We start from the raw sequence: 72,089 nt of genomic DNA, 5'->3' as shown, positions 1-72,089 counted from the left end.
TTAATAAATTATAGAAGTACATTTCCAAATTAAATGTACAAGGCCAGCATTATTCTGATACCAAAACTACACAAAGACACTGTGGGGGGGGGAGAGAGAGAGAGAGAGAGAGAGAGAGAGAGAGAGAGATTTATAGGCTTATATTGTTGATAAATGTGCAGGCCAAAAATCTCAACAGAACAGTAGCAAACCAAATTTAATAACATTTTTAAATGATTACACACCCTGATCAAGAATGACTCAACATTTAGCAAACAATCAATGCAATTCATGAAATCAAAAACCAAAAAGAGGAATCATATGTTTATTTGAGAGATACAGGAAAAGCCTTTGAAGAACTAAATATGCATTACTGATAAAAATATTATAAAAGAATGCTAATAGAAGGAAAGGTCTTAGTTTGATAAAGGCTATATATGACAGCCTAACAGCTAACATAATAATTGTGAAATAATAAAAGAAATTAAAGATCAAAAACATGTCAAGAATGTCTCCTCTCATTACTATTACTAAAAATAATAATGAAATATTTAGACATAGTCAAAAAATAAAATGCATGTAAATAAAAAAGAAAGAAAACTGTCAGTATTTGTAGATGACATGCGACTCTATGTAGAATATTTTTCCTTTCATTTTTCTTTTTTTATTATTTAAGTACAGTTGTCTCCATTTTTCCTCCACCACTCCCCACAGCCCAATGATTCCCACCTCCCACCCTCAATCCTACCCCATTTAGTTTTGTCCATGTGTCCTTTATATATGTTCCTGAAAACCCTTCCCCATTTTCCCCTCCATTATCCTCTCCCAACTTCCCTCTGGTTATGGTCACATTGTTCTTAATTTCAATGTCTCTGGTTGTATTTTGCTTGTTTGTTGGTTTTGTTCATTAGGTTCCCTTATACATGAGATTATATGATATTTGTCTTTCACTGACTGCCTTACTTCACTTAGCATTATGCTCTCCAGTACCATCCATGATGTTGCAAAAGGTAGGAGCTCATTTTTTCTTTCTGCTGCATAGTATTCCATTGTGTAAATGTACCATTGTTTTTTTATCCATTCATTTACTGATGGGCAGACACTTAGTTTGCTTCTAGCACTTGACTTTATGAATTGTGCTGCTACGAACATTGGGGTGCGTAGGTTCTTTAGAATTGGTGTTTCAGGGCTCATAGGGTATAATCAGAGCAGTGGAATTGCCAGGTCAAAAGGCAGTTTCAGTTTTAGTTTTCTGAGGAAATGTCATACTGTTTTCCACAGTGAAAACCAGTCTGCAATCCCACCAATGGTGAAGTAGGGTTCTGTTTTCTCCACATCTGATGTGGACCCTAGTCCATGGGGTCTATGTATTGTGGCTGCCACAAACAAACTCACATGGACTACAGAAGTCCTGTGGAGAAAAAGGGATGGCATGGCCACTCACTGAGTGAGAGAGGGCCTGATCTCTGGCTGGACAAGCTTTTATTGCTTTTCTGGGTACATTACATCAAGGATGGTCTTCATTTACTATTCATGGGTTCACTGTAGGTAATTACCTTTCACAGATAACAAAGGAAAGAATGTCATGAATTACTTCAAAGAGAAGGAAGTTTCAGATGCAAGAGAAAAACTGGTTGAACCGATTACACTCCATACATGGGAGTTTTAGCACAGATTTTAGTAAGTTACTTTAGAGATATACAGTAAACATGTGCTGCCTCAATTCAAGGTAAGGGAGTTTTAGCAAAAGCAAGCCTCATAGCAGCCTAGGTACAATGCAGGCCTGATCCCCCACAGGAAAACCTATCCGTGGGATTTTGTCCTATGTGCTGATTCACTCCCCACTGAATTTTCCAAGTTAGGGTCTGGGCTACATTTGTCACCCCATGTGGAATGGCTCCCTATACATATCCTCCTCTTTTTAATTTTTTTAAATTATTTTATTGTTGTTCAATTATAGTTGTCTGCATTTAACTCTCACCAATAGCCTCAACCCAGCCAAACCCACTTCCCTCCCTCACATCCACATCCTATTCAACACTTGTTTTTGATTTGTTTATGATGACCATTGTCACCTGTGTGAAGTGGTATCTCACTGTGCTTTTACTTTGTATCTCTCTGATGGCTAGTGATGTTGAGCATCTTTACATATGTCTCTGGGCCCTGTGTATGTCCTACTTGTAGAAATGTCTGTTCAAGTCCTTTGACCATTTTTAATTGGGTTGTTTGTCTTCTTCAAGTGTACTCGTGTGAATTCTTTAAATATTTTGGAGATCAAACCCTTGTCCAAGGTATCATTGGCAAATGTTTTCCCATATAGTTATTTCTCTTTTCATTCAAATTCTCTTCTCTTTAGCTTTAAGAAGATTTTTATTGTGATGAGATCCCATTTTTTATACTTTCCTTTATGTCCTTTGCTCTAGGGGCCACATTGACAAAGATATTGATGCATGGATTAGATTTTCTTTTTTAAATATATTTTATTAATTCTGCTATTACAGTTGTCCTATTTTCCCCCTTCATTCCTCTCCCCCTGCACAACCCCTCTCACTCACATTCCCCCCTTTAGTTCATGTCCCTGTGTCATAAGTTCTTTAGCTTCTACATTTCCCATACTATCTTGCCCTCCCCCTGTCCATTTTCTACCTACCATCTATGCTACTTGTTCTCTGTACCTTTTCCCCCTCTCTTCTCCTCCCACTCCCCTGTTGCTATCCCTCCATGTGATCTCCATTTCTGTGGTTCTATTCCTGTTCTAGTTGTTTGCTTAGTTTGTTTTTGTTTTAGGTGTGGTTGTTAATAACTGTAAGTTTGCTGTCTTTTTATTGTTCATATTTTTTATCTTCTTTTTCTTAGATAAGTTCCTTTAACATTTCACATAATAAGGGCTTGGTGATGATGATCTCCTTTAACTTGACCTTATCTGAGAAGCGCTTTATCTGCCCTTGCATTCTAAATGAAAGCTTTGCTGGATAGAACAATCTTGGATGTAGGTCTTTGCCTTTCATGACTTCAAATACTTCTTTCTAGTCCCTTCTTGCCCATAAGGTCTTTTTTGAGAAATCAGCTGACAGTCTGATGGGAACTCCTTTGTAGGTGACTGTCTCCTTATATCTCACTGCTTCTAGAATTCTCTCCTTCATTTTTACCTTGGCTAATGTAATTCTGATGTGCCTTGGTGTGTTCCTCCTTGGGTCCAAGTTCTTTGGGATTCTCTGAGCTTCCTGGACTTCCTGGAAGTCTATTTCCTTTGCCATATTGGGGAAGTTCTCCTTCATTATTTATTCAAATAGGTGTTCAATATCTTGCTCTTCCTCTTCTCCTTCTGGCACCCTTATAATTCAGATGTTGGAAGGTTTAAAGTTGTCCTGGAGGTTCCTCAGCCTCTCCTCATTTTTTTTTTTAATTCTTGTTTCTTCATTCTTTTCTGGTTGGATGTTTATTTCTTTTTTCTGGTCCACACTGTTGATCTGAGTTCCAGTTTCCTTCCCATCACTGTTGGATCCCTGTGATTTTTCCTTTATTTCACTCAGCATAGCCTTCATTTTTTCATCTAATTTGTGATCAAATTCAACCAATTCTGTGAGCATCCTGACCACCAGTGCCAATTGAACTGTGCATCTGATAGGTTGCCTATCTCTTGGTCACTTAAAAGTATTGCTCTGGGGTTTTCATTTGTTCTTCTGTTTCAGTCACTTTTTTGGGGGGGGGGATCTGGTCATGTCTATTATGTGTGAGGGGTGGGGCCTTAGCTGTTCACCAGGGCGGGGCATCCCAGTTGTTGGGTTGTGATGCTGTATGTGGGGATAGGGTCAGAGAGGGAACAATGGTGCTTGCTCCACTCTGTCAGATTTCAGTCCCTTCTGCCGCTTCTCACAAGCAAATTGGGCCCTTCTGGTGCAGGTTCCTGGGTGGGTGGGCTTGTATACATTCTAGGACCCTAAGTATCTCTCCAACAAACTCTCCTGTGAGGCTGGGAGTCTCTCCAAGCACCTCAACTGCCACAAGTGTTTTCAATCAGTACTTTTTGGTTTTATTTCTTGGCACTGGGGCCCTGGGTTGTGCAGTCTGTCTTGCTGCTCATTTTCACCTCGTTTATCTGCATGCAAATATGTGTCTGCAGACAGCCAGCTGCCTTGTGCTCCTCACTGGGCCTGCTCATTGCCTCCCTGCACCCGCACCCGGGGTCTGCCTCCAGGGTCTGCTAGTTCACCACTTTTTCCTGCTGGGACCCCTCTCCAACGGCCTCCAACTCTGCCCCTCTTACCAGTCTGGAGGAATGGTTGTCTGGACTTCCATACAGTTCAATTTTCTGTCTGTTCTGGTTGTTTTTTGTTTCTAAATTTTTGTTGTCCTTCAGTTTAGTTGTGCGAAGAGGCACAGTATGTCCACCTATGTCTCCATCTTGGCTGGAAGTCAGGATGAGATTTTCTTCCCTATATTCTCCTCTAGGACTTTTATGGTGTCAAGACTTATATTTAGGTCTTTTATCCACCTCAGATTTATTTTTGTGTATGGTATGAGTTGGTGATTAAGATTCATTTTATTACATGTAGCTGTCCAGGTCTCCCAACACCATTTGTTCAAGATGCTCTTTTTACTCCTTTATATGCTTCTGCCCCCTTTGTCAAATATTGATTGACCATAGAGACTTGGGTTTATTTTTGGGCTTTCTGTTCTGTTCCATTGGTCTATGTGTCTCTTCTTACACCTGTACCAGAGTGTTTTGATTACAGTGGCCTTATAATACAGTTGGATGTTGGATAATGTGATCCCTCTTACTTTATTCTGCCTTATCAATATTGCTACAGCTATTCAGGGTCATTTATAGTTCCACATACATTTTTGAAATGTTTGTTCAATATCTGTGAAATATATCATTGGTATTTTAATAGGGATTTCTTTGAATCTATCAATTGTTTTGGCCCAGGGAACACACTCACCTCTGCAAAAATATCTCCCCCCACAATCTCAATATCAACAACAAATAAACAAGTATTAATAAGGCTGTAAATAGATAAGAGTATTATAAGAAAATAGAGAATTAACCTATTGTATATATTTAGTGACTCGTTATACACAAACTTGCTGGACAAGAAATGAATGTTGAAAAGCTATGCAAGAAAGAAAATATCAATAATCATGGAGAAGACCACAGGCGATTTCATCTCAGCCACCTTCAGTATGTAGCACTGTTTTGTTTCCTGGATCTGCCTCTAATGGTGTCAGATGTTGACCCTCTCTGACCTTAGGCACTTGCTCTAAGACTGCCAGAGATCTGATGTCTATAGTTGTCTGTTTCAGTTTTTAATTAGTCACTTTGCATTCAGAAGTCAGGCTTAAACCACTTAGCGCAGGGCGGAATTCCTTCTGGGGTTGAGGCTATTGTTTCCCTTCAGGTTGGTGCTGCTTGGAGGGGAGTGGTCTGCCTGAGCAGGATAGCTGCTGCAGTGTGGGAGTTGACTAAGCACCAGGATCCAGGTTGGCAGTCTATCAGTAATGCATGTAGTATTCTATTTCATGTCCTGTATCTCTTGAATATTCATATGATTATTTTTGATGTGTTGAATCACATCAACTGTTTCCTGGATGTTGAGCCTTTCTTGTATCATTGGTATAATTCACACTTGATCAAGGTGTATAGTCATTTTAATATATCATTCAATTTGGTTTGCTATATTTTCTTGAGAATTTCAGTATGTACATTTACCAAGAATATAGGCCTTAGGTCTCTCTCTCTCACTCTCTCTGTCTCTCTCTCTCTGCAGTCTCTTGCATTAGTTTGGGTATCACAGTAATGCTGGCCTGATAAAACAAATTTGTAACTAAACTTCATCAATTTATGGATTAACTGAGAAGTATATGCATGAATCATTTTTTAAATATTTGTTAGAATTCTCTGTAAATCTATCTGGGCCTGGACTTTTCTTTTTGGGTGTTTTAATTATTGATTCAAATATATTTCTAGCAAATGTTTTGTTAAGATAATGTGATTTGTCATGATTTAGCCTTCCAAGAGAATGTGATTTAAAAATTTTCCATTTTACTGAATGGTCAAATTTGTTGTATATAATTGTTGATGGTATTCTTTAAAAATTCTTTGTTTATGTGGTGTTGATTGTTTTTCTATTTTTTTCTGATTTTATTTATTTTTATTTTCTCTCTTTACTGCTTTTGGGTCTTCTTAGAGGTTTTTCAAACTTACTTATCATTTCAAAGAAGGAGCCTTCAGTTTTATTAGTCTTCACATTGTTTCTCTTCTTTCTTTATTATGGCACTGATCTTTGTTTTGTTTTTATTTCAACATGCTTTTTGGTTTGTTACTCCTTTTTATAATGTATTCAGATATTCAAATGATTTTACTGAAATTTTCAGTGCTCTTAGAGCTGGGTTGTTATAGGCTTTTCTTATATGAGCTTCTGATAAATGCAGGTTTTCTAAGGCCATATTTGAATTTTTATTTTTCTGACTGTAGTTGTGGGTTTTCCATTTCTTTTAATTTTTTAGAAGATTTATTTATTTAGTTAGTTATTTTATACCAGGTGAAGGGAGACAAAAAGAGAGGGAGAGAAACACCAATGGGTAGTGGCCTTCACATGCCCCGTACTGGGGACCTGGCCTGAAACCCAGGCTTGTGCCCTGATTGGGAATCAAACCAGCATTTGTTTGGTTTTCAGGGTGGCTCTCAGTCCACTGAGGCCTAACAGCAAGAGCTTTTTATTTTAATTTTGATTTATTGAGTGTTTGGTAGTATATTGATTAATTATCAAATATATCGTTGCTTTTTTTTTTTTCTTTCCTATATTTCATTTCCAGCTTCTTACCATTGTGGTCAGGAAATGTGGTTATTATAGCCTTGTCTGGTATTGTTACAGAAAAGCGACTCAGATAGCTTCAGGGTTTATGAAGTGCAGTTTTATTCACACATGCAGACCCAGGGGAGGCAGTCTCCAAATTCTGGGCCCCAAGGTCAGGCGGGGCTTGCTTATATTCTTGCTGCAAAGGTGGAAGTAGGAGTGGGGAGGAGCGCAGTCTCTTGCAGGGAGCAGGCTTACAGAAGCAGAAAGCAGGAGTTAGTGTGTGACCTTGAGATAACTGCTATCTAAGAATGGCTACTGCTCAGTTATGTCCTGTCACACTATGCCTCAGTGGATTGAGCACTGGCCTGTGAACAAAGGATCACCTGTTTGATTCCCTGTCAGGGTACATGCATGGGTTACAGGACAGTCCCATTTGAGGTACATGAGAGGCAACCAGATACTGATGTTTCTCTTTCTCACTTTTTCCTTCTCTTGCACTCTCTCTAAAAGTAAATGAATAAAATAATTTAAAAAAAAGGAAAATGTGGTTCATATAACTTTAAACTTTTAAATTTACTGAGGGCTGTTTTTCTCCTAGTATAAGATCTATCTTGGAAATTTTCCATGTGAAATAGAGAAAAATATGTACCCTGCAATTTTAAGTGCAATGGTCTATAAATATCTATCAAGGAAATCTGTTTTTTTTTCTTTTCCCCCCCCACAGGAGATTTGCATTATTTTTTAAAATTTTATTTTAATCATTCAAGTACAATTTTCTGTCCTTTACTCCCACCCCAGCCCACCCTCCCATCCGTCCCCACCTCCCTCCCATTTCTACCCCCCCAGTTTTTGTCCATGTGTCTTTTATATTTGTTCCTATAAACCCTTCCCATTTTCCCCTGAAATTCCCCTGACAGTGACCAGAGGGGAGAGGGGAGGGAATTTCAGGGAATTTCAGGAAACTTGTTTTGAAGTTAGTCTAAAATTATTTTTAATTGTTTAAAATACAGTGTTTTAAAATAAGATTATTCTTTATTCATCTCATACCACATTTAATTCTCAAAAGGAACCCTTTAAATGAATTATTTTTCACCTCCCCATTACAGATGAGGAAAGTAAAAGACATTTTAGATACTTTAAATTCACAACACCATTAATAGCCCTTCCAGTTTTACATCCAGGAACTGTCTATTTCCCTAGCCATCCATATCATGTAATAATACAGTAAGGAAGTTTAAGTAGATTAGCAAGACAGATGGAAAAGATAATTAGGTGTCTCTAGCAAGGGGCTCTTAAAAGTATTTTTACAACTGACTCTGTGGGTCTGAAGTTCACAGAGTCTAGCCACAGGTTGTCTATATGGCACAGGATGAAGATGATATAGTTGATCTCACAAAGGCATTAGAAAAAGGCCAGCAGTTGAACTGAAAAAAAAATAATAAAGTGTCAACAAGTCTAGAAAGGGTTTGGACCAAATCCAGGGTACTTCCAGGCCCTTATAAGCAATAATGGCATTCCTCCTCAGGACATGTACTATAAAAACAGGGGGTGGTTCTCTGGACTCAGAGATCACTAACCTATATTCATTGTCTTGTGATCCTTTTCTCAAGTTTACATTTGGAAAATGCCTCCAGATAAAAAAAATGCCAAGAAAATGGCATATATGAAATATATGGAGGAGATACAAAGTGATGTGTAGTTTGTCCTATCCTCTGACCAAAACTGAAGATTCATTGTTGTGTCTGCTTTTTGTTACTGAGTTATGGTATGTGTTTCAGGGTGGGTCTCCTTGAATGAGGTACATAAGATACAGAGTTGAAGGAGTGAACTGCATGCAAAATGACACCAAGTATCTGAGTGGTGCTGGGGATTTTCAACTGCTCCCAGAAATTCCTAAATAGGCTACAATAAAACCAAAAACCTGGACTAGAAAAACGGTATCTGAAACTCCTTGGAATTTTGCATTCCAGGTGCTTTTTTTCAAACTTTGGAAGGCCACAGGCAAGTGAAGATGGAGGCATAAGGCCTTTTATGAGTGAGTGAAATTTTATAAAGATTAACAAGCACAGCAGGTCCAGCAATATACTCTGCTAAACCAAGCACCAGATAAACAAAAGCTATGGCTAATCCAATATATCCATCCAAATAAATATAAAATATATTTTCTAACAACTTTCAAAGAAGCAAACTGAGGCTCAGAGAGTTGAGGGTTTAGCCCCAAGGCACATCCTGGAAATGGACAATGTCACCATGTGGCATGGAGTTGGCCAGTGCTCACTTAGTGAAAAACTGGTTCAGATTATTTTGGGTGCTATTGAATGTCAGAAAGGTAAAAAGTTACATAGTCATGTAAATGAAGGTCCTACATGTGAAGTTTAGTACCATGGACACTATGGGCACTTCAGTATTATGCCTTCAGAGATCTCTCAATGTGCAAGCCTCATCCAGAGATGAACTAATGTATCCTCACAACAAATTATACAAAAAGGGCCATAATATCAGTCACATTATGTTTAACAAGTAGAAGTATAAACTTCCAGAGGTTGTCAAGGAACACTCAGCACTTCAGAGATATTTTTGCAAGGACAGGTGTGCACAAGGTGAAAAAACTATGTTATAGATGTATACTTCAAGTTTAATGAGGAGGAAAATTATTCAATCATTGTTTTCAATGCAGCTTGTTAGCTGAGGAAAAACTGGCCCCCCATTTATGGGTAGTCTGTATTAAGAGCAGAGTGAGTCTGACGTCAATAATCTGATTATAGAAATAAGAATAGGAGACAACTGTACTTGAACAACATTAAAAAATGAAAAACTGAAATTAAAAGTAAATAGAGCAATAAAAAATAAAAGCTTACAGATTATTAAAAAGAAAAGGAAGGAGAGGCCTAAAGATTTCAAATTATCCCTCAAAGGTGCAGGGTGGAACTACTAACCCCCTGAAGTTCTGGAAGAATGACATTTTGTTTAAGCTCTGAACCTTCATCTACCTGTGAAATAGGGGAAATATCAGCAGAATGCCTTTATTTCCCAATATGGAGACAATGTGAAGGAACAACACACACAATGAGAACCTTCTTGATCTCAAATGAAGATACTGATTGCTTTTTGGTTTTCTTTAAATTGAATGTTGATACTCCTATTATAGAGATTCCAGGTTTCTAAAAGTGGCAACTACTTAATGATTTCAGGAAGAGAAATAGCACATTCCAACAAAGAATCTGTAGGATGACTCGGGACAAAAGAAATCTGTTTTGCTGGTAAACCAGTTTACAGATGCTTCAAAATATCATTAAAACAAGTGCTCATCAAAGACCAGTGGAAAAACACATTTGAGGGCTAGTACACAATGGTAGTTTCCATTTAAAAGAATGATAAATACACCCAAAGCAATTTACAGATTCAATGCAATACCTATTAAAGTACCAGTGGCATATTTCACAGACATAGAAAAAACACTTCAAAAATTTATATGGAACCATAAATTACCCCAAATAGCTGCTGCAATTTTGAGAAAGATGAGCAAAGTAGGAGAGATCACAATACATAATACTAAACTGTATTACAAGGCCACTGTAATCAAAACAGCCTGGTACTGGCATAAAAAGAGGCACATAGACAAATGGAACAGAATAGAGAGCCCAGAAATAAACCTAAGTCTCTATGGTCAATTAATATTTGACAAAGGGGGCAGCAACATTAAATGGAGTAAAAATAGCCTCTTCAACAAATGGTGTTGGGAGAGCTGGACAGCTACATGCAAAAAAAAATGAAACTAGAGCACCAACTTATACCATACACAAAAATAAATTTGAGGTGGATAAAAGACCTAAATATAAGTCTTGACACTATAAAAGTCCTGGAGGAAAACATTGGCAAGAAAATCTCAGATATTTCATGCAGCAATATTTTCACTGATATGTCCCCTAAATCAAGGGACATAAAGGAAAGAATAAACAAAAGGGATCTCATCAAAATAAAAAGTTTCTGCACAGTTAAAGAAAACAGTATTAAAATTAAAAGAGAACCAACCATTTGGGAAAACATATTTGCCAATGATACCTCAGACAAGGGTTTAATCTCCAAAAATATAAAGAACTCACATGACTCCACTCTAAGAAGACAAGCAACCCAATTAAAAAATAGGCAAAGAACTTGACCAGACGCTTCTCCAAGGAGGACATACAGAAGATCCAGAGACACAGGAAAAGATGCTCAGTATTGCCATTTGAGAGATGCAAATTAAAACCACAATGAGATACCACTTCACACCAGTCAGAATGGCCATCATACATAAAGCAACAAACAAATGTTGGAGAGGTTGTGGAGAAAAGGGAACCCTAGTGCACTGTTGGTGGGATTGCAGACTGGTACAGCAACTATGGAAAACAGTATGGAATTTTCTAAGAAAACTGAAAATGGATCTGCCTTTTGACCCAGCAATTCCACTGTTAGGATTGTATCCTAAGAACCCTGAAACAGCAATACAAAAGAACCTATGCACCCCAATGTTCATAGCAGCACAATTTACAATAGTCTAGTGCTGGAAGCAACCTAGGTGCCCATCAGTAAATGAATGGATCAAAAAACTGGTACATTTACACAATAGAATTCTATACAGTAGAAAAAAGAAGAAACTCCTACCCTTTGCGACAGCATGGATGGAACTGGAAAGCATTATGCTAAGTGAAATAAGCCAGGTGGTGAGGGACTAATACCATATGATCTCAACTTTAACAGAAATCTAATCAATAAAACAAACAAACAAGCAAAATATAACCAAAGACACTGAAATTGAGAATAGGCTGACAGTGACCAGAGGGGAGAGTATGGGGGATTTCAGAGGAAGGGGGGAAGGGTTTGAAGGAACTAATATAAATGACACATGGACAATAACCTGGAGGAGTGGAGACAGGAGGGAGGTGGGGAGGCCTGGGGGATGGGCTGTGATGGGGGTAAAGGGAAGAAAACTGTACTTGAACAACAATTAAAATAAAAAAAAACAAATGATAAATTCAGAGTCTGGATGTTTGTAATAAAGTAGCTAAATTCAGAGAGATATAATGACAATGTGACAACTACAGCCTATTCAGTTTGGTATCAGGTGATAGCTATAATATATATATTATATATATATTATTATATATAATATTATATATAATATTATTATATACTATTATATATTATATATATAATATATATTATATATTATATATATATATTTTATCTGACTATCTGTCTATTCACAGTCCCATTTCTGAGTGAATTTATTTAGACAAAATTTTGTATGATACCAGCCTTCCTACATACAACCACCATTTTCATGACTATCTTACCTGCTCACTTATGTGGCTTAACACCAAACAACACATTTCAGACCTGCTTTTCAGAAAGTGGGCACTGGTCATCCCCTTGGCTCTAGGTGACTCTACCAACATCTAGTTTGTGTCATGGGAGTATCCTGTTATCTGTATGAGACTCAGTTTGCATTGCTGAAAAGTAGGCAGTATAAAATAAACTTTGTGTAATTTTAAATGAAGTAAATAGATTAGTCATGGTAGGTTTTCTCCTGATGCTACTTCCTGCAGAACATGCATCAGGCCCAGCTGTGGTTGTTATAATTCATGAATTTCTACTTTCCATAAAAGTCACTTACCTTTTTCCTCACTGATTTGCGGCAATTAGGAGTTTTATAAAGTACATGACCAAGGTGGAGGGTGGAAGCAAGGGAAGGAGGTGTATTTGGCTGGGGTTGGGGGGTAGTAGTGGGGAGAAAATTCAGACAACTAATTGAAGAATAAAGTCATTAAAAAACAGTTATGGGTATGTAAAGTACAGCACAGGGAATATAGTAAAAAATATTATAATTACTATGTATGCTGCTAAGTGGGTACTAGACTAATCAGGGAAATCACTTCATAAGGTATATTAATATCTAATCATTATATTGTATACCTGAAATTAATTTAATATTGTATGTCAACTGTCATTAAAAAATAAATCCCCAAAGTAAAAACAAGAGTATATAAAAAGTAACCTTCAAAGAGCTTGTGATGCCATTTTATGGGGTCCTGGTTTGTGTTTTGGGGTGGAAAGATTAGGCATTCATGCAGGCAACAAAAATCCTAAAGCCCCTCTGATTTTTCATATGATTTTGAATACATTTCATTCATAAAACTATATATTATACACCTGCTGATGTAGACACATTCTGAGACAACTTGCAACACTAGTAAAGGATACAGAACAAAATCTGCTAACCAGTTTTAGTAGGAAACTCAAACAGTTGTAAACGATATTACTTTAAATATCTTTGCCACCGGTCACTTATGGTATTTTCATACCCTTTATTTCATCTGGTAGCATTTTTCAAATGGTGACTGGAGGGATGGATCAGGATGGGTCACAGGACCGTATACAAAGGTAGTGATTGTTGTGTCCAGGGGAAAAGCCTCATGTTTCTACAGAACATAGGTTTAATTGGAGAGTATTTTGTGGGTGAGGAAGGCATGGCAGAATCTTAGATTTGCTTGAAATTCACCCTAATTTGTGTCTTCTTCTGCTTGATTTAACTTCAGGTGCTGGCCCTACTCTGGTGTCCATCACCATTACATTCACCATCATTGGTTTGTGCCATAAAAGGACATGTTACCAAACCCTGTAAAGTCAAGTTCCACAGAGTCACTTGTAAACACCTGGTTAGAATCACTGGCAAGAAAGCTCATTTCTCTTCCAGGTTTATCCAAACTGTCCTTGAGGTTTTTTCTACACTTATAGAGAATATGAAGAGCTAAAAAGGTACATAGTTCCAAGTCTAAAATTTTGGAACTGCTAGAGACAGCTGGTCATTTTAATGTATAATACTTACCTTTTGTGTTTTTTTATCTGAAATACTGAGATTAAAATGGACTTGACTCAAAATGTCCTTGGGATAATGAACATGGAATGAAAATTTTAAAGAGCAGTAATTTTCATTTATAACACTATATGTTAATAAATTAATTATAAATAATGGTCTTAACTGCCACATTAAAACACATGACATCATAAATATTTATAAAGGATTCTATTACCCTAGCTGGTGTGGCTCAGTGGATTGAGCATCAGCCTGTGAACTGAAAGGTTGCTGGTACATGTTATTCATGCCAGGTCCCATTTTAAAAGCACCTGAGATGCAACCAATCAATGTTTCTCTCACACATTTATATTTCTCTCCTTTTTTCTCCCTCCCTTCTTCTTGCTCTAAAAGTAAATAAATGCAATCTTTTTTTAAAAAGGCTTTTATTAATAATTTACTATGAGAATTGCTGTGTAAGTTTTATTGCCTAGAAAAGAAAAAAAAACACTTCAAAACACCTGGCATTTGACTTTTAATACAACAGCTTTTAATTTGCATTTCTCTAATGATTAGTGACACAGAATCTTTTCATAAGTCTATTTACCTTTCATACCCTCCTTGGAGAAGTGTCCATTCAGGTTCTTTTTCTATTTTTTTAAGTTGAATTGCTTATTTTTTGGTGTTTATTTTCTATATTCTTTATAAATTTTGATATCAAACCCTTATCAGATTTGTTGGCAAATTTCATTATTTTCCTTTTCCAACCACATCGATGTGATCATGGGCCAATCTGCACAGTCACCTTATGGACACACTGTCACTGAGGGAATAGAGAATAAAGTGTGAGGAAGGACAACCACCTCCAGAGGTGTCACATTTCTCTGAGAGACTCTAAATTATTTCCCATCAAAGCTTCTGGTGATCTCTTACACACCCACCTTTTCACATTTTTTTTGGTGGATTCTTTGCCCAGAGAGGATGAGAATAAGTTCAAATTGCCATCTAGCTATTAATTTGGTCCACACCCACTTGTCATGCAAGGAAGTGATCCCAGGGTACAGACAAAATATGTGTCGTTGAGGATCAAAGCACAGTGGTAGGGAAGAGTTATAGAAGGTTTTCCCCCAAAAAGGGCCCTCGTACCTTCTCACTGCTTTACACCCAAAGCCACGGTGACAATGTTCTCATGTACTGTCCTCAGTGTTATTCTATGGTTTTTAAAACAGTGTGAAGAGAAAATGTACTAATTATTATTTAAATATTTGGTAGTCTTCCCCTATAAGCCATCTGGTCATGGGATTTTGTATTTTGGGAGTTTTGATTACAGCTTCACTGGGAATTGTTCTATAGACATTCCCTGTTTCTTTCTAGTTGAGACTTGGGAGGCTCTATGTTACTGATGAAACTCCATTTTATCTAGTTGAGACTTGGGAAGCTCTATGTTACTGATGAAACTCCATTTTATCTGTGTTCGTATGTAATTGTTCATAAATTTTTTTCATGATTTTTTAAAACTTGTGGCCTCCTTTGAGATTTTCCTTTTGTTTTACATATATTTTATTGATTATGCTATTATAGTTTTTCCATTTTTTTGCCTTATTCCCCTGAGCACTGTACCCCTTCTCCCACCAGCATTCACCCAGCTTAGTTCATGTCCATGGGTCATACATATAAATTCTTTGGCTTCTCATTTTCCTATACTCTTCTTAACCTCTCCCTGTCTATGTTGTACCTACATTTATGCTTCTTAGTTCCTGCACCTTTACCCACATTCTGCCCACCAACCACCCCCTACTGATAACACTCAATATGATCTCCATTTCTGTGAATCTGTTTCTCTTCTAGTTGTTTGCTTAGTTCATTTTTTTCTTTTTGTTTTGTTTTTAGGTTCTGTTGTTGCTACTTGTGAGTTTATCATTTTACTGTGCACATTTTTATTTTCTTCTATTTCTTAGATAAGTCCCTTTAACATTTCATATAATAGGGGCTTGGTGATGATAAACTGCTTTAACTTGACCTTATCTGAGAAGTGCTTTATCTGCCCTTGCATTCTAAATGAAAGCTTTGCTGGACAGAGTTATCTTGGATGTAGGTCTTTGCCTTTCATGACTTCAATTACTTCTTTCTAGTCCCTTCTTGCCTGTATGATTTCTTTTGAAAAATTAGCTGATAGTTTAATAGAAACTCCTCTGTGGTAACTCTCCCCTTTTCTCTTGCTGCTTTTAATATTCTCTCCTTGTCTTTGATCTTGGGTAATGTAATCATGATGTGCTTTGGGGTGTACTTCCTTGGGTCCCAAATCTTTGGGATTCTCTGAGCTTCCTTGACTTCCTGGAAGTCTATTTCCTTTGTCAGATTAGGGAAGTTCTCCTTCATTATGTTTTCTTTTTCCTTTTTTTTTTAAGATTTTATTTATTTATTTTTAGGGAGGGAAGGGAGGGGGAGAGAGAGAGAGAGAGAGAGAGAGAGAGAGAAACATCAATGTGCGGTTGCTGGGGTTTATGGCCTGTAACCCAGGAATGTACCCTAGCTGGGAATCGAACCTGGGACACTTTGGTTCCCAGCCCGCGCTCAATCCACTGAGCTACGCCAGCCAGGGCTATGTTTTCAATTAAGTGTTCAATTTCTTGCTCTTCCTCTTCTACTTCTGGTACCCCTATGATGCAGATGTTGAAATGTTTAAAATTCACCAGGAGGTTCTTAAACCTCTCCTCATTTATTTGAATTCTTGTTTCTTCATTCTGTTCCAGTTAAATTTTTATTTCTTCCTCTTGTTCCAAATTATTGATTTGAGTCCCAGTTTTCTTCCTATCACTGTTGGTTCCCTGTACATTTTCCTTTATTTCATTTTTCATAGCCTTCGCTTCTTCCTCTATTTTGTGGCCATACTCAACTGTTTGCGTGAGCATCCTGATTACCAGTGTTTTGAACTGTGCATCTGATAAGCTGGCTGTCTCTTCACTGTTTAGTTGTATTTTTTTCTGGAGCTTTGATCTGTTCTTTTATTTGGGTTGTATTATTATTATTATTATCTAAGCATGCCTGTTATGTAGTAAGGGGTGGAACCTTAGGTATTTTCCAGGGTGGGGACAACTCATGTCACTACATGGTGGTGCTGTATGTTGGAGATGAGTCTGAAAGGGACCAATGAAGCTCACTTGGCTCTTGGCTGGTTTCTGTCACGTCCTCTGTAAACCACAAGCAAATTGGGCCCTTCTGGTGCTGATTCCTGCCTGGGTGCTTTTGGTTATGTTCCAGCACCCCACTGGTCTCTCCAATGGACTCTCATGCACCTGAGAGTTTCTCCTGTGACTACAATCTCCACAGTTTTTTTTTTTTAGTCAGAGATTTTGAGGCTTTATTCCCCACTCTGCAATCTTGGGTGGGTGTCCTGTCTCTCTCCCTAGGTCTTTCTTCTGGTTTATCCACACTCAAGTGTTGTATCACCAGCTCCACCAGCCACTGCCTTGCCTGCCCTGGTACTGCAGCCAATGCCCTGCTGTGAGTACTCTCCACTGCAGCTGCCAGTCTCCACTCCTCCACCATGTGGGGGAGGGGCCAGAGAGGGAACAATGTAGCTCACCTGCTTGGCTCCATGCCACTTTGCAATGAACCCTCATGTGAGACCTCAATTTTCTCCCACCCCAGCAAACCTCACCATATGCCAGAATCAGTTCTGATCTGTTTCCCATTCAACCATCCTCTCCCACATGGTCCTCTGCCACGCTCTGGTTTCTCTCATCCCTCCTGGCCCATGAGTTCTGAAGCCTCACCTCATGTTCTCTCTGTCCACTCATCTTACCTGTCTGGATGGTCTGGTTCGTCTGGTGTTTCTTTAATTCCTTGGTTATTGGAGTTCCATGCAGTTAGATTTTCTGACATTTCAGGTTGTTTAGTGATTTTAGATTGATTATTCTCCTCCTTTTGGTGTGCAAAGAAGTGAAGGGTTTCTACCTATACTTCCATCTTGGCTAGAATGTGCATCTAGTTCTGAGTTCTTTTTTTAAAGGTTTTATTTCTTTTTTCAGAGGGGAACAGAAGGAGAAAGAGAGGAAGAGAAACATCAATGATTGGTTGCCTCTCACTCACTCCCTTGTGGGGATCTGACCCACAAGGCAGGCATAATTATTCTTTAGTTTTAAACCTACCTGTTGTCAGGTTAGTCATGCTCCCTCATTGCTCCTTCATACCCTTGTTTCATTGATACTATAAGAATTTTTTAGATGTTCATTGACCATATAAAGGCTTGTCTATTCCTGTGTTATTGTCTCAAATTCTTTCCCTGTAATGGACTATCTCACTAACTAAATTGTCCAATTACCCCTTTGCTAAATCTAAAATGTTCATAATGAGGGTATAAAAACTTGATTTACTACAAAAGGAAGAATAATCAACATCCTTACTTGAAATTTTTAAAATTATTATAATGTGTCTTTTTTTTTGCAGTGTCTCCAAATTGGAAAAGGATAACATTTTGTAGGTCATTTTGCTTCATGTCAGGGACAGATCAAGCCTCAGGATCTTAGAGTGAATGTGGACAGATGTGTTTTAGAGGGTTGTCAGTTGTGACCTGAAGGAGCTTGTGCAGCCATTCAAATCCATAAGCTTCTGTGTTCTAGGCTCTATTATACTCAGGTTGTTTCTTGCAGACTCACTGGGACAATGCTCTTAAAACAGACTGTTCCTATGGGAAGATCTGTTGTTCCTCACCTAACAAAATGTCCTGAAGGAAATAATTGTACATATGTTTTCAAACCAGTAAACGTAAATTGTACATTTATACCTCAGAACATTTTTTTGTTAAAAATCTCTATTCCTCCACTCATATCCATAAAGAACCCAGAGTTTCTGAGTGATGTTCACACCATGATGCTTTTGGTGGTTCCTAAGATGTTGCCTTCATTATGTCTCTTTTCTACTTACTTAGTGTGAAGATAACAGCAGCTTATCTGTGAATGAAACTTACACCTTGAGGGTTATCCAGAAGGCCTTAGAAAGAGGTGTCCTATGTATCTGTGGAACTAACCATTCAATGTAGAACAACCATGTACATCACTACCTAGCTGTTCAACTATCTAGCATTGAATACAACACATTATATAGTGGATCAGCTTTTCACTAGGTGATTACTGGCTTACTTCACAGCACAAAGTGACCCTGTCTACCCTTAGCTTCTATCTTGGGAATAGTCATCATCCCTTTGAACCTCCATTTGCCTCTCTGAAAGAGGGTATTTAAATAAAGTTTGTGTAATTTTTAGTGGGATTAATTGTATCAGCCATGGCCAGTGGATACCTGGTGCTTTGTTGTGAATGATATACTGCTGGAACTACTGTGGTTCTTCATGTTTATAACTTTCCACATTCTCATGAGAAGTTCTCTGCCTTTTTCCTCACTGGTGGCCTGTGGCCATTCAGACTTTGGAAAAACACCTGGAATGCAACCTGTTAAGAAATTATATATGCTATATTTCTCATCATGATTTTTGTCCTTGTTGTGGCCATATTAAGAATCTCTGGAGACTGCAGAGAAACCCCACACTAACTCATATATTTGATTCAATGTTGGGTGGAGTTCATCTATTCAACTACAAATATATATATATATTTTGTGTGTGTGTATATATATATATATATATATATATATATATATATATAGCTACAGGAAGTTTCTGTGATACAGCATAACTCAAGGAAAAATTGCACACAATTCTGGAGCTTCCGTTTAAGTAAAAATTTAGAGAAACAAGACATCATATGGTTCTCTTCTCCATGTAGTACAGATGGTATCTTTGGAGCCTTCTGTACATCTAGAGGCATGTTCCCAACACTGACCATAATGACGGGTCATGGGAACATTTAAAAATGTGATAAATCTTTGACTTTAGAAAAAGGGCCTCATGGTACAACAGAGCATGTGTTGGAGAGAAAAGCCTTGCATCATGAGTGAGGATGTCCTAGCTAAAGTCTGGATTCTGTCCAAGCATATTTTATGGTGTGGACTATTTTTATCCTTTTCACTGCAGCGCGTGGCTTTGTTATTTTGTCCTTCACACACAAATTCTTCATTACCAGCCTGTGCCAACCAGTTTGTGAGGCCAGAGTCTCTGAAGTTCAGGTCCACAAAGACAGTTGTACAAAACATTATGAGGTCCCTGAGAAGAATACTCCTATTTCCCCCACATTTTCTGTACTCTTTGAGTTTTTCTGCTACAATATCAAAACAGATATTGAGGGATAATGTGGCTGAAAATTTCATGTTAGAATCTTGAAACTGCAGCAGAGTACAGAAGTATCATTTTGCCTCTTCTCTAATAATGTGATTTTAGAAAGCATTTATCTCAGAGGACTGTTTTGAGAGTTAAATGTTAAATAAAATGGTAAAATAACAATAGTTTTATTTTAAAGTACTGAGTTTTAAAAATATTACTAAGATAATAATGGCTAGAATTGTAGGAAACTAGAATCAGCCATATACAAAAAAGAAAATTCAAACATAATTGCTATTACCACAAAATGTGTTTTCTGGGAAACCCCAAAGTTGTAAACAAAATAAGTGAAGGATCATAACTTAAAAAGAATTTCTCAGGCTTTTTTCTTATTCATATACTTATGTCTGCTTACAAATCTTGGCTAATATAAATCTCATTGTAATAAAGAGGGATGTTACTGAACAGTACTTAGTATTCTGCTACTCACTGCCACTCTCCAGAGGCAAAGACCTCTTCAAAAGCAGAAACTGAAGCCTATTATGTCACATCTTTAATCACTTAAGCCCACCAATTAAGGCTAAACTCTAATACCTGTGTTGTCCTAGCTTTTCCCTGTTAATTTCAATAGTTGTGTTATTTCTGTAGGGTTAGCTGACAAAATAAAAACAGCATAATATACAAAAACTACACAACTCTGGAAGAATTGCAGGCTTCTGCCTCAGAGCCTGTTCCCTTCAGAACACTGAAAAAATGAACCTACCACTCTCTGCCATGTCAGCCTGACCCTAGGCTTGCCCTGAGTTCCTACCCATAGAAAATGCCATGCATTGGGAAATTCGGGCAGCTGCAGCACAATCATCCAAGTTTCCTTCTGGAAGAACAGCCTGAAATCAAAGGACAGAGAGCCCCACCTCAGGAGCCAGAGAATTTCAGTGAGCCTCAGAGTGTCCCAGTTAGAGAGAGCCAGACCTCTTTTTTTTTTCTTTTCTTTTTACAAATTGTCTCTGGAAGCTTTTAGCTTCTTGGAAAATCCCATCCTAGACTGCCTATAATTGTCTAGACAAACTTCTCCTATAGTCCTTCTTTATTTCCCCAATGATCTGAGTTATCTTAATCAGATCTATTTGTATCATGGGTGCATATATTTGTTCTAATTAGTGTTTCGAGTTTCTTCAGATACAATTGCAGAAGTGGGAATGCTGGGTTGTTAGGCAATTTAATTTTTAATGTTTTGAAGAAACTATCTAGAATTTTCTATGGTCCCTGCAGTAATTAACATTCCCAAAAATAGTGTATGAGGCCCTGGCTGGTGAGGCTCAGTGGACTGATTACTAGTTTGAGAACCAAAGGGTTGCCAGTTTGATTCCCAGTCATGGCGCATACCTGTGTTGCTGATCATAACACTGGTGGGGGTCACATGAAAGGCAGCCATACATTGAAGTTTCTTTCTCTTTCTCCCTGCTCCCTCTTGAAAAATAAGTAACTAAAAGTCTTTCGAAAAGGCAGGGCACAAAAAATTTACACAATTTGAGACTCCTCTATCATAAGAAAAATATCTTTTTAGTGGCACTGATGGGCATAGGGTATATTATGCTAACTGAAATAAACCAGAGAAAGAAAAATACCTAATGGATTCACTTATAAGTGTAATATAATGAACAATATAGACAAATGAGCAAAATGGAGAGTCGTAGAAATTAAATACTGATAGATCTCAGAAGAGATGAGTTTGAAAGCTCTTCATAAATAATGTAAGAATAGAAAAAAAACTCATAGAAAAGATGAAATGTATGATGATCAAAGAAGGGAATAGGGTAGAATAGGAAAAGATAAGTATTGATAGAAAAAAGACTTGACTATGGATAATGAAAACACAATAATGTAGACCAATAATGTCTAATAAAATTGTATGTATACTTGAAACTTTCATTGATTTACTATGCTACATCACCTCTATAAATTCAATACACAATAAATAAATCAAAATTCCTCCACATGTTTCTTTGGTTCTTGTTCTGGAAATCAAAAACCAAAACCTGAGGTAAAATAGCTATCCCCAAATATACACTGTCTTTAAAAAAAAACACACACAAAACAAAACCCTGAATCTCTTGAGAATATCATCAGTGAATTGAAATCTGAAATCTCCAAGGTCAATTCCTACAATTCTGCCACCTTTGAGAAGAGGAGGCATTTCCATTGTATCCCACACTGGGCTTCTCAGGCTAATCACTTCTGAGCAGCCACAGCTGCCCCTAAGTGAGAGTGGCACCAATCCTCTCAGAAACACAGGTGTTGTGAACTCATAGATGTCCTCCAGGCCCCTGGAAGTTTATTTCCTCTTTTGGGAAATAGAAACATGCATATCTACTTCTCAAGTGTGTATTGAGAATGTTTGCTTATCTTCCATTTGGACATAGAGGTCTGTGTTATACTGTGCACTGTCCAATGTTTGGGCATGTGCTTATCAACAAACTAGGACTCATCCTCAGTCAGTATAGACACTGCCCTGAATCCACCACTTCACATTGTCCCTTTGGTTAACCTCATTTCCTCTTTTTTTGGCCATATTTTGTGTTGGTAGAAGGAAAATGCCTCCAGATTAGAAACAGTTTATTTTTGATTACACACACATACGTACATATATATGTACACACACATATATGGTGACATATTTAATTACTATGAAGCTAGTTTATACTTACAATGGGGCAGTTTCTCTGAGGTGTCTCATTTGGATCACAAACCAAAGCAGTGTTTTATTTGGAAGGTGAACTACTGCCATTGTTATTTGTGTTCTCCATATTTAAGAAGTAAGGGCAACATCAACAGGGTCAAGACCTCTTCTCTTCTTTCAGCCTCAAATATAGAGGGGAAATTTTTAATCTATATGTTTGTTCTCTGTACCTCTTAACTGAATGTGGGTATAACTTCCAGTATGTGTGATATGCTTGTAGGAAATTAAATAAACCCTAAAGAGGAAACTTCACTCTATGAAATTTCTGAATTAGAAAGAGAATCATTGCTACAGTAGTTATTTTTTTTCTGTATTTAGGTAACAGCCATCAGCAGACAGAGAAAATCTTTGTATAGTTGCCTATATATTGAAATAAATAAAATATTTCAGATAGAAAAGAAAAAGTATATTTAATTATGTGCCATAGAATAAATAAAGGAGATGTCATTAAAACAACAATTTTGATGGAAGATCTGGGCAAGAGACACAACGGGGAGTGTGACTGGCTATCATTCTGCTTAAACAATGTTGACTCCACTTGTAGATAGTTGATCACAATTGATATAGTTTGCTACCAGTTGCAAAAGACCATGTGCAAGCTATATATAGAACAATTTCTAGATATGAATTTTGCCATATTTCCCTCTGGCAGCATGGGATAAAGGTTATAAAGCTGAATTCTTATTTATTATATTTGTGTCTTTCGGTCTTTTTTTCACATATGATTGCAGAAGGACAGCACCCAAGTTGCAGAGCAGAGAAGAAAGGGCAACCTAGATGTTTTTGGCACAAGTTTTGGATCATTTTGTCATTTCTGTTAAACAAAGGATACCAGAGAATAGATGGTTCTCAATAGCTTTCATCATTTTTCTTCCTTTTGTTTTTCCTATAGGATACACTCCATTTTAGCAACAGTTCCTTTTTTCTTCTTATTGTTCTTGTTTTGGGGGTTCTTTAGGAAATGACATGGTCAACAATTCTGTGCAAGACACACAGGCTTTGTAGTGAAATGATAAAACATTTGAAACACGTGTCAACTGGAGGGGCACTTAAAGAAACTTCTAACTTACAATTCTGTCTGACACCCCCAGGGGGGAAAAAAGCACAGGCTTGCACAGAAGCAGCACTCTGGCACCATGGTTCTGGTTTTGCAAGGTTCTGTGCTCTGCATGCAATGGTGCTACAAGAGCCTGCAAATTGTCAGTGTGAAGAGTAAGTACCAGACAACTCTGCTGTATTTTCACACTGGTACATTATGCAGAAACTGTGATGATCCTAGAAAAACTCTTCTAACCCACCTTTCTATGGGACCAGAGAAAGGCATTTATAAAAAAAAATACACAAAGGAAAATAAGACTTTAACAGTACAAATAGTATCCATCAATAAGAAGATTTTTTAGGCTCTAGTGGACATGCTGTAAAGTTATCAAATCCTGAGATTTAAAATGAGAAAGGCATCCTTATTTCCACCCACATTTAGTTTTTATATGATGGGGGAGGGGTGCAAGTCCATAGTGACTGTAAAGCTGTAGGATGCTGGAATACACATCCTGTGTTAAAGCAAGACCAAAGCTGTTAGGTGTATCTATCACATGAAAAAATTTTCAGCAAAACTTTTTTATCTCCATGTGGTGTGTTGCCCTTTATTTCCTTGATAATTGTTGCCAAGACCCAAGCCACACAGGTTTTCTGATAGCACTATAAGCACCAAACAATAGATGCCCTCTCTAAGTTCTGAATAACAAAATGAATAGATTTCTCATGACAAACATGAATTCCTCATGCTCTTAACAATAATTGTGTTTCTAGGCAATTTCCAGGACTGTAGACAAAGCAAGGAAACAATAACAGCTTAGAAAACTCTGGTTTTGTTGTAGACTTTTGGGGCAATGCTTTCATTACAAACTATTAATACATCTAAAAAAGTTCCTTGAGAATACTAATTGGATAATCCTCTCCCATCCACTAAACTCAAATTATACATTTAAAATTCAATCATTTTGAATCTTGTGTCCAACTGACCCCCACACATGTTCTGAAAGCCTGCCAGTTTTGAGGTGAGCTCAAGATGCTAATTCTTTGGGGATTCATGGTGATGTTGCTTAAAATAGATCCCTCCCTGTTTCACTGAGTATGAAAATGATACTTGCTTGTCCCTAAGCAGGGCTCTCACCTCCAGAGATCACCAAAAGTGTCCCATATTGTCTACAGTACTGAGTTTCCATGTGGAACTATTTACATGACTATCTAATCACCCATATGGCATTCAATACCATTCAACATATCCGAATGCAAAGTTTTACTAGGTGGACACCAGGTACCTTCTAAACAAAAACTGACTCTGCTCACCTCCAGATTGTGGGTTGGTAATATCCCCTCATCACCATGGGCTTTAATTTACTTATCTGAAAAGGAGATATTAGTAAATTAATATAGCATAACACCAGCCATGACAGGTTACTTCTTTGGTGTCTAGTTCTCCAGAAAATACTATTGGTCCTGCTGTCACTGTGCAGGTCCATGAATTTCTACTCACACTTGAAAAAGCATCTTTCTATTTCTTCACAGGCTTGATGGCATTCTGATCTGGAAATGCACACTGAAAGCAACCTGTCATGTATTCTCAGATGTCATCCATGGGGTCCTGTTTCTTGTCCTATATGCATGGCCAAATTAGGGATCTCTAAAAGTGGCAATGAAGCTGCAGGCCAACTCAAATATTTGGGATAAATTTGGGTTAATTCCTCTTGCAAGAATGCATGTGATACGCCTGCTACCTCCAGGCATGTTGTGACTCATTTAGCATAACTAAGTGAAACAAGTAGACCCAATCCTGGGCTTTAGTTTTAGTCAACATGTCAGTCACCTTAGACACTGAGGTCTCTTTTTCACATGTCACAAATAATATCTTCATACACTTCTGTGAATCTGGATGCATTTCCAAATGCTGACCCAAAAGATGGGTCACAAGACTGTGTTCAAAATTAATTGCTTTTGTATCCACAATAAACTCTTCATATGTCTACAGAAGATGGCTTTGGAAAGAGCATATAAGTGTATATGGGAAGGGCCTGGAGTAACCTTTCATTTGATCTGAGCCATTCTGAAGGAGTGACCTTTTCTTTTCTTTCCCAGTGAAGCTGTTGGCCTAGCCCTGCTACCCTTCACACTCACATTTACCATCACTGTTCTGTGCCACACAGGGAACTTATGGCCAGAATTTATGAAGTGAGCTCTACACAGTTAGGTGTGCAAAGACTGATGAGAGCACATTGATGAGAACACCCCATTTCCTATTATCAGGGTATTTTTTTACTCTCTCTGAACTTAATTGGTACACCATTGGGAGATATGAAGCACTAGTGAGGCAGAGAATTTCACATTCAAACTTGAACCTCCCCTAATAAGGGATGAAGTGCAGAGTTTGTTGATTGTATTCTCATTTGTAAGAACATGATTAAAAAACACTTACCTCAAAAGGTCATTTATTACCATTTTTAATTAAATGTATTGGTGTGTCATTCCTTATTAAAATTATAAATATTTCCAGTGTACTATGCTATAATAAGGCATATGTATATTGTGTTGTGCCCATCACACAAAGTGAAGTTACCTAATGTTTCCCATTAAAGTTAAATGTGGTATGAGTTGTTTTTTTAAGTAATGTTATTTTATTTTTTTTACTTTTTTAACTTTTTAATATTGTTCAAGTACAGTTCTTATTTTTTAAATACCATATTGTTAGGCATTTAAGAACTCCCCTTGGCCAGGTGGCCCAACTGGTTCAAGTGTTTCACTAAAAGATTGTGAGTTCAATGGTCAGGATACATACCTATTTTGAAGGTTTGATTCCCACTCAAGGTGCACAGGAAAGACAACCGATTAATGTTTGTCTCTCATATCAATATTTCTCTTCAACTCTTTCTCTGTCTTTCTCTCTCTCTTCCCCTTCTCTCTCACTCTCTCCACCTTCCTTTGTTTTCCTTCGTTACACTCTAAAATCAATGAAAAATATATTTTCAGTTGAGGATAAAAAATATTTAAAATGATACTAATGACCTTATCTGCAACATTGGACCAGATTGTTATTGAAGACCTTTATATACCATTTAAAGAAATTCTTCATTTTATGCATACTTTTGTGTACATGGAAAATTTTAAAGAGAAATCTTCTACTAGGCAACAAGTCCCAATATATTTTAAAAATATGAAATTAGAAAACTGTACTTGAATAATTAAAATATGAAATTATATCTACCATATTATCTGACCCCAATTGTAAGAAAATTGAAATCAAGTATGAAGAAAATAAAACAGAAGCAACACAAGTAACTGAAGATTAACCAACATTTTTTAAACAACCAATAAATTAAAGATACTAACAAAAAAGAACAGAATCTACTTTAAGACATATGAAAATAGGAAAACAACTTAACTAAATCTGAGACATAGCAAAAGCATTTATAGAAAAAAATAGATTTCAGGACTACCTCAATGGGAGAAAATATGAAAAACACATTTCAACTTATTCTTGAAGAAATCATGTAGAAGAATAAATAGAACATACATCAGAGCACAAATAAATACAATTGGGATACAAAGGAAAGGCTAACAAAACTAAGCGCTAATTCTTTGAAAAACTGTTTAAAATTTACAAGCTTCTTGTAACTTGTCAAGCAGGAAAAGACAAATAAATAAACAAACTTCTTTTAAAAAGTTTTTAACTGACACTACAGATAAGAATCACTAAAGAAAGCTGTGAACAATTACTTGCAGTTTCATCCATTCCAATGCACACAAGAACAGAAGTGGCAGGGACTGGTAGGATTCCCACATGGGATCACAGTCATGGTGATACCTCTGCTGGTCTTCCCTGGGCTTCCATAAGTGACCTGAGGCTCCACACTGCTGACTGACCTTAGGCCTTAAGATGTTAGAGCCACTGTCTGTAGTGAGTGAAACAGTTTTAGAGTAGGATTTCCAAATTCCAAAGTCTAAGAAACTGTGGAAATGATGGGAAAACATGCTGCTCTTTCAACTCTCTTCACTCAAGTAAGTTAATAGGGGCCAGTCTCAGAAATGTGTTGCCTGGTTACCAGAGTTCTAGTAACTGTATTGTTTGGTCACAGAGGTGAAGTAACTGCTTCAACATTCTATTCCATTGGGCTTTTTCTTTAAAAGCCTTACCTGTAAACCACTCAGGGCTTTCACCTGCTCACTTTTAACACCTCCATAAATATACAAAGATTTCCAACCTAGACTTCCCCATGATTTCTCCATAGTGAGGCCAGGGTCCTATGTTTCAGGACAGGGAGCTACAGTTAGACCTTTGATTTGTGATTCATTTAGTTTCCTGCATAATGCATGGGTCTTCCTGACTCTCCTGAGTAACCATAGCCACACAGTGTAGATGATGCAAGAAAATCATTCGTAGAGATGTTAGGTGCATATAACAAAAAAACGTATAATATCCATGGGCCACTGTTACATGTATTTGATGCAAAAACTAAGAGATGGCAAAATTACAAGAAGGGGTTAGGCTTGAGTTTCAGCAATGCGATCCTGAGAGAGGCATGCTGCATTGGGCCACATTTTTAACCTTTCCCCTTAAAGAAGTTAAAAGTAAGAAGACGAAGATGTTATTTATTCCATAAACATTCTGTGTTATCCCGTTATACTAATCATCAGACCTTGTGCATAATGTAGGCCTACATGGTAGGCAGACTCCTATTTGGCTTTCAGTAGGCTCTGCATCCTCATATGTACATCTTTGTGTCACCACTAAGTGGTTACCAACCAGATCCTCTATAACAGAAAACAGCCAAGGTGATGAGAATTCACACACAAGCCCTCTATTTAAAGATATTTAAGATAATGACAACTTTATTTACTCTGTTTTTTCTCATTTTATTTTGTTTCAATCTCTTGTCTCTCATTGTCTCTCTCCTTGTCTCTCCTTTTTATATCTATATAAGAAGTTGTGGCACTACAAGCATTTTGGGGTAGGTAAAGGACAGGATGCTAATGAATATTCTTTGATTCAGAAGACAGCCACCCAGAACAAGCATACTTGACCTAGAATGTCATTAGTTACTATACTTGAAAAGCCCAATGCAGATGCATACTAAGTGTCTTCTCTTCTTTAGTCTTCAAAAATATTTATATATGGTGCGCATTTGAAGGCACTGTAGGCTGTGGATGTGGCCTTGTGATAGACCAAGGTTGTGTCTTCTATGAGGAATTTGGTGAAATTTTCTGAGTTGTTGCATTTTATCATTTTGAATTTAGTAGATATGGCATGAAAGCTGAGAGACTCAGGGTGGTTGAGAGGTTAGTAGTGGGCCCCAGGTGCCAGTAACCATAGAGGCAGTGGCTGTCCAAGGTAGAAAGCTGGAAAGAGCTGAAGCCATAAATAAGACCCAGTCTTAGAAAATTAAAGAACCTCCAATGTGCTTCTCTGGGGCATCTTCTTTGAAGGTCTCAATGAGTCAGGTCAGGCTTTAGTCAGAGTATGTGTTGAAGCTCTGGTATTGTTTAACACTTGTGATCCCAGGCATTGAGATTTTGAAAAATAAGGAGTGTGAAGAAACATTAGAAGAACAGAAGGCAGGTCTGGGATAAGACAGGTGGATTTGGCATCAGTTGGATTGCAGAAATATGAGTAGGGGCTGGTGTCAGCTGGAAGATAAACAGATGTGAAAAATCTGTCATCAGTTTAAAGACAAAAAGAGGTGAGCAGGGCTGGTGTCAGTTGGAATTCTGGGAAAGTTGTGAATGGCTGGCTGCAGTTTAAGTGTATTCTTGTATCTTGCTTAAGAGATTGTTTACGTCTGTTTTGAGCATGTGTCTGTTCTGTTTCCTGAAGACCACTTGTTGAAGAGACTGTCATTACTGCAGTGTATATTTTTACATTGTTTGTCATACATTACTTGTCCATAAAAGTGAAGGCTTGTTTTTGGGCTCTCTATTTATTTCCATAAATTTTGTGGTCTTTTTGTACCAATAACATACTGTTGTGATTATTATTTCTTTGTGGTGTAGTTTAAGATCTAGGGTTGTGACTTTTCCAACTCTATTCTACTTTCTCAATTATTTTGTCAATTTTGAGTCTTTTTGGTTCCATGTAAACTTTAGAATTACTCATAGTGGTTCTGAGAAGACTGAAACTGGTATTTTGACAGAAATTGCATTAAACCTAGAAATTGCTTTGGATATTATGGTCATTTTTAATAATCTACTCTTTCCTATTTACTAGCATGATTTTTTCTGTGTCCTCTTTAAATTTTTACTTATTGTCTTATAAGAATGATTCTAGAGTACTTTAACATATTTAATTCCATTGGTTTCCCAACATTAATTCTTTTTTACGCAGCTGGAAATGGAATTATTTCCTCTATTCCTTCCTCAGATTTTTTGTTTAGATTTTATTTATTAATTTTTATTTATTTATTTATTAAAGCATTTCCTTTTTTAAAGATTTTATTTATTTATTTTTAGAGAGGGAAGGGAGGGAGAAAGAGAGAGAGAGAGAAACATCAATGTGCGGTTGCAGGGGGTCATGGCCTGTACCCTGGCATGTACCCTGACTGAGAATTGAACCTGTGACACTTTGGTTTGCAGCCCACGCTCAATCCACTGAGCTATGCCAGCCAGGGTATTTATTAATTTTTAGATTAATAAAAGAAAAAGGGAAAGGGAGGAAAAGAGTGAATAAATCATCAATGTGTGAGAGAAGCATGGATCTCTTGCTTCCTACACATACCCAACCTGGGACCTTGCCTGCATTCTGGTCATGTTCCCTGACTTTGAAGTGAATCAGTGACTTTCAATTTTTGAGATGATGCCCAAACCACTGAGTAACACTAGTCAGTGTTCTTCTTCAGATTTTTTGTTATAAGTATATACAAATGTGACAAATTTCTGCATGTTAATGTTGTATGTTGATACTTCAGTAAGTTTTTTTTTATTAATTCTATCCATTTTTTAAATTCTCCTGGGTTTCTCTATTCTGGTATCACCTGCTAAAAGGGACAGTTTTACTTTTCTACTTATTGAATAAATGCATTGACTTTGTTTTGTTTGTTTTTAGTATGTTGTAGCTATAAGTTCTAGAAGTAGGTTGACATAGAGTGGAGAGAGAAGGCATTTCTTTTTCTTTCTTCTGATCTTAAAAAGAAAGCTTCATGTTTTCCACAATTGAGTATGATAATAGCTTATCCTATATAGCCTTTATTAACTTGAGGGATTTTCATTGTATGCTCATTGTATGTTCATTTTTGAATATTGTTTAATCATAAATTGATATTGATTTTGCCAAAGGACTTTTCTGTAGCTTTTTGATGATTACGTGACTATAATTCTTCATTTTGTTGATTCATTTTGTCACCTTAATGTTTTATTTGTAAAAATTATTTTATTGTTTTTCAATTATAATTATCTGCATTTTCCTTCCACCAATATCCCCCTCCTGAGCAAAACTCACTCCCTTCCCTTGCTTCCACACTCCACCTTGGTTTTTTTTCATGTGTACTTTATAGTAGTTTCTGAAAACCCTTCTCCCCATTGTCCTCTCCCCCGACCTCTGCCTATTGTTAGATTGTTCTTAATATCAATGTTTCTGGGTACATTTTGTTTTTTTTCTTCAGTTGATTATATTCCAGTTCAAGCTGAAATCATATGGTATTTGTCTCTCAACACCTGGCTTGTTTGACTCAGCATAATGCTCTCCAGTTCTATCCATGCTGTCGCAAAGGGTAGGAGCTCCTTCTTTCTCTCTGCTACATAGTATTCAATTGTGTAAATGTACCATATTTTTATGATTTACTCATTTACTGATGAGCACTTAGGTTGCTTCCAGCACTTGGATATTGTAAATTGTGCTGCTATGAACATTGGGGTTCATAGGTTCTTTTGGATTGGTGTTTCAGGGCTCTGAGAATATAGTCCAGTAGTGGAATTGCTGGGCCAAAAGGCAGTTCCATTTCTAGTTTTCTGAGGAAATTCCATACTGTTTTCCACAGTGGCAGCACCAATCTCCATTCCCACCAACAGTGAACTAGGCTTTCCTTTTCTCCACATCCTCTCCCACACTTGTTTGTTGATTTGTTTATGGTGGCCATTCTGACCACTGTGAAGTGGTATCTCATTGTGGTTTTAATTTGCATCAATTGATGGCTAGTGATGCTGAGGATCTTTTTGTATGTCTCTGGGCCCTCTGTATGTCCTCCTTGGAGCAATGTCTGTTCAAGTCCTTTGCCCATTTTTTAATTGGGTTTTTTATCTTTCTGGAGTGGAGTCATGTGAGTTCTTTATGTATTCTGGAGATCAAACCCTTGTCTGAGGTATCATTGGCAAATGTGTTTTCCCATAAAATTGGTTCTCTTTTCATTTTAACGCTGTTTTCTTGAGCCATGTAGAAGCTTTTTAATTTTATGAGATCTCATTTCTTTATTTTTTCTTTTATGTCCCTTGCTCTAGTGGACATATCAGTGAAGATGTTGATGTGTGGAATATCTGAGGTTTTTCTGACAATGTTTTCCTTCAGGGCTTTTATGGTGTCAAGACTTATATTTAAGTCTTTCATCCACCTTGAGTTTATTTTTGTGTATGGTGTAAGTTGGTGACCAAGTTTCATTTTTTTGCACATAGCTGTCCAGCTTTCCCAACACCATTTCTTGAAGAGGCTATTTGTACTCCATTTTATGCTTCTTTCCCTTTTTTCAACTATTAATTGACCATAGAGACTTGAGTTTATTTCTTGGCTCTCTGCTCTGTTCCATTGGTCTTTGTGTCTATTCTTATGTCAGTATCAGGCTGTTTTGGTTCCAGTGATCTTTTAATAGTTTCATAACAGGCATTTTGATCCCTCCTACTTTGTTCTTCTTTCTCAAAATTGCTGTGGCTATTTGGAGTTGTTTATGGTTCCATATAAATTTCTGAAGTGTTTGTTCTGTATCTGTGAAATATGTCATTAGTACTTTAATTAGGAGTGCACTGAATCTATAAATCACTTTGTGTAGTATGCACATTTTGATAATGTTAATTCCTCCAGTCCACAAACATGGCACATGCTTTCATTTGTTTGTGTCTTCCTTAACTTGTTTCTTCAGTGTTGTGTAGTTTTCTGAGTGCAGGTCTTTTATCCTTGATTAGGTTTATTCCTATTTATTTTATTTTTCTTGTTGCTAAATCAAATGCATTTTTTCCTGATTTCTGTTTCTGATATTTCATTGTTGGTGTACAAAAATGCCTTTGATTTCTGATTATTGGCTTTGTTTCCTGCTCTTTTGCAAATTCATTTATTAGGTAACATAGATTTTTTGTGGAGTCTATATGATTCTCTATGTACACTATCATGTCATCTGCAAAAATCACAGGTTTACTTCCTCCTTTCCAATTTGGATGCCTTTTATTTCTTTTTCTTGTCTGATTGTTGTGGCTAGGACATCCAATACTATGTTGAATAGAAGTGGTGAAAGTAGGCATTCCTTGTCTTGTTCCTGATCTTAGTGGGAAAGCTCTGTTTTTACATACTGAGTATGATGTTGGCTGTAAGTCTCTCATATATGGCCTTTATTATATTGAGGAATGCTCCCTTATTGCCACTTTGCTGTTTTTTTTATCATAAATGGGTGCTGTACCCTATGAAATACTTTTTCCGCATGTATTAATATGATCATGTGATTTTGTCTTTCATTTTGTTTATCTGATGTATTACACTTATTGATTTGAAAATACTGGACCATCCTTGCATCTCTGGGATGAATTTCACTTTATCATGGTGTATTATATTTTTTAATGTATTGCTGGATGTGATTTGCATATTTTTTGTTGAGGATTTTAGCATCTGTGTTCATCAGCAATATTGGCCTGAAGTTTTCTTTCTTTGTTGTGTCTTTATCTGGTTTTGGGATTAGGATGATGCTGGCTTCATAAAAAGAGTTTGGGAGTCTTCCATCTTCTTGAATTTTTTAAAATAATCTGCAGAGGTTGAGGGTTAGCTCTCTCTTAAATGCTTTGTAAAATTCTCCTGTGAAACCTTCTGGTCCAGGACTTTTGTGTGTCACAAGATTTTTGATTACTGTTTCAATTTCATCAGGTGTTATTGGTCTGTTTGGGCTTTCTGCTTCTTTATTCAGTTTTTGGAAGGTTATAGTTTTCTAGAAATTTGTGCATTTCACCTAGGTTTTCAAATTTCCCAGCATATAGTTCTTTGTAGTAATTTCTTACAATCCTTCATATTTCTGTGGTATCAGTTGTAAAAATCTCCTCTTGCATTTCTGATTGTGTTTATTTGGGTCTTCTCTCCTTTTTTCTTGATGAATCTGCTCAAAGTCTTGTCAATATTGTTTATATTTCAAAGGACTAGCTCCTGGATTCACTGATCCTTAGAATTGTGCTTTTATTCTCTATGTCATTTAATTCTGCTCTGATCTTGGTTATTTACTTCCTTCTACTTGCTCTGAGTTGTCTTTGTTGTTCCTCCTTGGGTTCCTGTAGGTGTAGGGTTAGGTTGTTTATTTGAAATGTTTCTATCATTTTTGGGTAGGCCTGTATCACTATGAACTTCTATCTCAGGACTGCTTCCCTGTGTTCCATAAGTTTTGGATTGTTGTGAGTTCATTTTCATTTGTTTCCAGAAACTTTTTGTTTTCTTCCCTAATCTCATTCTTCACCCATTCCTTGTTTAATAGCATGCTATTCAGTATCCATGATTTTGAGTGTTTTTGTTTTTTATCCTTGGGGTTGGTTTCTAGTTTCAGTCCCTTGTGGTCAGAGAAAATGTTTGATATGATTTCAATTTTCTTGAATTTATTGAGGCTTATTTAGGTCCTATCATGTGGTCTATTTTTGAAAGTGTTCCATGTGCATTTAAAAGGAATGCATATTTTGCTTGTTTGTGAAGAAAGGCCCCATATGTATCAGTTAAGTCCATTTTTATCTAGGACATTGTTCAATTCCACAATATCTTTGTTGATATTTTGTTTGGAAGATCTGTCTATTTTTGACAGTGGGGTGTTAAAATCTCCTACTATAATTGTGTTGCTGTCACATCTTTCTTGAAGTCCTCCAGAGTTTCTTTATGTATTTGGGTGCTTGTATGTGGTATGCATATGTATTTACAATGTTTATGTCTTCTTGATGTATTCTTCCTGTTACAGAACACAACAAGGGGGGCCTGAGACAATATACTATTATTGAAAGAAGGCCCCGGGTCCGTTATGTACGCCGCCAGAGGAAAGACGTCTCTCAATGCCAGAGATTCGTGAAAAGGAAAGGAAATGTTTATTTAATGCTATACAAACTTAAAGTAGTGACCTAATGTCTTTATCAAAAATCCCAAAGTCCCCCAAAACACCCACAAACGGACACTGTCCTTCCTTCCTTCCCCCTTTGCCCAGTCCAGAGTACCGTATCTCAGGAAAGGAAATAGAAGTCCATGGATCAGGCAGTCCTCTGGTTCTTTGTTAGTCCTCCATCTCGACTGGGAGACCTCCCTGGGTACCCGGCACCCTCGGCTGAGTCGCCAGGATCTCTGCCAAAACCAGGTGGTGGTTCCCCTTCTAAAGCTGTGGGGGTCCCCACTCTGTCCAGGCCTCATGGTTCTCCCTCTCAGGGCTGCGGGAAGGGGAGAGTCCCCACTCTGCCAAAGCCACGTGGTTCTCTCTCCTAGGGCTGCGGGAGTCTCCACTCTGTCAAAGCCGAGTGGTTCTCTCTCTCTCAGGGCTGCCCATGGCTCTCCTTCTCAAGGCAGCATGGTTCTCCTTCCTAAAGCACCACAGTTCTCCTCTCAATGGCCGAGGTCCTCCCCATTCTGTTAAAGCCACATGGTTCTCTCTTCTCTAATGGCCACCAAGTGAGGGTTTTAAATCCCTGTGGCCAATCTTCCTCTGCAGCCTCATTTCCGACTCCTCCCACACTAGGCTTCACATGCCGGAACTCGTATCCTTCCAGCTTTACTGGGCTGCCATCATGAGTCTGGGCAGGTGTGGCCCCATGTCCTGGAGCCAATCTTCTCTGAGCTCCCATGCAGGCGCCGTAGCTTGGGGAATCTGCCCCCAGTCACGTGTTGGTGGGGAAGTTACTTCCATTCCCCTGGCTCAGAGATGATCACAGCTATTTACCATATCTAAGCGACCAGCCAAAGGCTATAGATATGTTAAATGACCATGCCAGAGGGTAGCTGCAAGGCTGTTGCTATGCAAAACAGATCTCAATGGCCTTGATCCATTTGTCCCTTCCCCCAACCCACACCCTGGGTGGGAGGATGGAGACATCTTAAAATCTCCTGGACACCTTAAGTTCTGGACCCCATTTCAAGTGTCCATTTGGGGTCCCCCCCTCTTGGCTGCACCCTGTAACATTCCCTTGAGTATTATGAATTGACCTTCTGGGTCTCTTTTTATGGCTCTTTTTCTGAAGTCTATTTGGTCTGATATGAGTATTGCTACCCTGACTTTCTTTTCCTATCCATTTGTCTGGAATATTTGTTTCTAGCCTTTCACTTTCAGTCTGTATAGGTCTTTTGTTCTGAGGTGGGTCTCTTGTAGGCAGCATATGTGTGCGTCATGTTTTCTTATCCATTCAGCTATTCTATGCCTTTTTATTGAAGCATTAAATCCATTTGCATTTAAACATATTATTCATAGGTAATTATTCATTTCCATTTTTCCATTCCTGTGTTTCTGTCTCTCACTGGTTTTCTTCCTGTTCTTAAGCAGACCCTTTAGTATCTCTTGCAGAGACGGTTTGGAGGATTTATATTCTTTGAGGTTTCTTTTGTGTGGGAAGCTCCTTAAATCACCTTCCATTTTCATTGAGAGCCTTGCTGTATAAACTAGTTTTGGTTGCAGGCCTTTGATTTTCATTATTTGGAATTTTTCTTGCCATTCTCTTTTAACTTGGAGTGTTTCCATTGAGAAGTCAGCTGCTAACCTTATTCAGATTCCCTTGTACATTGCTTCCTGTTTATTCCTTTTTGCCTTTACAATTCTTTTTTTGTCTTGTAATTTTCCATTTTATTTATGATTTGTCTTGAAGTGGGCTTCTTTGGGTTCCTCTTGTTTGGGACTCTCTGTGTTTCCTGGATTTGTGTGAACTTTTCTCTCATCAAAGTGGGAAATTTTCCATCATTACTTTTTCAAACAGGTTCTATCCGTTGCTCTTCTTCTTCTGCCTCTGGTATCCCTATTTTATGGATATTATTACATTTCATGTTGTCCTGCATTTCCCTTAACCTCTCTTCTTTTTTTCTGAGCCTTTTTTCCCTTTTCTTGAGCTTTCTGAGTGTTTTTCCATTCTTATCTTCTCATTCACTGATCCAGTCCTCTGCTTTATCTAGCCTGCTTTTGATTCCTTCTACTGTGTTCTTCAGTTCACAAATTGTATTCTTCATTTCCTCTTGGCCCTTGTTGATAGTTTCTATTTTTTTTCATGTTGATATAGTTTTCAGTGAGTTCATTGTAGTTTCTGGTAGTTGTCTGTGAGCTATTTGAGCTTCCTGATAACCATTGCTTTGAACTCCGTATCTGATAGTTGACTTGCCTCTATTTAATTTAGCATTCTTTCTGAGGTTTCCTCCTTTCCTTTATTTTTGGGATTGTTTCTTTGTATTCCTATTATGTGTGAGACTTTTCTTGTTAGCCTCTGCTTCTTAAATTAATCTGTGCTGACTCTCTGTGTTTGTGGTGCACACTTCTATGGTAGAAGACTAGTGAGATTCAATAGTGCAGTCTCTTGATCTTCTGAGCTCCCTGGTCTTGGGCTATTGTTTATGTTGGCTCTCTGTGTGCCTTTGGGTTTTTTTGTTGTTGTTGTTTTGTCTTTCTTCGATGGATCATTCTCTCCAGCTCATTAACTCAGGATAACTCCATCCAACCACATCTTGTATTGTGATGTGCAGATGTGGACAAGGTGATTCTTATGTGTGAACAAGGTTTTGAGGCTTCTCTCTCACTCTTGTTCAGTTGTTTGTTCTGAGTAATCTGTCCACCATTTAGTTGTATTTCCAGATCAGCCCTGGATGTAGGGTAGTGTGGCTTCCACTCTCTCCTTCACCTTTTACCATTGTTATCTGTTAATGATTCCTTTGTTGGTGGGATTCTTCTTCCAGCAGGAATACTTGTGTTCACATCTCCCATGTACTCTTTTTTATTAGCAGTTGGAAGGGAAAGGCAAAATGGTTTAAGACAGTGGAAATGAATTCTATGGTATTTAAAGTACCAATCCATAGAGAAGAGATAGGAGATCCTTTGGATATGTATATTGTTAACTCTGATATTTCACCCAAGTAGCCTCTTTTTATGATGGAAAAAAGGTAAGACTCTTGTTAGGGGCTAGGAAGGATTGTGAGTTGGCTCTAGAAAGTAGTGAGATTGTGGGAGGTCACATTATGAGGTAAAGTGAGAGTAAAGGATTGAAAATAGGTGTAGTGTACAAGAGAATACAGTTAGCCACAACTGTAATAAAGTTCAGGAAACAGTGAAGTGAGCTAAAATCCAGAAGGGGTGCTTGTAGCATTTACAAATGTATGGAAGAGCAATTATTTACAATAGAAATGGAGTAACCATCATATGACAGAATGTATGTGATCTGAATGACAAGAATAGGAAGTAAAGAACCTAGAATAGGGTGTTATTGGAACACAAATGAAGTGAAAAACAAAACATTAAAAACACACTATGAAAGATAGAATGAGAGAAACCAGTCAAACCACACAATTTAACAAACTAAGCGAAGAATACTAAACAGAAAGAAGAGAAATATAAAAATACTAATAAAATAAAAGATATAAGAATAATGAAATAATAATAATAATACAAATATACAACAATTGCAAGTTCTCTAGAGTAGCAAAATGAAATTTGTCTCACTGTCTGAGTTGTTGGTATGACTTCTCTGTGGGTCTAACTCTGGTCTTTTCACAGCTTCAGGTTTTATTGTCACACTCATGGGAACTTAAAAAAAAATGAAGGAAGGAAGAAGAAATAAAAAAAAGAAAGAGTGAAAGAAAGAAAGAAGGCATTTAAAAAAATTGAAAAAGAGCCTCCTGCTGGCTTTAAACCTGTCAAACCAGTTCTGCTGGTCTTCCTGGCTGCAGCAGGCCTTGGGAGAATGTTTTACTTTTCCCCCTCCTGAGCTACAGTCTTTGAAGTTCTCCATCCTCCAGCTCAGTTCCTCAGTTCATTGCTGGGCTCCCAGTGCCCTTCTGTGCCTGGCCTACACCTTTAGTCCACTGGTTGTGCTGATCTTCAGGTGCACCAATTAGGGACAACTCACACACCATCTTCTCACTCTTTGTTGTCCTAGATGCTAGGGACTCTCAGAGTCTCTTCACAGTAGTTCAGCCCTGCCCCCCGACACTGAGTTAAGTCTTTCTTGGTATTGCTAACTCCCTGAGCCCTGCAGCTCTCTGTGGGGGCATCTCTGCACTCCTCACAGAGAGTCAGTAGGCTCTGCAGAGCCCTGGGAGCAAGAGCCAGGTGGGAGGAGCCTCTGGGCAGTGGGGTCAGGCCTGTTCCATCCAGGGGCTACGGGCCTGAGCACTTGGCCTCTGCTGCTGGGGTGGAATGGGCAGCTGCCAGGCCAAGGGATCTGGTGTACACTGTTCCTGGGGCTTCAGGTGTGAGCACATGGCCGTGTGGGGTTAGGGGTGTGGGAGGTGGGAGTGGCTGCTGCAGAGAATTCCCCAAACAACCACCGAGTGCCTCTTTTTTTTCTGTTTTATTTTTGTTTGTTTGTTTGTTTTTGAAAAATTCCTCCTATTTAAGCCTGGTGCTCCAAAGAAGCTCCTGGCCTGTCACACAGCCCAACTCTCCAACCAGACCAGGGACTGACCCAGTCAGGGTCTGTCACTGCCCAACTCTTCCTAGACAGCATCCACAGTTTCAGTGAGTGCACACCACCTCTGTGTGTTTGTCACTTCCTCCTTATTCCCCCACTGGAACTTAAAGCATCTAGGTCCCTCCTGGTGGCGCTCAAACCTTGTTTGGCAGGGGATGGATCCATGGACCTGACTCTTTCCCAAGTATCCTGCAGCACACCTGGTGGGCACCAGGTCTGGGGCTGGAGCCGCCCTTTTCCCCACACTGGTCTCAGGGACCTTATTTTCCTGATGCACGCTCCTTACTGTGTGATTTTTCAATGTCCTCTACAGTTTTTGGTCTCCAGTCTTCATTAATGCTAGGATATCATTGGCTGTTCGCTCTGTTCCTCAGAAAATTGTCTAGGTGTTTCACCCCTGTGCAGGGAGAAGTAGACTCCAGTCCAACCTATCTCACTGCCATCTTTGCTGCAGTCACCTTAATGTTTTAAACTGTTGAAGCAGAAATGTATTTTTGGCATAAATCCTACTTGACTACAACATATAATTCTTTGAATATACTGATAAATTCTTATTTTTAAGATTTTATTGATTTAATTTTTAGAGAGGAAAGGGAGATAGAAACAGAGTGAAAAACATCAAAGTGTGGATGCCTCTTGTGCATCTTTTCCTGGGGATCTAGCTCCCAACCCACCATGTGCCCTGACTGGTAATTAAACCAGTGAACCCTTGATTCACAGGCCAGTACTCAATCCACTGAGCCACACCAGCCATGGCATACTGAAAAATTCTGTTTGCTATTGTTCTGTTAAGAATTGTGGCACTTGCATTTGTTAGGAATATTGGCCTGTAACCTTTTCCTTTGTTTCACCCCTCTTTGGTTTTGTTATCAGATTAGTGCTGACCTCATAATATGAATTGGGAAGTGTTATTATATGGTTTTTAAAATAGTTTTAAGAGAAAATGTACTAATTATTATTTAAATATTTGGAAGACTTCATCTGTAAGTCATGTGATCCTGGGAGTTTGTGTTTTGTTGGGAGTTTATTACTGCTTCAATTTCATTGCTAGGAATTGATCTGTAGAGATTCTGTTTCTTTCTAGTTGAGCCGTGGGAGGCTGCATGTTTTTCTGCAAAATCTATTTTATCTAGATTGTCAAATATGTTGGTATGTAATGGTTTGCAATGCTTTTTAATTATTTTTTTAAACCTGTAGCATCACATGACATTTTCATTTTTTATTTTATTCATTTTTGTTCCCTCTTTGATGAGTATTACTATTGGACTGTCCATTCTATTTATTTTTCAATGAATCAGTCTTCATTTTATTAGTCATTATCTTATATTTTTGTTTCACTTATTTGTACTCAGATCTTTGTTATAAATATTCTTCTACTGATATGTTAATGTGTTTTTAGGTCTGTAGTTTCTTCAGGGATAAAGTTAACAGATTTTGGGGATTATTTTCCTACTCTTTGGTAGCCTTATATAGCTATACTCTTTTCTCTTTTAACTGCTAAATTTTGTTAGGCTGTTTTTCCATTTGTGTGAGTCTCCAGGTATATTTAGTTTTCTCTTTGTTTTCCTCCTTGATCTATTAATTCTTGAGAAGTATGTTGTTGTAACAACATCAAATTGTTCATATTATCCAAAGCAACTTATATACTCAACACGGTCCCTGGTAAAATGCCAATGACATAATTCACAAATATAGAACAAACATTTCAAAAATTTATTTGGAACCATAAACAACCTTGAAAGCTGTCAGCAATTTTGAGAAAGAAGAACAAAGTAGGAGGGATCACAATACCTGGTATCAAACTGTATTACAAGGCCATGCTAATCAAAAAAGTCTGGTACTGTCATAAAAACAAACACATAGTTCAGTGGAAAAAATAGAGAGCCCCAAAATAAGCCCAAGTCTCTGTGGTCAATTAATATTCACCAAAGGGGGCAGAAATATCAAATGGAGTGAATATAACCTCTTCAACAAACAGTGTTGTGAGATCTGCACTGCTACAAGCAAAAACTTGAAACTCGACCAATTTATACCATATACAAAAATAAACTCCATATGGATAGAAGACTTAAATAAGTTACAACACCGTAAAAGTCTTAGAGAATGCAGGAGAATCTCAGATATTCCACACAGCAATATTTTCACCAATATGTCCACTAAAGCAAGGGCCTTAAAGGAAAGAATGAACAAACAGGACTTTATCAGGACAAAATCTTCTGCATGGATAAATAAAGCATCAGCTAAGTGAAAAGTGAGCCAACCATATGGGAAAACATATTTGCCAGTGACAACTTAGACAAGGTTTTGATCTCCAAAATACATTTTCATCTTTTTTGTTTTTTTTTAATTATTTTATTGTTGTTCAAGCACAGATGTCTGCATTTACCTCCAACCACTCCATGACCCCAGCCATCCTCACCTGCTGATGAGACACCAGCCCGCAGTGTCTGTGTCATTATGGATGAAATGAGACATTCACATGGACTACCAAGTCTGGTGGAGGAAAAGGGACAGCATGGCTTTTCTCTCAAGGGGAGCAAAAGCCTAGGCCTCCACCATGACAGGCCTTATTTCTATCTTCCCACACATTACATTATGGTCTTCATTTACTATGCACTGGTGCACTTTAGGTAGTTACCTTTTACAGAAAACAGAGGAACCAATGCTGCTAACCACATCACAGAAGAGGGATATTTTCAAATGAAAAGGCAAAAGTGGTTGAATTGGTTACACTCATCCTTGGAAGGTTTAGCATGGATTTTTTTTTTAAAGATTTTATTTATTTATTTTTAGAGAGGGAAGGGAGGGAGAGAGAGAGAGAGAGAGAAACATCAATGTGCGGTTGCTGGGGGTTATGGCCTGCAATCCAGGCATGTACCCTGGCTGGGAATCGAACCTGGGGCACTTTGGTTCCCAACCCGCGCTCAACCCACTGAGCTACGCCAGCCAGGGCTAGTTTAGCATGGATTTTAAGAAGCTACTTTGTGGTAAATGTCCTCAATTCAGGGTGAGGGAGTTTTAGCAAAAAGCAAGACTCATAGCAGCCTAAGTACATTACAGGCCTGATTCCCCATGGGAGAACCTATCCGGGGGCATGGGTCCTGTGCATCTCCGAATGGGAGCTGGGCCCATGCCATGCAGAACAGTCTCCTACAACCTCCCTTCCCTGATTACATTTCTTTTTGTTTTTGTACATGTATCCTTTATTTTTATTCCTGAATCCCTTACCCCCTCTCCCCGCATGATGACTCCCAACTCCTCTCTGGTTAGTGTCTGATTGTTCTTAATTTCATGCCTCTGGTTATATTTTGCTTGCTTGTTTGTTTTATACAATTAGGTTCTACATAAATGTTTTTATCTTTGTAAAAAAAAACATTTTATTTATTTTAGATAGATGGGAGTGTAGGGGAAAATATGGAGAGAAATATTTATTTGAACCTCCTGACATTCTCCAAACAGAGCCCTGGCCAGCAACCCAGGTATGAACCCTGACTAGAATTGAACCAGTGACATTTAGGTTCACAAGATGATTCCCAACACACTGGGTCACATCAGTCATGGCTCTACTTGTTCTCGTCTTCCTCTTATCTTCTAATGCTTTTAATTAATCTGTCTTTCTCTTCTATCTTTATGGGATTGAGATTCTGGAGGCATTTATACTGTGGGGACCAATGTGCTGCCAAATATTTTACCATGTGTAAGGAAGCTAAAACTAAATTATTTGACTTACAGTGTGAGTAATTTATGCACATAAGAGCCCCAGTGTGAATGCATGCACTGTGCATTTTGGGGATTAACTTTCAAAATATTTATATATGGTGTGGGTTTTGAGATGCTGTAACCTGAGGATATGCCCTTTATGATATATCAAAGGTGTGTTTTTTATGAGGTACTTAGTGAAAAGGGTTTGACTTGCTATATTTTGTCCTGCTTTATGTAATAAATATTGCATAGGATATGTTAGGCACCAAAGTTTGGAAGCATTCAGGAGGAAGCATTGGGACTTGGAAGCATCCTTGTAAAGAGAGATACACCCTAGGTAGAGAGCTAGAAAGAGCTGAATTTTGAAAATAGACCCAATTTTGTGTTTTGCTTGGGCATCTCCTTGGGATGTGTCACCTAAGGAAGCTCAATCTTTACACAGAATAAAGAGAAGCCAATATTGTAGTTTTTGCACACTGGTGTCTCTTTTCAGATTCTGGACTTTTGAGGAAAAAGGAGTTGAATGAAAAAATGTATAGAAACAAGGCTGGAAAGGATCAAATGAACAGGGTTTTTGCTAGTTGGATGTTAAACATACACAGGGGGTATTGTCACAGGTTGGAAGATAGGGCGACATCAGTGAGACTGGATTCAGTTGGAAGACAGGGAGAAGTATGGAGGGCTGGAGTAATTGAACCCTGAGAAAGGTGTGTGGACTTGGTGTAAGTTTGAAGATAAAGACAGGTGGATGGGAACAGTATCAACTGGAAGGCAGGGAGAGGTATGGTGCTGCTGTCAGTTTGAAGAAATGGAAGTTGGACAGGGCTAGAATGAATCAGAATAAATTTAAGGTGCAGGGAATTTCCATCTGTTGAAATTCTGGGAGAGGAGGCATGCCTAACATTAGATTAATATTTTTCTTGTTACTGTTGTTACGGACTGGCCCAGATTTATTTTTGGCATATATTATTTTCTTATTTTTGAAGACCACTTATTGTAGAAACTTTCTAAAATTGTTGCCACTATGTTTTATTCCCTTTAACCAATGGTGTTTTGCTTGTGTGTGTTCACTGTAAACTGTACTATCTTCATCCTGGGCTACAGAGAAATGGAACTTGACTTTGTGAAGTTCAGACCCACAGAGTCAGTTGTACAGAAAGTAGGGAGAGCTCCTTGCTGAGAGCCCCTTCTCTTTTCCAGTTTTCTCTGAATCTTTTTAGACGTCTTTTCTATACCCTATGAGGGATGGGTGCAGAAATAGTTTGTTTCTGTGATCTGGTTCAGTCCTGCTGACATTCAAGCCTCTTGTTGGGACCCACTTGTCAGCTGCTTGTATGTTTTTTTTTTCCTCCAGAGCCACAAAGGAGGTGATTTGGCAGTGGTGGTGAAGGGTGACTTCCAGTGTGCACTGGGGTGATCATGCAGGCAGTATGGGGCATTACCACTCAGCCTGTGTTCTGGAGATTGGACCTGCCAAACTATTAAGAGAGTGACTCCCACATCTCTAAGGACATTTGGAAGGGTTGACTTGCACTGACTCATGTTGCCCCTTCTTACACTGGGACCCAAAGTCTAATTGGTGACACTGCCTGGCAATAGCAGATATTGATGTCTGCAGTCTGTTCCAGAGGTGCCTACTGATTTTGGGTACATGGGGTGTATGGATGGGTGGCACACACCTGGCTGCCATTGCTCCTGGGGTCCTTCCCTTCCTTGGGAGTGCCTCCAGAATTTTTGTAAGTTCTGCTCTGAAAGATGTGAAGAGAAAGGCCACCCTCTGCCTACATGGGTTTAGGCCGCTGTCTATCTGGCCTGTGTGTGGGGGGGGGGCCTGGGTTCTTGGCACAAAAGCAAACTTTCTTGTCAAGTCAACTTCCAGAGGTGGAGACAGCCATGGGCTCTGCATGAGGCACTCAGAGAGTAAGTCTGTCTGGACATGGGTAAGCCTGGGTCCCAGCAATTGGACTTGATTTCTCTACACTGTTTTCTCCAAAGTCCCCAATTTGGGGAGTACAGTGAGCTGTCCTATGGGTGGGGAAGGCTAAGCACTGCCCTTGTCTTCCTGATTTCTCCTCCACTTATTCCTATTTCCACATCCTTCGCAGTTGACCAGCTGAGCAAGTATCCATGCCTGGTTACTCCAGCACCACAAACCTATGGCTTTCAGCTTTACAAGGTACATCTGTGGCTGCCTGGATGATCGTTTACCCAGTTGCTGGAGTTGACCAATTGACCAGTCCTAGACTTAGACTGGTGGGCACAGTAACTGGGTCAAGAAACTGACAGGTCAGTCTCATACTTGCCAACTTGCTCACTTAAAAATACTGCACATGGTATGGTTAATCTTTCTCCAAGTGGAGGGGGATGGAAGGTAGAGGAAAAAATACTATGTAATATTTTTTTTTATTTTTTGCAAATATGTATACCAGCAAATATGGCTTGTATACCACAGCCTTTTACTTGCAGATGTAGAATATAGTGATTTGACATTTACCTTGCCTATAGTGCAATCAGCGCACAATATCTGTTCAGTTTTCTCCATGCAAACTTATGAAAAAGGCATTAAAGTTATAAGTCTCTTTTTCAAAAAAGAGTACACACATGACCATATATCATATCATCATTTCAATGATTATCATTTCTGTTACTGCCTACCATTTATGGATGTTTCACAGTGGCATCTGCTACTACAACACATAGTGACTCCAGTCATGTTTCTCTGCCCACAAAAGGTACCCAGTTGACCCCTTCCTTTGAGGAAATTTCTAAATTGGTACAGAACCAGTTGCCCTAGGTGGCAGTCCTGTGTGACTTTTCCAAATTCACCAAATAACCTTGCATTCCCACTGTAGAAGCATAAGGGAGCAGTCATTCCTTGACATGGAGAACATCCCAGTCCCAGTGGTGTTGGAACAGAAAATGAAGGAATAAAAGACAGAGATGATACAGAGCAAGGAGGAGAGAGGAAGAGAGAGAATAAAGTTTCCAAAGTCCCCTTCTGTTGCCATGATAGTAGAGGAGGCCTAGCTGCTGAGTGGCTGGCCATGTTTCCAACCTGGAGGGCTCAGTATAGAGCCCAGTAGTCAGTCCCCGTAGGACTGGTGGTTACTTTTATAGCTTCCAGAGGAAAAAGGTTAACCACATGGCTGGGTTGAGAGTGACAGGAGATGTGAAGGGCTGATGGAGGCAAGCAGGGAAAGGGTATAGGGAATGAGGGGATATGGGTGCATGTGCACATTGTGCAGTAGAGAGGAGAAAGCAGTTTATAGGTTCATGACAGCCATTGCCATTGTTTTCATTTATTCTTATTTAGAAATAGCACATAGAAGTATCTCAAATATAAATTTCTTTCATGTACATGTGAAATAAGGTCACATCACTTTCAGAATATTGATGACTGGTCCCTGCAGAAATGTAAACATGTGATTACTTCCCACTCCTTCCCCTGCCTTTATTTTTATTTTCTGCAAAATTCCAGTGACAGTGTAGTGGTTAATCCTTGTTTAACTCTACTTGTTATTTTTTCTTGGGTTCCAGAAAGAGGAACATTAAAACAAAACAAAACAAAACAGCAAAGCACTCAGAATAATACTCATTCCTAGTGTCATTAAGTACATGGATTCTGTGGTGTTCTCACTCTCCCTCCATTCTTGTCTCCCCTCCTATCCCATCCCAACCCATCCTACCATACCTCACACTATACCACCATCACCAGCACCACCACACTCCCTGTCCCAACCCCAGGCCACCCAGTCTGCTGTCTCACTCTTCTGGATATGGCATAGGAATGGAACCATACTCTGTCATCTTTGATGACTGGGCTTGTATCACAGCAGAAAGTTTACTACATGTAGAGTAACAAACATTTGTGCATGTATCAGTGTTATGTTCTTTTGTATGGCTTCAAAATTTTCCATCATAAGCCTTTCATATAAAATAAATAGGTGATGGATTTTTGCACATGCTACCAAATCTGAGTCTCCCTTCAGCCTTTGAGAAAATGCAAGTCAAACAACCTGATTATAGAAAAAAAGGAGAAGCATACAGATACCAGTTGGCTGCTTGAGTTCTACAGGTCAGCACTGAGAACCCTCTAAAGTCAGGGTGAACCACATTCCCTTTATTCAATGAGGCTTGATCTGTCCCTGACATGGAGGGAAATAATCTGCTGAATGTCACTTGTCCCCAATTTGGAGACAGTGTGCAAAAGAAACACACAACGAGAATGTTGATTTTAAATAAAGATACTGCTTGTTTTTTGTTCCACTTTAAACTGAACTGTGATTCTCTCTTTTTGGAGATTGCAGACTTAAAAAAGTGACAAATATTTGAAAATTTCAGGAAGACAGCCAATTTCAGGGAAGGAATCTGAGATGACTCAGGAAAAAGCACATCAATTTTGATGTTAAATACCTGAAAGATGACTCAAAGTATCATTGAAAAAAGTGCACATAAGAACCACTGTGATAGAATTGAACCTCAACACAAGAGTGGTTTAAATGTAAAAGAATGATAATTTGAACATCAGTCTACATGCAAGAAATTAGTCACCATGGAAGAGGGGTAATGACATTGTCACAAATAGGTATGTTTTCCTCAGGTAACAATGCTTTGAAGGAAATAATGGAAGAATACACCCAACTAACTCATCTCAAATTGTAGTTTTCTAAGTCAGATTCTTTTTTTAGCTCAGGCTTTTGTGTCCCTCAAAAACTGGACATTTCAGGGTGAGCACCAGATATTAGTTCTTTCAGTGGCTTCTGGCAGTATTCCTTAAGTTCTGTGTTATTTCTTAGTGTGGAGAGCACATCAATTTGCTTTGGCTGAGACTTGCATTTGGAAGGACCTTCAGAAAACCTAAAACCAGAGTTTTCTGTAGTGTTCACAATACCATCTTCTCATGTAGAACCATTGTTTCCATGACTACCTACCAGTTCAATTCTCTGACATTCAACACCGTTCAAAATATCCTGTAGAGACTGGTTAATAAGTGAGCACTGTTTTGCTCCTCAGCCCAAGATGACACAGCCCACCTCCAGTTTCTGTCTTGGAAATATCCCCTCATCTCTTTGAGATTTATTTGGATTCTCTAAACAAGTTGATGGTAGAAAATAAACCTTGAATAGATTGTGTAAATTTAATTGGATTAGACATGGCATGTGCTTTTCTGGGTCTTGGATTGTAAAATATACTGCTTGACCCACTCTCTGTTCATCTTGTGAATTTTCCTTCCCCTATGGTGAGCCTTCTTTGTCACTGGCCTATGGTCATTGTGATTTTGGAGGAGATCATGGAAATAAACCTGTCCACAGTTCACAGTGCCGTGTATCTGGTCCTAGTTTTGTTTTTTGGTGTGACAGATTAGATATCTCTGGCAGCAGCAGAGAAACACCAGGCCCACTCTGAATACTTCGAGTGATTTTGGATGGAGTTCATTGATGTACCCAGTACTAAAAACACCTGCTGCCTGTGTCACTTTCTGGATCATGTAGCATAACTCAATAAAAGATGCAGACACAAGCCTAAAACTAAGTTTTAGTCAGAGGGTCAGAGAGTCACATTAGAAATTATTTGAAGTCACTTTTCTATTTGTTGCAGATGTTATTTTTATAATCTTCTCTGCATCTGGAAACATTGTATAAATTATGGCCAGAATGGCAAATCATAAGACATTGAAATGTGTGTAACTTTTGTGTCCAGCAAAACAGTCTTATATTTCCAAAAAGTTGTTTGGGTTAGAAAGAATTTGAGTTGTTGATGAGGAGGACCTGGCAGAAATTTAAATGTAATCTGATCCTGTCTTAAAGTGTGGACCTTCTATTCTTTTCCAATAAAACAGCCTGCCCTTTCCTGGTGTCCTTCACCCTCAAATTCACCGTTACTGACCTCCGCAATACAGAGGGCAAGAGGACAGACTCTGGAAGTTTTACTGCACAAAATCAGTTGGGGAAACCTGTGAGGACACATGATAAAAGCTCCTCCATATTTTTCAATTTTCTCTCCACTCTCATTGAATTTTCTTTCTAAACTTTATGATGATGTAGATTGATAAGGAACAGTTTCAGGACAAATCTGGAATTGCCACAAAATAAGTGATGTGACTTGAAAGTAGCAAACTTGCATTTTGAATTCTTTATCAGTAATATCGAGTGCTACAAAGCAATGATCAGTGAGCAGTGTTATTTTTCTAGTTAAATGTGGAAAGTGCATTTTTATTTTAAAATATTGTATTTTAAAAATCAATAAGAAAATTTTGGTCTTAACTGCCATGTTATATCATTTTGACTTGATAGATATTTTTAGAATACTTCAAAATTGAAAAACTGCAGTTTGACCTTTTCCCTAGTGCACATGCAATATTTTAAAAATAGGTAAGTTACAAAGTGACAAAAGAAGACTCAAAACATTCAAAACATTTGAAATTATATCAATATTGTTTTCTGAACACAATGGTAACTAAGATTCAATTATAGATAAACAAAAAAACAACAGAAATTATGAGTAAATTATACATCATGTTCTAAACAACCAATACCTCAGAAAAGAGAAAAAATTTTTAAATGAAAACATTTCTTGATGCAAATGAAAAGGAAAATAAAGTTACTAAACCAGAAATACATCATAAATACTTGTAAAAAAAAAACTTTAAATCTGTACAGGACTGTCAGAAAAAAAAAAACCTAGTGAAAGAATTTAAATTTGCCAGTAAGAAAAGCATAAACAAATAAGTAAGTAAATAAATAAATAAAAATACATAGATAAATAAATAGAAAAAGACAATAAAAATCAGTGCAGAAAGTAATAAAATTTAAAAGAGAGGGAAACCCAATACCTATAGATGATCATTGTTTCAAAATAGAAATACACTGACAAACAATAAGATTCATCACAACAAAAGAAGAAGAACACAAATGAATAAAATCAGGAATTAAAAAGGGAAAATTACATCTAACACCAAAAATAAGAAAAGAATCATTAATGAATACTATGATCAGGGACAGGAAAACACCACTCACTCTTACCACTATTATTCAACACAGTATTGTATTTTTCCAGTCGTAGCAATCATACAAGAAAAATAGTTTTAAGACAACAAAAATATGGACAAAACCTGTCATTGTTGGCAGATGACATTACATTATAAATAGAAAATCTTTGATAATCCAAAAAATGAATATAATGATTGAAAGAATTCAGTATCCCTGGCTAGTGTGGCTCAGTGGATTGAGTGCCAGCCAGTGAACTAAAGTGTCCCTGGTTCGATTACCAGTCAAGGCACATGCCTGAGTTGCAAGCCAGATCTGCGGTAGAAGGTGCACGAGAGGCAACCACACATTGATGTTTCTTTCCCTCTTTTTCTCCCTCCCTTCCCATCTAAAAATAACAAAATACAATCTTTAAAAATAGAATTCAGTAAAATAATAAAATAAGAATTAATATCTACCTATCTGTCATATTTGTATACAATAATAATCAGAAGAAATAATGAAATAATTCCATTTATTACACAAGAAAGAACTACTTAGGATTTAATTTATGCAGAGGCAAAAAACATGTACTAACAAAATTATAAGATATTGAAAAAGTTTACAGGGAAGAAAAAATAAAAAAAAATTGTGTGAAGTGATCGGTAAGTTCCAATTGTTAAAATGACAGTACTTCCCAAGTCAATTTACAGGTTCAGTGAAATCCCTCTTAACATGCAAATGTTATTTTTCTCAGGACTGGACTGAATGATTTTCAAATTATTATGGGGCCAAACTAGACCCCAAATGTTCCAAGCAATTTTTAGAAAAAGAATAAAGCTGAAGGTACTGCTTTCCATGGTCTCAAGCTATGCTACAAAGTTCTAATAATCAAAACAGTAAAGTATTTGCACAAACACAGACACAAAACAGTGGATCAGAATAGGGAGTTCTTGTTTATGACCACTTATATACTGATGGGCACTTGGCTGCTTCCAAATATTGGCTATTGTAAATAACATTGTGAGAAACATAGTGGTGCATATACATTTTCTAGATAGTGTTCCAGCTTTCTTCAGATAAATTTTCAGAAGTGGAACTGCTGGGTTGTTGGGAACCGCCCTGACTGGTATCAGAAGCTGAAACCCCCGCCTAGGCTAAGGCTAAGGGAACGCCCTTGGAACTGTAAGCCAGCAAGGAGACAAAAGCTTATCTCCCTGGCAGGAATGCTGCTTCTGCTGCTTTATTCATGACTGAACCCCCAAAAGCTTGGTTGGTTAGCCAAAGACAGGTAAGATTCCCCACGGCGGGGGGAGGGGGGGGGAGACCTAAGACAGGCACGATCACTTTGGGAGGCCCCCCAAAAGAAGGACTTGGGGGGCTGCAGCAAAAGGGGGTGATGGACCCTCGCTCCTAGGCTTTGACATAGCCTGAGTTCTCAGCATCTGGGAAAAAACCTCCTTGTCTCCCAGTTGCCTTAGTTCCCTTGCTCCACCTAAGCCTGAAACAATGACAGGGTGGTGCAGCTCTGTACTGAGAAGTGCGGATTCCCCGGGGTGATCAGGCCTAAGAAAGAACATGTAAATTACTGTGAAACCTTCTTTGTTTAGAATGCTCTCAGTTGAATGAGAAGGGTCTTAGGAGGAAGTTATTTTGTTCCTCAGTCTTACAGCTCTTTGGTCCCCAACTCAATAGACCGGCAGAGTTCTTTGTTTTCTATAGTTCCTTACTTCCCCCTAATGAGTACTGTACTTTACCTGAATTATTATGCAGAATGAGCCCAATAAAAGCAGGAATGGACAGTAAATCGGCGCGTTCCCCACTGGGGGGGTGGCCATTTCGTCCCTACTTCCCCACAGAAACTAGTCTGTCTCTGTGCATGTCTGTTTTTTCTCACGTATTTATCGTCGAGCCATCCACAGCGTTCCATGGTCACTGCTGGCCGGTGACCCATGCGCAACACTGGGTCATTAGGCAGCTTAATTTTTGATTTTTTGAAGAAACTACATAGTGTTTTGTTTGGTTGCTGAATTAATCTGTATGCTCAACAAGAGTGCATGAGGCTATGTACACAATTGAATATTCCTTAGCCATAAATATAAAGAAAAGGTAACTTTTGGAACAACGGGCATGGTCTTAGTGTATATTGTGCTAAGTAAAATAAGCAAGTCAAAGAAACAATGCTACCATATGAATCCACTTATAATTATAACCTCATAAACAAAACAAACAAAATAAAAATAGCCATAAACACTGAAGACAGACAGTTGTTAGAGGAGATAGGTTTGGGAAGTAGCTTATAAACAGCGAGTAAAATTAAGCAGAAAAGAACTCATGAACAAAGAATAAAATATGATGATCAAAGCAGGGAAGAAGGTTGGAGCAAAGTAGGGTCGGGTAGGAATAATTACGTGTTGATAAAAAAGACTTCACTTTGGGTGGTGAACACAATAATATATTCTGATAATGTATAATAAAATTGTATGTAATGCATATAAAATTATTACTGAATGTCAACTATACACATTCATGCTAATTAATTAATTAATTACCCCTGCAGATGTTGCTTGGTTCTTGGTCTGGAATTCAAAACCAAAATCCTGAGGTACAATAACTATCCCTGAAATTACAGCATGTGCCAGAAGTGACACCTGCCTGAGTGTGGTTAGTACCATAATAATATGGGTGTACTAATTTATAGCTTTAATTTGAACATTTTGTAGGGAACTGGTTTGTTTTGAATCTGGCAAATGTGACTCAGCTCTGTATGGAAAACCTACAGAAGCAAAGTGGTGGACAGCAGCCAGACCCTCAGACCTGGTTTTCCCTTGGGAATCAGGCCTACAAAATGTGTAGAGACTGTTATGGCTTCCTATTGCTACAACTCCATCACTCTGGTCTAAAACAACAAATGTGTATTGTGTATCTTCAAGGTAATTTGCAACGCCTGTGTGAATTTTCCCAAGAACGGAGCTAATCAACTCACTACCTTTTCCTTCTTTATTTGTTATTTTCATTTCCTTGATTGTACCTAAAATGTAGACAATAATATTCTATGTACTGGATAATAAATCCTTCTTTGATGTAAGACCTCATAAAAACAATAAAACTTCTCCAGCCAAGGGTTGGTGAGCTCTCCCCTTGAGAGTGGCCAAGGCGCTCTCCACTTGAGAGAAGTGGCTGCAGGATTATCATCTTAAGAGAGTACTGTACTTCCCCTTTTCTCCACAGGACTGCTGTCTTCTGTGCATTTGTTTACATCTTCAGTCACAACATGCAGATTGTGCTGGCTGAGGTCTGCTACATTTCACCTAAAATGTCATATGGCGTGTTTGAATGTGATATTGTTCTGTTACAGAATTACATGCTCATGACTGTGATAAAAACTTTTGTAATACAGAAAGGGGTGCTATTTTTGAAAGGCCCTGTGCTTTGTGTTTTCAAAGAAAACCCTAAAACTTTATAATCAGTCTTTTCATCAGTGGATTGGAATCAGAAATCTCCAAGGTTAAGTCCCACAACTCCACCACCTTTGAGAAGACATGTTTTTTTTTCAATCTTAAATAGGGATTCTCAGGCCAATCACCTCTGATCAGCCACAGCTTCTCTTAAGTGAGAGCAGCAGCACCAATCCCCCTCAGAAACCCCCTTCTGTGAGGACTCACTGAGATCTTCCAATGTCCTGGGTCTTTATTTCTCCTTTTGTAAATAGTGTCAAGAATATATATTACTCAAGTGTCTGATGAGAATGTCTGCCTATCTGATATTTGGACATTTCATGTAGAATATCTTTAACTTTACATGATGTAGAATAGATAAAGGGGGAGTCTTTTAGATATCAATCACAAGGGACTAACTGAGCAAGAGAGGGAATGGGGAGGGTGCAACTGGCTGTCATCCTAATTAAAGTATGATTGTTACAGAACACAACAAGGGGGGCCTGAGACAATATACTATTATTGAAAGAAGGCCCCGGGTCCGTTATGTCCGCCGCCCGAGGAGAGACATCTCTCAATGCCAGAGATTCGTGAAAAGGAAAGGAAATGTTTATCTAATGTTATACAGACTTCAAGTAGTGACCTAATGTCTTCATCAAAAATCCTAAAGTCCCTTAAAACACCCACAAATGGACACTGTCCTTCCTTCCTTCCCCCTTTGCCCAGTCCAGAGTACCGTATCTCAGGAAAGGAAAATGAAGTCCACGGCTCAGGCAGTCCTCTGGTTCTTAGTTAGTCCTCCATCTTGACTGGGAGACCTCCCTAGGTTCCCAGCACCCTCGGCTGAGTCACTGGGATCTCTGCTAAAACCAGGTGGTGGTTCCCCCTTCTAAAGCTGTGGGGGTCCCCACTCTGTCCAGGCCTGGTGGTTCTCCCTCTCAGAGCTGCGGGAAGGGGAGAGTCCCCACTCTGCCAAAGCCACATGGTTCTCTCTCTCTCAAGGCTGCGCATGGTTCACCACTCTGTTAAAGACGCATGGTTCTCTTTCCTAAAGCACCACGGTTCTCTCTGGGATGCAGGAGTCTCCACTCCGTCAAAGCCGCGTGGTTCTCTCCCGTAAAGCAGCATGGTTCTCCCTCTCAATGGCCGAGGTCCTCCCCATTCTGCTAAAGCTGCATGGTTCACCTCCTCAGGGCTACGCATGGCTCTCCTTCTCAAAGCAGCATGGTTCTCTTTCCTAATGGCCTCCAAGTCTGGGTTTTAAATCCCCGTGGCCAATCTTCCTCTGCAGCCTCATTTCTGACTCCTCCCACACTCGGCTTCACTTGCCAGAATTCGTATCCTTCCAGCTTTACTGGGCTGCCATCATGAGTCTGGGCAGGTGTGGCCCCATGTCCTGGAGCCAATCTTCTCCGAGCTCCCACGCAGGTGCTGTAGCTTGGGGGATCTGCCCCCAGTCACGTCTTGGTGGGGACGTTACTTCCATTCCCCCGGCTCAGAGATGATCACAGCTATTTACCACATCTAAGCGACCAGCCAAAGGCTATAGATACGTTAAATGACCATGCCAGAGGGTAGCTGCAAGGCTGTTGCTTTGCAAAACAGATCTTAATGACCTTGCTCCATTTGTCTCTTCCCCCAACCCACACCCTGGGTGGGGGGATGGAGACATCTTAAAACCTCCTGGACACCTTAAGTTCTGGACCTCATTTCAAATGCCCATTTGGGGTCCCCCCTCTTGGCTGCACCCTGTAACAATCCCTCCTTTCAGATATACACCCACTTTAAATTCTTTTAAAGGACAATGGATGAAGATCTCATCTTCTTGTAACTGCTTCCAGCTGGGAATGGAGGTTGTTTTACCCACCCATGGGTCAGGGGTGCCCTGAAAGGGGGGGGGGGGTGCAGCACGGAGGGAGTCCTTCCTGTAAGGGGAAGGACCTTACAGAATCCTGGTCAGTTGGCTGTCACCAGGAAGTCTCAGGCTTGGTGTCCAAAGGCTGGCATTACTGGACCGTTGGCATCCTGGTCATATTCTGGAGCTGACAGATTTGGAAAGAAATGGAAGGCACAATTAAATCATAACCACTAAATGACAAAGGCAGGAACTTAAGCAAAGAATGGCTTATCTGGAGGAAGGTGTACAAGGCATGCTATACCTATCCGAAACTCTTGTGGCCCGCTATACTTCACTCAGGCTGAGGGGAATATGTTAGGATTTCCCTCCTTTCAGATATTTGGGCCTTTTCTGTCCAAGCCATCAAGACAGAAAAAGGCAAAATTAGTTCTAAAGTGAAGCCCACAGACCCCCCAAACCATTCACCAACCCAACCACTTAGTTCAGCCAAACTGTTGAGTCTCAGGGGGTGATGATGAAAATGGACTCCTTAAGCGAGGTTTATATTCACTCACTCATTCAACCAGTTACTCAAGTAATGAAGTCATAGGCATATGCCCTATGAAAACAGAAGAACACACAGGTTAATTCACACAACAATCCCCAAACCGGTCTCTGTGCCTGTGAGACTGTGTTTTGGGAAGACATCCAATTGCAAGGTCCTTCCTGCAATAACATTTAGCAATGGCAATTTCACAGGTCCTCCATACCTGTAAATTGTACATCTTTGGTGACATTACAAACTCAGTTTCAACTTTCAAGTGAAAACAAACTTTCAAGACAGTTAGCTGCACCATTCTGATGTCCAATACTAAGCATTGTGATTTTCCGTGAACCACAATTTTTCTCCTTAAGATCACCCTCACTGTTATTAAAGGACTACTTTGAGTCCCACTTTCAATTTTGACTGTTCGTTTGCATAAACACACCAAGAGCAGCCTGGATCACTTATGATCCCTGAGTCTACCTTGCTGGAACTCATACACGGAGCCTTTAGATTGACTTCTCAGTCCACCCCTCTTGAGGCACAGAAGCAGAGCCACACATCTGCCATCTGGCTTTGCCTGTACCAGTTGTTTCACTCAAATCCTTGAGGCTTCCATTGTGCTTACAGGTTCCTTTTTGGCCATCTTTCAGAAAAGCAACCTTCGTTCCTTCCCTGGAAAGACTGCCATGAACCACACAACAACCAAAGTACCAGGCTTTTTCATGGGCTTACCCTAGCTTCACAAGTCAATCCCAGGTCCTCAGGGCTTTCTGGTGATGACCAGAACCCATACATGCCTCCTTCAGGCGTGACATTCCAGTCAAAGTCTTGGTTAACAAAACCACTATTCACAACCGGTCTTATTGGTTTTATGCAAAGAAACCTTATATTATCACTCACTTCTTCAGAATGCCAAATTCTGGAGGGATCAGGTAGGGAGAAAAATACAAAGCGTGAAGGAAAATCCTTTTCCTTCTGATATCCACCAGGCTTCTCAAAACTTTCCTACAGAGTGTGAAGTTTCAACCTTCCCTGGAATCCTCAATTTCCTTTTCAGAGCAGATACAGAGCAACATCCAAAACATAGAGTTCTAGAATAATACACAGGTAGAAGCATTCTCTTGCACCAATGTGTCCATTGGTGCTTCGCAGAGACATGCTCCTTCAGGTCCAGTCTCTTGGCAGAGACATGCCCCCTTTGCCTCTGGCTGAAGCACTCAGCCCCAAATGACCCTTTCTGGGTCCCAAGTGGCAAAGGCATGCTCCCCAACCGGTTACAGGTGACCTTTCACAGTTCCTCAAATACAGATTTCTGATCAGAAGCAAAACCAACGGTAGAGACTTGCTCTCATCCGATCCAGTCTCGTGGCAGAGACATGCCCCCTTTGCCTCTGGCTGAAGCACTCATCAGCCCCAAATGACCCTTCCTGGGTCCCGTGTGGCAAAGGCATGCTCCCCAACCGGTTACAGATGACCTTTCTCAGGTCTTAAAGTACAGGTTTCTGATCAGAAACAACACCAATGTGAGCATTTTGCTCTTTTCCCATGAAACCATAAAACAAGTAGTTCAGGTTTCCTCTACTCCAGGTTTAAAACTTTCACAACCTTTACACATAATTTTACTTACTCAGATTTAACCATCAATCTCTTTTAATCCTGGTTCCTTTCCCACACTGGGAAGGACTATACTTAAACTCAGTACTTAACCTCAGCATGTGCCTGCTAAAAGTCCCTAACACTACAGGTATCTTCCACTAAAAGTCTCTAGATTCGCAGGGACATCCTGCAGCTTTCTGAAGCTTAGACCTTCCAAACACCTTATATATCAGATGGTCACCTTTGGACCTCAGTTCATGACCTTCAGAACCAGAGCCATTCCAATCAGAACCAGTTACACAGAGAACCTGACTGAAGCAATGCCAATGCAGCAGCAGCATGCAGCCCATAATCTGAAGAGAGCCCTTGGCCCACCACCTTGTCCAGTTCCAAGATGGCGGTGCCCATGCACAACCCACCCTCCAGGGTGGGGCACTCACGTGGCTCATCCTCCATTTTACCCAAAATGGCGACACACCCATATGGTTTGCTGTCCGATCCCCACTATACATGCAGGCTCGGCATACAGAGCCTAGGGGTTTGCTTCCTCCCCAAACCTGAGTGCAGGTTCCCTTAGTGCCACCTGGGCTCACAGAAACTGTAAATGAGCAGGCAGGGGCAACCTGGGAGCAGCATGCTAACCAAACTATTATCCACAGCTCCATTGTTCCAAAACAGTGTTCAGAAACCAGTTTTCAACCAAACCATTTTCACATCTCTGTTCCCTCCCCGTTTCATTTCCCTTTCATCTTTCCAGGCATGATAGGCGGCCGATGCCCTCAGGAGGAGTGCAGAGGAATTCTTGAGACAGGGAAACTCTGAGGTCTTGATCTCTCGCACCTGAGGGGGTCGGTCTGCCATGGACAATTATCGTCCCATCTGGGAAGCCAAAAACTATTACAGAACACACAAGGGGGACCTGGGACAATATACTATTATTGAAAGAAGGCCCCGGGTCCATTATGTCCGCCGCCCGAGGAGAGACATCTCTCAATGCCAGAGATTCGTGAAAAGGAAAGGAAATGTTTATCTAATGCTATACAGACTTCAAGTAGTGACCTAATGTCTTCATCAAAAATCCTAAAGTCCCTTAAAACACCCACAAACGGACACTGTCCTTCCTTCCTTCCCCCTTTGCCCAGTCCAGAGTACCGTATCTCAGGAAAGGAAAATGAAGTCCATGGCTCAGGCAGTCCTCTGGTTCTTAGTTAGTCCTCCATCTTGACTGGGAGACCTCCCTGGGTTCCCAGCACCCTCGGCTGAGTCACTGGGATCTCTGCTAAAACCAGGTGGTGGTTCCCCCTTCTAAAGCTGTGGGGGTCCCCGCTCTGTCCAGGCCTGGTGGTTCTCCCTCCTCAGAGCTGCGGGAAGGGGAGAGTCCCCACTCTGCCAAAGCCACATGGTTCTCTCTCTCTCAGGGCTGCGCATGGTTCTCCACTCTGTTAAAGACGCATGGTTCTCTTTCCTAAAGCAGCATGGTTCTCCTTCTCAGGGCTGCACATGGCTCTCCTTCTCAGGGCAGCATGGTTCTCCTCCCTAAAGCACCACGGTTCTCTCTCCCCAATGGCCGCCAAGTCTGGGTTTAAATCCCCGCGGCCAATCTTTCTCTGCAGCCTCATTTCTGACTCCTCCCACACTCGGCTTCACTTGCCAGAATTCGTATCCTTCCAGCTTTACTGGGCTGCCATCATGAGTCTGGGCAGGTGTGGCCCCATGTCCTGGAGCCAATCTTCTCCGAGCTCCCACGCAGGTGCTGTAGCTTGGGGCATCTGCCCCCAGTCACGTCTTGGTGGGGACGTTACTTCCATTCCCCCGGCTCAGAGATGATCACAGCTATTTACCATATCTAAGCGACCAGCCAAAGGCTATAGATACGTTAAATGACCATGCCAGAGGGTAGCTGCAAGGCTGTTGCTATGCAAAACAGATCTCAATGACCTTGCTCCATTTGTCCCTTCCCCCAACCCACACCCTGGGTGGGGGGATGGAGACATCTTAAAATCTCCTGGACACCTTAAGTTCTGGACCCCATTTCAAATGCCCATTTGGGGTCCCCCCTCTTGGCTGCACCCTGGAACATGATGAATCCATCTGTATCTAGCTAATCAAGGTTGGTCTAATGTGCACCCAGTTAAGAAGGACTGTATAAAAGCTATATAAAGAAGATTCTTGAGATAAATCTTTCTTTGTCTGGTTGTGGGGAGGGGGGAGAATACATAAAGGTAAACATTTTCCTCTTTTGGGGTTAATGTCTTTCTATTTACTTTCTAGATCTGGTTTAGGATCTTTGCCCATGGAAGAATGATTTAATTACTCTCTCACTATCAAACTCACCACTGAAAAAATCATGTATCAGTAAGATACTTCAACAGAAGTGCTGGAAAAAGCAGTTATAATCTCATATACCACTAAAATTCATCACATACTGAAATAAGCACCTATGCTTCACCTGACAAACCCTGCAGATAAATTTCAAAAGAAGTGCTATAAACTGTTGTTATGTTCTCATACACTTCTAATATTTTTCTCGTACTTAAATGATTTCTTTGGCATGTCATATAAATAATGAAGATGGATTTCTGAAACACACACATCATTCAAAATATTCTCATCTGAGAGTGATTTGGAGGGATTCACAACTATTTATAAGAGAGAAAAGAAATTGTGGTACAGAGAGTGGACTGTTATGTTCACATTCACTTTGACATTCACAAACCCGGAGATTCCAAATCAAGTAGTATACTGGACATGCATTTCTTAGGCTATGCTTTACTCCTAGAAAGAATATATTAGAGATGACTGTTTTAAAGATACTAACTCTGTTTTAAAGATGACGTAGTCGTATGCATCCATTCACTCATTTGCCCATAGAAAAGTAATTTCAATAGTTTTTTCACTATCATATTTTCCACTGAAATGATGATGTTTTAGAAAGTTACTCCAACAGAATGCTGAAAACAGTATATAATTATGACACAGCAGTTATTTCATTTTCTACCAGAATGAGTACATTGACCTGACATTATAAATAGTGCAGATGGCTTTTGATAAAAACCCACTTTTTATGAAACATTCTCATTCTCAGTGATATGGAGAAGTTCAAACAATTCATTACTATTTTATCACAAAGAAATGAACTTGATGAAATAAAGTGGACTGTTAACTTCATATTCATTTTGAGATTCATAAAACTCTTTTGTTCAAGTCAGGTAGTACACCATACATGCTTGTCTTAGCTTCCCTATGCATTTATACAGGAAAGAATACTTTGGAGGAAACTACTACAGAAGATTGTTCTACCTAAAAGATGACAAAGTTCTATGCATCAGTTCACTCACTTGAGGACAGAGAAGTGATTTCAGTAGATCTTTTACTAGAAAAATTACCACAAAGGTGACTCTTTAGAAATACATTTCAAAAGTATATTCAAAACAGTATGTGTTATCTTAAACACTACTCAATTCATCTTCTACAGAAAAGGACTACATTGACCTGGTGTTAATATCAATGCCATTGTTTTCCTTCAAACGTGTTTGTATGAAATATTCCAATTCCCAAGTGAATTCAAGGGGTTCAGAATATTCTAACAACTTTTTCTAGAGTGAAATGTCATTAGTGCACAGAAAGTGGGCTGTTAGGTTTATCTTCTTTTTCACATTCACCAACATGTTTAGTCAAATCACATAGTAGTCTCTACATGCATTCCTTAGTTTTGCCATGCTTTTCTTCTGGAAAGAATACATTGAAGAAAACTGTACCATAGAAACTTACTTTTCTTTAGAGATGGCATACTGCTATGCTTCTGTACCTTCATTTGATGATGGAAAATTGATTTTAGTAGCTATTTACCTATGAAACTTACTACAGAAGTGATATTTCAGAAGGATAATTCATTAGAATGCTGTAAAGAGTATGTGTTATCTAAGACACCCCTCATTTCATCTTCTACTGCAATGAGTAAAAACTGACATAGCGTTAAGCACTATAGATGGTTTTTGTTTAAAATCTGCTTTGTCTGAAATATTTTCTTTCCCAAGTGATTTGGAAGGGCACAAACACTGCACTGCTCTATTATCCCAGTGAAATGCACTTGGAGCTCCCAGAGTGTATAGTAAGCTTCTTATTCATGTAGACATTCAGAAACCTGAAGAGTCCACGTCGGGTACTAAATTGAACATGCCTGTCTTATCTAGGCTAGGCTTTGATGCTTGAAAGAAGACATTATGGAAAAGTCTAGTAAGGAAGCTTATACTCTTCCAAAGTTCACATAGTCCTATGCATACGTGCATTCACTCATTAGCTGATGGAAGGTAACTTCAGTAGCTCTTTCCCTATCAAACTTACCACAGAAGTGATATAGGAGAAAGACACTTCAACAGAATGCTGAAAACAGTCTGCAGTATCTCAGACACCACTTAATTTCATTCTACTGAAATGAGTACATTGACCTGGGTTTATGAACACTGCAAACTGGTTTTGCGTAAAACCTACCTCATACGGACATTGTCATATCAAATGATTTAGCACAGTTGAAGCAACTCATTACTGTTTCATCAGATTGAAATGCTTTTGGAGCACAGAGTGCACTCTTAGGTTCACATTCAATTTCACATTCACAAAATTATCCCACTTGGGTTCCTGGACTTGCATGTCTTAGCTTGTCTATGGTTTTCTACAAAATAGGATACTTTGGAGAAAACTGTGATAGAGAAGCCCCCACTCTGTCATAGATGACATAGCCCTACACATGTGTTCACTCATGTGGTAACAGAAAAGTGATTCGACAGCTCTGTCTTTATCAACTTACCATGAAAGCAACATTTCAGAAAAATACTTCACCAGGAGTGAGAAAAATAGTGGGTATTGCCATAGATGCCATTCATTTCAACTTCTGCTTAAAGGTGTACATTCAGTAAAGTTATAAACACCATACATGATGTTTTCTTAAACCTGATTTGTTCAAGAGAATCTCATTTCTGAGTGATTTCAAAGCATTGAAACAGTTCAATACTGTTTCATTTGAGACAAGTGCTCTTTGTCATAGGAAATATTCTGTTGATTCATACTCAGTTTCACATTCACAAAACCGTCTTATCCTAGTCAGATACTACATTGTATGCACGTATCTTATCTTCCCTATTCTTTTTACATGAAAGGTTATTTTGGAGGATTCTATATTGAAGAGTTTATTCTACTTAAAGGAGACAATGAGTTAGACCACTGTTCACTCAATTGGAACAGAAAGTTGATCTTAGAAGCTATTTCATTATCAAAATTATAAAAAAGTGGCATTTCAGAGCAAAACTACTAGAGAAGTGATAAAACAGTGTGAATTACTGGAAATATTACTGATGTCAACTTCTACTGAAAGGAGCATATTAAGTGATGCTATAAACACTGAACAAGATGTTTTCTTAAACCTGTTTTGTTGAAGAGAGTAGCATTTCTGAGTGATGAAGAAGCATTGAAACAGTTGATTACTGTTCCATTTCAGAGAAATGTACCTTGTTATAGAAAATCAACTGTTAGATCCATACTCAGTTTCACATTGACAAAACTATCTACTCTCAGTCAGATACTACACGTACACAGATGTCTTAACTACCCTATACTTTTTACGTGAAATAATAGTTTAGAGGATTCTATAATGCAGAGTTTATTCTACTTAAAGAAAACAATGAGTTACACCTCTGTTCTAGCAATTGTAACAGAACATTGATCTTAGAAGATATTTCTTATCAAAATTAACACAAAAAATGTAATTTCACAGCAACACTACTACAGAAGTGTAAACACACTATGTACAACTGAAGACACCATTATTTCAACTTCTACTGCAAGGAATGCTTGAGTAAAGTTATAAACAATGTACAAGATGTTACGTTAAACATGTTTTGTACAGGAGAGTATCATTTCCACATGATTTATAAGCATTGAAATAATTTGCTACTGTTAAATCTGAGAGAAATGCACTTTTTACAGAAAATAGTCTGCTGGATTCAAACTGTTTCATATTCACAAGACCACATTCTGCCAGTAAGTTACTACACCGTACACAGATGTCTTAACTTTCCTATACTTTTTATATGAGGCAATCCTTTGAAAGATTCTGTACTGTAGAGTTTCTTTTTACTTAAAGAAGAAAATGAGTTAAACCACTATTCTAGCAACTGTAACAGCATGTTGATCATAAAAGCTATATCTTATCAAAATTACCACAAATGTGGCATTTCAGAGCAACACTAATATAGAAGTTTAAAAACACTATGTGTGGGGGGGGCTCTGCCCATAGTGCCCCCCCCCAGGCTGCCACGGATGAGAATAAGTCTACGAAGACATGATCTGCTTGGGGAGGAAAGGTGGCTGATCTCTTGAAGGAGAAGGACCAAGAGCCTTTTTCTCAATGGCTTTTATTGGGTTTGTTGGCATAAGAATTCAAGTAAAGCTCATTACTCATTGCCTGGATCAAACAATAGATAACAAGGAACTCTGAGGGCCTATTTTGAGTAAGGGTCAAAGAGCTGTGAAACTTTAAGGAACAAACTTACTTCTTCCCTGGATCCTTATCATTCAACTGAGAGCATTCTAAACAAAGCAGGTTTCACAGGATTTTACATATTCTTTCTTAGGCCTGATCACCTGGGTAACCCGCCCTTTCCAGCACAGGGCTGCACAACCCTCTGTCATTGTTTCAGGCTTAGGTGGAGCAAGGGAATTAAGGCAGCCAAGAGATTAGGAGATGTTCTCACAGACAATGAGGACTCAGGCTATGTCAAAGCCAAGGGGCAAGGGTCCATCACCCCCTTTTGCTGTAGCCCCCAAAGTCCTTCCTTGGAGGCCTCCCATGTTATCATGCCTGTCTTAGATTGTTCCCCCCTTGGGGAAAGATATAAACACTGTACGAGATGTTCTCTTAAACCTATATTGTACCAGAGAGTATCATTTCCGCATGATTTAGAAGTGTTGAAAAAATTTGTCACTATTCAAATTGAGAGAAATGCACTTTTTACAGAAAATGGACTGTTAGATTTAAACTCAATTTCATATTCACAAAACCACATTCTGCCAGTAATATACTACTCCGAACACAGATATTTAAACCTCCCTATACTTTTTACATGAAACAATACTTTGGAAGATTCTGTACTGTACAGTTTCTTTCTACCTAAAGCAGACAATGAGTTAGGCCCCTATTCACGCCAAGCTAACAGAAAGTTGTTGTTAGAAACCATTTCTTATCAAAATGAACACAAAAGTGGCATTTCATAGCAACACAACAGCAGTGTAAAAACTCTATTTGTAACAGAAGAAACCATTATTTCAACTTCTATTGAAGGGAATATATTGAGTAATGTTATGAACAGTGTGGAAGATGGTTTCTGAAACCTGACTGGTACAACAGTCCCATCTCCACATGCTTTAGTGGCATTGAAACAATTCAATACCGTTCAATCTGAGAGAAATGTGCCTTTTAGAGAAAATGGACTGTTAGATTCAAACTCAGTTTCACATTCACAAAACCACCATTTGCCATTCAGATACTACTCCAAACACAGATATCTTAACTTTCCTATACTTTTTACATGAAAGAATAGTTTGGAGGATTCTACAGTGCAGAGTTTATTCTACTTAAAGAAGACAATGACTTACACTTCTGTTCTAAAAATTGTAACATAAAGTTGATTATAGAAGCTGTTTCTTTTCAAAATTAACACAAAATTGATATTTCATAGCAACACTACTAAAGAAGTTTAAAAACACTGTGTACAACTGGAGACACAATTATTTCAACTTCTTTTTTTATTTATTTTTATTTTAATCATTGTTCAAGTACAGTTTTCTCCATTTTACTCCCATTCCAGCCTCAACTTCTAATGAAGGGAATACATCATGTTATGTTATGAACAGTGTATAAGATGCTTTCTTAAACCTGATTTGTAAAAGAATCGCATTTCCACATGATTTAAAAGGAGTAAAATAATTTGTTATTGGTCAATCTGAGAGGAATGCACTTTGTTACACTAAATGGATAGTTCAATTCACACTTAGTTTCACATTACAAAAATGTCTTCTCCCAGTCAGATACTATACTGTACACTCAACTTCCCTATACTTTTTACATGGAACAATATTTTGGAGGATTCTTCACTGCAGAGTTTCTTTCTACTTAAAGCACAATGACTTAGGACTCTATACACACAATTATAAAGGAAACTTGATCTTAGAAGCTATTTCTGAGGCAAATGAAAACAAAAGTGGCACTTCACAGTAAAACAATTACAAAAGTGTAAAAACACTATGTATAATAGGAGACACCATTTTTACAACTTTTAATGAAGGGAATACACTGTGTAATGACATGAACATGGTACAAAATACATTCTTAAACCTGATTTGTTCAAGAGTCATATTACTGCATAATTCAAAGAGTGGAAAAATTTGTTACTGTTTGTTCTGAGAGAAATGCACTTTTTATAGAAAATGGGCAATTAGATTCATACTCAGTTTCATATTCACAAAACCGTCTTCTGCCAGTCTGTACTACTCAGTACACACAAGTCTTAACTCCACTAAAATTTTTACATAAAACAATACATTGCAGCATGTGTACATTAGACTTTCCTTCTACTTAACGAATTCAGTGAATTATGCTCTGTTCTTGCAGTTGTAACACAAATTTGATACTAGAAGCAATTACTTTATCAAAGTTACTGCAAAAGTGGCATTTCAGACCAACATTAATAGAGAAGTGTAAAAACAGTATGTATTACTAGAGATGCCAGACATTTCAACTTCTACTGAAATAAACACATGGAGTAATGTTATAAACTATGTGCAACATGTTTAATTCACCATATTTGGTTCAAGAGAGTCACATTTTATTGTGAATTACTAGTGTTAAGAGAGTTCATTACTGTTCATTCTAAGAGATATGCACTTTTTATAGAAAATGGACTGTGAGATTCATACTCAGTTTCATATTCACAAAACCATCTTCTGCCAGTCTGTACTACCCAGTACACACAAGTCTTAACTCCCCAGAACTCTTTACATAAACAATACATTGGAGCATTTTTACATTAGAGTTTCTTTCTCCTTAACGATTCAGCCAGCTATGATCTGTTCTTGCAATTGGAACACAAACTTGATACTAGAAGCTATTTCCTCATGAAAGTTACTGCAAAGTGGCATTTCAGAGCAACATTACTACAGAAGCACTAAAACAGTATGCATTACTAGAGATGCCAGACATTTTAACTTCTACTGAAGGAAATACATAGAGTAACGTTATAAATTCTGAGCAACAGGTTTGTTTTAAACTGTTTTGTTCAAGGGAGTCACATTTCAATGTGAATTACTAGTATTCAAAGAGTTCACTAGTGTTGATTCTGAGAGAAATGCACTTTTTACAGAAAATGGATGGTTAGATTCAGACTCACTTTCATATTCACAAAACTGTCTTCTGCCAGGCTGTAAATACAGAGTACACAAAAGCCTTAACTAGGGAGAACTTTTTTCATAAAACAATAAAATGTAGCATTTGTACCTTAGAGTTTGTTTCTACTTAACTAATTCAGAGAGTTATGCTCAGTTCTTGCAGTTGTAACATAAACATGATACTAGAAGCTATTTCTTCATGAAAGTTACTGAAAAAGTGGCATTTCAGAGCAACATTACTACACAAGTGTTAAAACAGTATGTATTACTAGAGATGCCAGATATTTCAACTTCTACTGAAAGAAATACATAGAGTAATGTTATAAACTTTCTGCAACATGTTTACTTTAACCTGTTTTGTTTAAGGGAGTCACATTTCAGTGTGATTTACTAGTGTTGAAAGTGCTCATTACTGTTCATTCTGGCGGAAAGCATTTTGTACAGAAAATGGACTGTGAGATTCACACTCAGTTTCATATTCACAAAATCATCTTTTGCCATAATGTACTTCTCAGTACAAAAAAGACGTAACTCCCCTGAACTTTTTACAAAAAACAATACATTGCAGAATTTGTAGTTTTTTTCTACTTAACAAATTCAGTGAATTATGCTGTGTTCTTGCAATTGTGAAACAAACTTGACACTAGAAGCTATTTCTTTATGAAAATTACTGTAAAAGTGGAATTTCAGACCAACATTACTACAGAAGTGTTAAAGCAGTATGTATTACTAGAGATGACAGACATTTTAAAATCTACTGAAAGAAATACAGAGACTAATGTCATGAACTCTGGGCAACATGTTTAATTTAACCGGTTTATTTCAAGTGAGCCACATTTCACTGTGAATTACTATTGTTGAAAGAGTTCATTACTGTTCATTCTGAGGGAAATGCATTTTTACGGAAAATGGACGGTTAGATTCATCCTCAGTTTTGTATTCACAAAACCACCTTTTGCCAGTTGAAGTTGTAACACAAACTTGATACGAGAAGCTATTTCTTTATGAAAGTTATTTCAAAAGTGCCACATCAGAGCATCATTACTGCACAAGTGTAAAAACACTATGTATTAGCATTGATGGAAGACATTTCACATTCTACTGAAAGACATACACATAGGAATGTTATGAACACTGTGGAACATGTATATTAATCTGTTCTGTGTAAGGGAGTCACTTTTTAGTGTGAATTACTAGTGTTGAAAGTGTTCATTACTGTTCATTCTGCGAGAATGCACTTTTAATAGAAATGGGCAGTTAGATTCACACTCAGTTTCATTTCCAAAAAACCGTCTTCTTTCAGTCTGTACTATTCAGGACAAAAAAGTCTTAACACCCCGTACTTTTACATGAAAGAAAACATTGTAGCATGTGTACATTAGAGCTTCTTTCTATCTAAACAAATCAGGAAATTATGCTCTCTTCTTCTACCGGTAACACAAACTTGATATGATAAACTATTTCTTTATGAAAGTTACTATAAAATGCCATTTCAGAAAAACATTACTACACAAGTGTTAGAACCGTATGCAGTCCTAGAGATGGCCGAAGTTTCACCATCTACTCATAGAAATACAAAGATTACTGTTATGAACTGTGTGCAGCATGTTTATTTTAACTTGTTATGTTTAAGGGGGTCACTTCTTACTGTGAATTACTAGTGTTGAAAGTGTTCATTCTGAGAGAAATGCACTTTTAACAGAAAATGGGTGGTGAGATTCTCACTTAGTTTCATTTTCACAAAACCGTCTTCTTTCAGTCTGTCCTACTCAGGACACAAAAGTCTTAACTCCCCTTTTCTTTTTACATGAAACAAAACACTTCAGCATTTGTATGTTAGATTTTCTTTCTCCTTAATGAATTCAGTGATTTATGCTCTCTTCTTGAAGTCGTAACACAAACTTGATACGAGAAGCTATTTCTTTCTGAACGTTACTTCAAAAGTGTCATTTCAGAGCATCATTAGTGCACAAGTGTTAAAACACTATGTATTCCTAGAGATGGCAGACGTTTCACCTTCTATGCAAGGAAATATACAGAGTAATGTTATTAACATGGTGCAACATGTTTATTATAACCTGTTTTGTTCCCAGAAGTCACTTCTTAGGGTGAATTAGTAGTGTTGAAAGTGTTCATTCTGAGATAAATGCACTTTTAATAGAAAATGGGCGGTTAGATTCACACTTAGTTTTGTAACCAGAAAAGACACCGGCGTTCGGGCTGCCTGTCACTAACAAATCCAATATCAATGACAGTGATTGAATCTTTTGTAGGCACTTTATTCAGATGGCCAGCGATCCGAGGAGATGGTGGGTTCATACCCTAACAAACCATCTCCCTCTTTCTTTCCCAGCCAGATCTTTTATAAGGGGGTTGGGGGAGGCAAACAAGGTGTCAGCGAAAGCCTTTGAAATTCAACAGTTGCCTTAAGGGAGAAGGATAGTTGCTTGCTTCTTCCTGGTACAGATGTCTCCAAGAGGTCATCTGCTTATTCTTAGGCGCCAAGATAGGCCTTATCTGTAGTTACTGAAACAAAAACTTATCATACACATTACTTGCTAGATTTATGACTATTTACCTTAAGCTAAATTTTCCCAAGTCTTAAGCCCCTATCATTCCCCTCCATTGGTATTAAACTATCTCATTTCTATGAGATCAGCTTTCTATGGAAGTATTCACTTTGTTGCCGTGCCTGTTGCTGGACACTCGATTGTCAGTGGGGGAATACACGAAACTGCGGGCTTACATAAGGGGGCAAACTGTATACAACAACAAGCTATGATACTGAAGAAAATGACAAGGATAAAAACAATACAATAAAAGCTTCTCGAAGACCAGATACACTGGGCAGCCAGGAGGTCAGGTTAGACCAATCAATGCCAAAGAATCCTTCTCCCTGTTTTATATTGGACACCACATCATTTATTTGCTTTACTTTATGTTCTATAAGCTGTGAAGTATCAGTTAGGTTAAAACAACAGAGTCCCTTAAATTCCTCACATCCATGATTATGTCTTAAAAGAAGGTAGTCTATAGCTGCACGATTTTCCAGTACTGCTTCTATGACTTGTCTTAGTTCTTGACTAATGGCACTAATAGCTTGAGAGGTGGCATTTAAGGCTTTAACCATAGCACAGGCTAATCTGCTCATTTTTACATTAAATAAGTTACCGTGGTTGACATTATAAACATAATTAAGGACACATATTTAGCAGGTCTAAAAGGTGCAAGTCACTGATACAATCAGGTGTAAGGGAGACATCCCGTCGAACCCGGGTTAAGTGAGGCTTCTGAGGCATAAACACCATTAGTCTTCCCAGAGAGCATGGTCCCCCAGAGCTGTTTGCTGAAACATAAGAATAAACTGTTATTCCACATATCAGGATCCATCCTATTGGCAGCTTAACATGGGCATAAGCATAAGATACATCAGTGGTGGTGGTGCAATTCATCTTCACACCTGCTGAGAGCACAAGACAGTTTTTAGTGCAGTTGACAAAAATTACATATTCCCTAGCTGGGGTTACATTAGCAACCTTCAATGAAAACATTTCCCTATCTTTTATATTTACCACTGGTCCCCAATTATAAATGTCAGAGTAGGCCATTTTCTTTTCAATATGCTCATAGTATAGTTTCTAAAGCTTTCCAAAGGGGCACAGATGGGGCACAGGGGCATAAGACATGAAGTGAAAGTTTGTTCTACAGAAGTTCTTCCTGCAAGACAAAAGTTAGAAATATTCAGGATGTTTTTCTCCAAATATACCCAGATGTTTTCATCTCATTTGAATGGAATATGTTGTCCATAACAAGGGGTCCAACAGGAAGTAATGAAGAGAACATAAGTCACTGTTTTTCAAAGATGACTTTCAGATCTTCTTCTTGTGCTTTCCTTATTCTGGTGTGATGAATCTAAGGTTTTATTCCTGCCAGCTTCACTGCAGTTGGGGTGGTGAGGAGTATATCCCAAGGTCCAGTCCACTTTTCTTCTAGTTGATTTTCTGGGGACCCTGTCCTCCAAATCTTGAGCAGCACCTTATCTCCTGATTTGAATGAATGCAGTGGACCTATGGGAGAGAAGTCCCTAATACAGGCAAAGTTATTCATCACAGCTAAGGTCTTATTTAAATATTGCACATATTTTTTCTTACCTTCAGATTTTTATCTATATACATATCTTTCACCCCAATTGTGACCTTAAATGGCTATCTGTATGCAATTTTATAGGGACTCAACTGAATCCCACTTCAAGGAGCCACCTTTATCCTGAGCAGGGCAATAAGTAAAGCTTGATCCCAATGAAGATGAGCTTCTTGACACTTTGGCTATATTTTTCTTCAAGGTGTGGTTCATCTTTTCTACTTTCCCAGAAGCTTGGGGTCGCCATGCCGTATGGAGTTTCCACTTAATTCCTAGGATTTTACTAACCTTCTGTGTGATTTCTGAAACAAAAGCAGGTCCATTATTGCTCTGAATGCTGTCAGGGGGACCAAAGCGAGGGATTATTTCCTCTAATAATGCTTTTACTACTTCTGAAGATTTCTCTGCTCTAGTGGGATGGGCTTCTACCCATCCTGAAAAGGTGTCCACAAAGGTTAACAAATATTTCCACCCTTGGCATCTGGGTAAAGTTTACTTGTCAGTCCTCAAATGGGCACTGTCCTTCATATTGCTTTCTTTCTTTCTTTTGGTGGGGTTCTGTTTTGGGATTGTTCTTTTGGCATACAACACATCTAGCAGTTATTTTTCTTATTGCTTTAGAAATTCCAGAACCTGTGAGCCACAGTTGACATATGTGGTTGATGAGTCTTTTCCACAGTGCGTGGCCTCATGCAAATGCTTTATGACTGGCTCTACTAAATGTTCAGGAAAACAGCATAGCTTCTTTCTTATTCTTTTCTTTCTTATTGGCTATCAGGACCTTCTTCATTCAAACTCCATTCCTTAACTTTTTCTAAGTCTGCAGTCAAATATTCAGGGTCAAATTTTGACAAGTCCAGAACTAGTACTAATGGCATTATAAATAATTTTTTAGCAGCCTTTTTTGTTGCCCGTTCAGCCAGATTGCTTTCTCTAGCCACTTCAGTTCCCTCTCTTTGATGCCCCAGGCAGTGCATGACTGCCACCAGTAAGGGTGGCTGGACAGCCTCTAATAACTTT

Source organism: Phyllostomus hastatus, unplaced genomic scaffold, assembly GCF_019186645.2.
Source record: "Phyllostomus hastatus isolate PE091 unplaced genomic scaffold, TTU_PhHast_1.1 phas_contig_84, whole genome shotgun sequence".
In the NCBI taxonomy this organism is placed as follows: domain Eukaryota; kingdom Metazoa; phylum Chordata; class Mammalia; order Chiroptera; family Phyllostomidae; genus Phyllostomus; species Phyllostomus hastatus.
The sequence above is the reverse complement of the archived record's forward strand: the minus strand, read 5'-3'. Positions refer to the sequence as shown.